A 60,948-nucleotide genomic window follows, 5' to 3' on the forward strand; every position below is an offset into this window, starting at 1 on the left:
CTATGTAATTCAATTCAGGTCAATTCAGCGTTTTTCAAAAAGAACCTTTCAGACACAAGCGAAACTCAAGTGCTGATTGAAAAGTTCATAAGGAATAAGATTTGCAAGAAAATACATAAAAATATGATATAAAAAAAATTTATATATCAAAGGGTAACATCCACAAAACAAAAAATGTACTACGCAAACAGTTCGATAAAATGTGCTATACAAATAATACAAGCTCTGTCAAAGTATTCTGCTTTAGTTGTGTGTGTCTAACACAATTTAGCAGCAAGTCTAACCCCAGTTGAACAAACCTGAGTCAGGACGTACCTTCGTTAGCTCTACTTTATTTTGGTGAACCATGGAGTAAAACTGTAGGATGGAAATAAAGTAGCTACTTTTCATGTAGCATCATTAGAAAAAGTTAAAACACAGAAAATTAGCATGGCATGTTTGAAATAAATTAACATGAACCCATAGGCATCATGCAGAAATCAAATTTTACATTTACTTTAAACATTCTTCAGCAATAAGTCATTAAATAAAATCTACTCCTGAATATTAAAACTTGCAGACGATGAGGTCGATGGCATAAACGGAAAGCAGATCACAATAGATGAACGTCCTCACCTGGGGCTGAACGAAAGCTAAAGAAAATGGCTGGCTTACAGTCACATGCCCAAGGTGACCTTCAAAATAAAAGCCTCGGTAGACTGAGACTAAAAACCTATTTTACAACAAATTAAAGGGTAGAACACAGAGATACGTTTTAAGTAATGTTTTAAAATCTTGTAGTGTGTCCAATTGATCCAAACCAAAGGTGGAAGCTGATTCCAGAGCAAAAGGATCTGAAAAACTAAAGAAAGGAAGTTCCTTTAGTAAATCCACAAAGAACTGGGCTGAAGCAACACCAAGATAATCTTCTCTTTTACCTCCTTTTTAAAGAACTGAATATTCAATGGGGTGTCATTATTTTTTTTAAACGGCTGTATTCATAAAACAATGTTAGCCTCATTATTTTCTGTTGGCGAACACAAAGACTGAAAATATAATTAGTAGTAAACCAAAATCTAGAGTTCGATTTCACTTTATTTGATAGGTACAACAGAATTTTCCCCACCAAATAATTTGTTGTTAAGATTGAATCTTGATATAACAATAATTTAATGGGTAATATTTAATATTTTCAAGCTCTTGATTCAAAAAATATAAAACTAAATTATTTTTAGGATATCGGGGTCAAAGCCTCTTCCATTAGAGCCATTAATCTAAGTATGGGAAGATTTTGTCTTTCATTTTCCACATGATCAGGTTTACATGCTGAAGCATATTTCCACAGGGTAGTGGTTCCACAGGCTCCGCAAATGATAATTGACCGGACTTTGCCCCCGCTGATGTTGTAAAAAAATCCCACCAGTTTGTACATGTAGCACATTACCACCCCTCCACCCCCCGAATCTCACAACCCCTATCCCCCTGAAGCACACAGCGCACAAGAATCCCCAGGAGCCCTCGACTGCAAACAGCTCAGCAGAATCTGTGAGCAGAGGGACAGGCCAGCTTGGCCACCTGTGTCCCCTGGGTGTGCCTCATGAGAAAGAGATAAAAAGAGAAACACAGGATGGTTGACAGAACGGTTCGTCAATGCTCTCCGGGGAAATGATTGTCCTGCTGCAGGAAAAATCACACGAGCAGTCAATGACTTGAGGAGAAGATAATGCAGAGGAAGAGATGACAATAACAAACACCGAATTCACAAAAAAAAAATGTTTGGGGCAGATCACCTGAAGAATACCATAAACTTAAGAAACAGTTGGTGGTATATTTAAAAACATTCAGTCTCAGAATTTCATAGTGGATTATGGAAGCGCTTTTAGATGAACTGTACACCGTTTGTGTTGAAGTTTGTATTGAGAGACAATGAAACCTGGAGGTGGTCCAACACCAGTGATCTTCCTGCTTGAAACACATCCTGACACAAGAACATTTAAAACCTTCCCTGTAAGAGAGAACAGCGAGCTAAAGTAAAAATATATGTACGATAGTTTGCTTAGACTCATAATAATTTTTGTTTTTTCAACTGCTTTCCTTGATATATATTTAGCATGCCTGGAAGAACTTTATATTAGAAATTCTTAGCACATGTTTCAGGCAGGAATATCATTGCTGCTGCACCATCTTCTACTTTATTTAAAATACAAATTGATTGAGGTTTCAGTGAACATTATTTCACAGGTTTTTGTTTTACACAACTTTACTTTCACATCATGGCGCTGATATGACTGGAACGTCTTTACATTTTTTTGTTCTCAGAATTTGTTTCACACAGGAAGACTTATGGTGGCGCACCACCTTCTATCTCGATTTTAGCTGTGTTTGAATTCAGGGGCTACATCCTTCGAAGGACCCGGTCTATGTAGGAGGCCTTTTATTCACAGTTTCTATTAGACTGTAAACTGTCTATTCGTTCCATTGGAACAAACTGGCTAGTGGCTCAAGCTAGTTCGCTCTAGCTTGAGCCACTAGAACGAACTAATGTGGATTTATACTAAATCAAGACACAATGGGAGTTATCTACTGAAGATGAGCTATGAACTGCTTATAACCTTTTAACAGAAACTCCCTTTAGAAATCCTAAACCATCACTTTAATCAACATTGGACAAATTTCTGCAATTGTTATTCATTTTTAATACATAAAAAAAAAAAAAAAAAAAAAAGAATCAGCGATAATATCTAAGTGGGAAATAGCTGGATGAAAATAGGTTTTTAAATTCGTCTCACTCCCTCTCAGAGACCTTGCGTTAATATAGATCTCTCATTTCCTGTCTGCCAGGGATCCGTCATGATTAGAAAGAAGCTAATAATTCCAAAACAAAAGCCCACTGGAGACACAGGAGGAAGGCTGTGGCACTCGCTGTTGATATTGTTCCATCAGACAGCTCGAACAGAGGAAGTCCTCCGTCTGAGCTGCCAGGCCTGGCTGTTCTTAGGAAGAGGGGGGTCGTGAGTGGGCAGGGGGTGTCGGGGATAAGAGACCGCCCTGTTATCTCTGTGTAAAAAGGTCACACAGGTCTGGCGGAAGAAGCAAAAAGGAGCAGCCATCTGTGTTTTCCACCCTTGCCGTCCTTGCTATCTAGGGCACGGAGCGAACGCTCGCATGCATGCAGGTCGATATCACACCAGTCACGCATATCTGCAAACGTTGGTAATATCATGAAGAATGCATTGTAGAAGAAATTGGAAAACCCCTCCTGATATGTTATCTCATTTGTAATACGTGTGCCAAGCGTCATTGTTCTTATAAAACATACTATTCATGTACTTGTCATTGCTTGCTATAAAAATTATCGGAGGTTTGAGTTATGTTCTGTTGTTATTATTGGGTCGAGCGTCGTGTTCCCATTAAACAGTTTGTGCAATAGTCCTCTGGGGACTATGTTTTATTTTACAAACCTGACATTTGGAGAAAAACAACATAACCGTTTCATGTATGTTCAGGGTGCTTCCAGAAAGTTTTATTAAAAAAAAAAAAAAGATTTCTAGATGGGGTCAACTTGCGGTTGCACAATAAAACCAAAATTTTAGGAGTTTTATGTTAGGATGATTTTGTCAAATTTAAAAAGAAAAAGGGTAGGGAGGAGTTTGGAGTGACATAAATAAATAAACCGTGCAGCAAATGAAAGGATGTCCTATTGAATGTCATATAATGTCATATAATGCTCTCTGTTTGGCCACAGGCGGCCATTGGGGATCCAACACATTGATAAGGGTGTCTATTTCTCCCCCTTAGTGCCCTCGCTGTCTATGTTGTGCAAAAGACACACATTCAGACAAATCTAAGTTCTTTTGGTTTAAATTGCCCATATTTTCCCAAATGACTCTTGCTTACATGCGTCAAATCATGTGCACATTTTTAATTAGACTTGCACAAGATCCCTGACGACATGCGTTCCACTTACAAGAGTATCTGCAACCTTCCAGGCTCCTTCAGCTAGGAAATGTGAAAACACTCACAGGAAGAGTAAATTTAAGCTTGAGGGATTTTTTTCTTCTTCCAAGACCCCATTGTTTTCTTTCCAAACATGTTCAAACACACACACACGCACACGCACACACACACCCACGCACACGCACCTTTCTGGGTCCACTCATTTGCAGATATACGTTCAGCTCGCATCTGCATATGCACAAAACAAGAGTTTCCGGGCTGGGAAATCCCAGAACGGGTGTTTAGGTTTATTAAAAATGATTTTAAAAAAGCTAGCTTGTGTATTTTTTAGGAATTTAAAAAAAAATGAAATGAAGTAAAAATGCTGCAAAATCTCATCATTCTCCTGGTAAATTATGGTTCTTCTTGACATAACTACTTGCTTTTTTATTTTTTATAAGCAGGTTACTGTTTGTACCTTATGCATTGGTTAGTTGTCTCTGCTTTATTAGAACAAAAACAATAACATATTCATCTTCAAACAGTGTCTGGCCTACTTTCTGAGTCCGGGGCTAATTAACCATTTTCTTGACAGCTTTTGTGCCATAGCCAGTAAATTTTACCACAGCGCAATAACGCTCTATTGAAAACAAACAAGTGCCGCCATCTATAGCAGGCGAGATGTTCCACATGTATGACTCACACACATTTTCCTCTTTATTCCAAACGTTTAAAGCGCGTTCACACGTATAAAACTCGCACCGTGGTGAGAGCTACACTGCAACAACACTGTACATTTAAAAAAAAAAAAAATTTGATATATTGCACATTTATTATTCATGTGACAACAATGATATATGATGGTTTGATTTGCACAAACCCCTCCGGGGTGGGAGGGGGGAAATGTTTCTAAAGTGCTGATTTCTGCGGTCAACATTTTAAATGGGAAGCTCTGGAACATACAGAAGCGCTAGATGGGGATCAGGTATACGCTGCTGACAGCGGGATTTTATGTTGAAAACAACCGAACTCTATTAGTCCTAAAATGATCTCCACACCCTTCACTTCTCTGACATTTTAATACAGTTTTGCTGTCACGCTACCTCGTCGCCTGCAAAGGTTCTTAATGAGAACCTAAAGCTTGGAGTGAAGACAAACATTTCTTGAGGAGTAACATGGGTGTCCCTACAGGCCTGAGCACAGCTGGGAATCAATGTGACATGTCAATGATGCTTCGATCTATTGCAACGGTCAAATACTTTGCTGTCCAATCACAAAGGTGTTTAAGGTCACCGTAAAAGGTAGAAGACCCTTGCCTGATTGTTTTACAGCTTTGGATGAATCGATTGAGCTGCCACCATTACACAATACCTCAGTGTTTTTGTTTGTGTCACATTGTCAAGCTTCAAAAACTGAACATTATGAAAAATGTATGTAATTTGTATCCAACACTAATGTGCAGGCACAGCTAGATGCGATCAAATGGTGGATTGTGTCTGACAGAAATATTCACTGAATTTGTTCTCATTTTGTTACTTTACAACTCCAATATGGCAATTAAAAAATAAAAATGCTGCCTGCATTTATATTCAACCCCACGGATATTTTATAGAACCGCCTTCCAGCTCATTCAGATCGTAAGGATAGCATCGGAAACAACCTACTTTTGATTGGATTTAGGTCTTATGTTTAATTGGGTCATTATTATGCGTGAATAGGCTCTGATCGCTATCAGGTGTGTTAAACTTTAGTCCTTGGGGATAGTGTAGGACAGGGTTTTATGCTGAGGTGGCAATTTAGTCATTTGATTCAAGTGTGTTGGACAAGGGATACATCTAAGAGTTTCAGGACACATCAAGCTCATCTTACAAGCTGTGCATCACCAGTGGAGGAGCAGGAGGATGCTGCTTTCGAACTACATCTGGTAACGTTGCTCTTTTGTTGCTAGTATTCTTTCATGTTTGAAATGCCTTGTTTCTGTGCCTAAATTGAGATTTTTGGTCAAGGAAGACTTCGACTCTGACAATCATAAATCCTTGTCAACGATGATCCTCTTAAGTTTCTCCTTACCTGGCTTTCCAATGATCCCAGAAACTAGAAAACAAATGCCACATGTTACTACAATCTTGCACCCTGTGTCTAGGTCCAGGTAGACAGGGAACCGCTGCTCAAAGAGAACATCCAACCAACCAAGTAAGACCACCAAAACAAGTTTATTTTATTTATTTGTTTCAAAATGTCCTTCCTTAACCTTTCAGACATACCATATGGAGAAGCTAGATACCTACATGTGTGCCAGGGCATTTTTTGCTCACAAAGGACACCTGATGTTATCCTAAGTGTATGTTTGACTTAATTAAATCATGGTTGCCTCTGCCGTCAAGGTTGACAGATTGCACGATGAAATGTGAATCAGTGCCAGTATGACCTTTGGCCTTCTCGATTATGCAAGTGTGTGTGCTGTAGATGTGTATGCTAATTTGTCATCTGAAATTGAGAGGAAGTTATAATGTTAAGAAGGGCTTAAACAACACACTCAGCATCCAAGAGTAGCAGGAGCCAGGTAGCCTCTAGACCTGGAAGGTTCTGGCCTTGCCATATATTCCTCCCATGCAACCAAGGTGTTATAGCCCTAGCCCCAAAAACATATTATTGTACAGTGTTGCTTATGTGAAGGGGGAAAGGTATGGGTGCTGAGGCAGCAACTTGAAACCCCTCCTAGGAATGAGCTCCCCAATTGTTCCCTGGCACATCCCAACCCCACTCACACAAGTACAGCAGAGATCAATCAAGGGACCCACAGAGTTCCCTGACAAGAAAGGCTTCTGCATACGTCACCGAAAGGTTGAGGCAATCCAGGAGAACACATAAGAGCTGTGCACAGTCAGCATCCAGATAGTCGCCCAGGACACAGGGACCTCACAAACCAGCAAGAACCACAGGAACTAGCAAATGCACCAGTCCCTCAGCCCATCCCCAGTTGTCCACCCTAATGTGCTGACTGACTGTACACCATCCCTCCCCCGTCCATTTACGCCCCACCACCATGGCTGCCAGCTCACCCACTAGTCCAGGAACACCTGGAAGGCAACAATCCCAACACTCCCCCAAACACCACCACCAGAGGCGCAGGCATTGACACATACTCCTCAGAAGAACAGCTAGAAATTTTAGCGCTCCATGACCCACTGCCCATGTCAACATGAGCTTTCTAGTAATCAGATTCATCCTAGGTTCACCACATACAAAAATTAGTCTCAAACCATATTAATTCCACCCAGCAGATCCACTTCGACTTCCACAGCTAAAGCAGGTGTTGTGGTTTTTACCAGCTCTGGGAACAAGTTGCTGACCGCTTTCCCGATCCCTTTCCTGTTGTGTGTGTGCATGTGTGTGTGTGTGTGTGTGTGCGGAGCAGAGCAGAGCGTAGGGGAGATAACGCCGGTTTGTTCCCTGCTACAACCGCATGTTTTTCCTAATATCTCCAGGCCCCCTTTCCCTTCCAGCCAAGCTGCGTTCCAGGTGGGGTGACAGAGCACAGCTCACAGCTCCAGGCTGTCCAGGAAACTCGTGTCCTCTGTCCAAAAAAACATGTTTTGACCGCCTGTACCACATCTGGAGGGATATTTACTCCTGCAGCTATTCTGTTCTCCGGCTACATCGCACAATACTCTTGACAGGTTCTGTTTGCACACCCAGCACAAGCAAAACATATTTTGTTTAAATGAAAGCAAAAAAAAAGGTCATGTGTATCAATTGTGAGTAATATACTCCTGAGAGCGGTAGATTGCCAAATGACCGAAACTGAGCTATCTTTATTCATTCAATACAAAAACAAAGGGTTACTTTATGGTAGCTATAAATATGCTGCTACTGCAAAACAAAAATATTACAGTCTCAACACTTTATATCTGTTACAGCCTTTACATTTAAGAAGTAGAAAGAACAATCACACAAACAGTAATAAAACTGCTTTTGTGCATGACGACGCATGCATTAGTCAGCACCCTATAGACACCGTTTAAATGTAGCTGTCACATCTTTAACAGAAGCAACTTCAAATTTAATGCCCTCTTTAAATAATTGACAAGGACTATAATTACAAGCACCAAAACATTTAGTCTTTAATGAGAGGACATGAGCTCTCTCTAATCACCTCTCGGAGTCTGTCTGCACTTTATAGGTGCCTCAAAGCCAAGTCCTTCCTGCACCAAACCATCTGGAATGGGAATTTTGCTGCGTGTAACAAATGGGTCTATATGCCGCTGCAGCAGTCAGGACCGGAGCCCCGTGGCGATTCGGATTCTCTTTAATGTGTTTCTGTGCTCTATCACTATCTGCCTCATCTCCACTACGTCTCTCCTGCATTGTTTGACCTTCAAGTGTGCAGAGGAGAAGGAGAAAGGAGGTGAGACGGTCTCTGCCCGACAAGTGGGCGTTTAAGCAGTGCTGAAGGCTGTCAAATTAAGCACCCCAATAGGACTATACAGCTGTGGCTTTTATTGAGTGAGGTCGCTTCATCCTTGAGGCCTTTAGATTTTTCCAAACCAAGAGGTTCGTCAAACTCTCAAACACTAAGCAGCATCAGTCAGTCAGTGGTTACAACACCAAACCAAGACAATGTTTAAAATGTTAACCAGTCACTTTATTTGGCATTAACCATTCTCTGACTTTTCTGCACTAAGTTGTTTTTTCTTGCTGTTCTTCTGAACAATTTGTGGTGTGACTCATTTTAATCTGATTTTCAGAGAGGAAAGCACTATATCTAGCATGTACAAAATTCTCAAACAAGCACCTGTTTGGCACTTTCCAAATTTTCAACACATCTCACTTTATTAGACAGAATCAGCATTGATTTATTTGCTTACAGTGGTTACTGAGGCTTGTCCCCCATAAATGTTGTCCTCTATTCACTTGTTGTTGCAGATTTTGTCAGCTGAGTGTGAATGATGCAAATCTTACACGTTCTTAATTGGTGCCTACTGATATCAGATCTGGTCACTCAACAGACCGCTGCAGTGCAATCATCTCTCAATAAGCTAGGCTGTGGTGTTCCAACAACGCTCAGTTGAGACTAAGGGAATTTAAGTGTGTCAAGAAAATATTCCTCCCACCATGGCATCACCGTGATCAGCCTTTACTGTCGACACAATGCAGGATGGATGCAAAATTTTATGTTGTTTCATCCACATTCTGACCCAACCATGAGCTAAAATTGTGACTCATCTGACCAGGCAACGCATTTACCAATTTTCTAATATTGGCAAACCTACTTGACTTTTTAGTCTCAGTTTGCAGTTCTTAGCTGACGAGTGACGCCTGGTCTAGTCTTTAGCTGTTGTAAACCCTGTTGTGTGCTTCAAGGTTTCACAAACATCGGTTATAGAAGTTTGTTTGAGCTATTTCTATCACCTTGACCCAGTGAGTACATTCTTTTCTTTCTTCTGACATCAGCAAAATATTTTCATCCACACAACTGCCACTCATTAATTAATTTGTCATTTTTGGAGTCTTCTCGTCAAACCGAACTGTTTAGCCCTTCAAAGTCCAATAAATCCCAGTTTTTTCTCCAATCTGATGCTTGATTGACTATCTGCATTAACAGGAAATTGAACCAATAGTAAAGTGGCTAGTGAATGTTGGTCAGCTTCAGCAGCTGGTAAATCTTGTTTGTTTTAGTAAAGCATAATCTTATTTAATATGTTTTTTTAAGCTTTATGAATGATCACATAGAAAATTCAGAAGGACAAATTACATCAAGTGACATTAACATAAGAACAGAAAATTTGGCCCTCCCAATAATTATCTTGATAAATAATCTGAAAGATAAAAATGGAGGTCGAGAAATGTAGATTCTTATAATGGTTGATAGCATAATGAATGAACATTTAAACATAGACGATATAAAGGTAGTGTTGGTAGAGCTGTGGTGAATCATGGTAGTTGGAAGGCCCCACCAATCAGATTTTGTTTAGGGCCCCAAACAATCTTCGTCCGCCTCTGATACCGGCATTTCTCATTTGTTGCTAAGGAAGTGCTGCCTGTTGTGCAGGAAACAGGGAGAGCAGTTTCCTGTTATGGAGAGAGGGTTTTTCTTTTTTCTTTCTTTTTCAAGAGTTGCATTCATTCAGCCTTACAACAGATGCTTGGTCAGGAAGCCGGGCCAGCACCAAATGCTTTCTGCTGTCCTGGAGAAACTGTTTTTGGAAACTGCTTTTAGAAGCCTTTCAATGCACCGTTTCTGTTCAGGAAATAGTCCACGAGCAAAACGTTGTGAGGACGTCTGTAAGAAAACCCATCTGCTTGATTTCTAACCCTCTAAGAAAGCAGCATCTAAAACACATCAATGTCCAGTCATTACAGGGATCAAGGTCAGCTGAGCAGCTTATGCAACTGCACGGGTCTCATACAGTTATCCTTTGTGTTTCAGGACATCAGACATGTTCCACAAACTCAGACAGCTGTCACTTAAGAAAATAGGATTCTGTTTCCGTGCAAAAGCAGACCTAAAGCTGGCCATCAAACAATGAGCTGCACGTAAATTGTGGCTTAGAGGTTAATACTTATCGCCCAAATCCTTCATATTTAGTGGATTTGTTGCCCTCGAGCTGACTGTGTTGTTGCTAAATTACGTTGCACTATTTGATGACATGTGTCATGCGACAAAACAAAATCCAACTGGAAACTGAGAATTAATTTTGTTTGGTATTAAAATCATAGCTATAAAACTTCCAGTTAGTTGGTAGATAAAATACTCAGTGCTGGCTGAATTCCTTCTTTCGATTCAAGTATTTGGGAGTTGTATCCAAATTTAGCTAGTTTGGGGATAGCATTGCTAGCATGCTAGCCAGGTGGATAGCTTCCTAAACCTGACGCGGTGATTGCAACTGAGGCGAGGTTTTTAAAGAGTGGTTCATTTCTTTTTAACATGGAGAACAAAAACAGTGAGGATGCACAATTTGGCAGAATTTTATCTGCTGTTTTTACAAAAGAATCCTTCACATCTATAAAACCTGTTTGTGCAAACTAGCGCCTGCAGATGATTGATTAGCAATTCTGTGCATTACAAGATTCGTTCTTCCATTTGGTTTTCGGACGATGACGGACCGATAAACAGAAAGCACCTGTGATGATCCAGCTGTTTGAACTGTTGCATCTAATTGTGCAGATTTTTTCAAGGTGTGTTTGCTTAATGAGATATGAGCTGACAAATATTTACTATCGTATCTAATTACAGTAAATCTAAAAATTAAGCTAAGTTAGAGCAGAAAAAATACATTAATTGTTTTTGTTGAGTTGTGTATTTTAAAAAGTTAATGTAATTTAACACATTTAAGGTTGAGTTCAAAATGACACCAGTAACCACTTTAAGCAAAGAAATCATTGTCACAGTTACAACAGTCATATTGCTGATTCTGTCTAATTGAGGTGTGTTGAAAATTTGGAAAGTGCCAAACAGGTGCCTCTTGTTTGAGAATTTTGTACATGCTAGATATAGTACATTCCTGTCGGAAAATCACATTAAAACGAGTCGCACAATAAATCACTCATAAGAACAGCAAGGAAAAAAAAATATGTTATATGTATATATTATATATTAAATGATATATATGTATCAGTGACCTGAAAACTTTCAGCGCCAGTGTTGGTCTTCCTTTAGTTATCATCTCCTGCTTCAATTGAAAATCCACTTAAGAAAACTGTTTGAGTTTAGAAATGTAGTCTTTCATGTTGACGTCGGAAAAGAGAAGAAAACAAATATATCGCTGTACTTATTTACTGTGTGGCTAGCTCCATGGCTAGCTCACTGTGTCTTACTCTGCAGTTGTGCAGTCACAATATCTGGGATCATGAGCGCCCCCAGCGGTGAGGCAAGAGAACTGCCAGCCTCACCTCTAGTCTGTTCTCTGCCGTTTCTGTTCGCTCCTCCGCACACAAAACACGGTACACACACAGTTAGTGACAAAAAACACTGTACATTAAGCGAAATTATGGAAAATCAGTCCATATATTAAATGTTTTTAGCCATTTTAAATGCCGGCGTACAGACAGGACGAACTTGCTCCCATAGAGTGGCAGCCAGTGCAGTTAGTGAGAGGTTGCGCAATCCCAGGTGAGGCTCAGCTCACTGCTGCCTCACCTCACCAGCTTCACTTCTGAGAATTTGAATGGGAAAATGCGAAAATCCAGCGATTTTAAAGAAAAAATAATCTGAATTGGTTAAGCTAAGTAAAAAATTGGTACTTTATAGTACAAACCACAGGGTGAAAATAGCAATATAAATTATTTTATTATTTTCTATGATGGCGGGGGCATACATTTTTATGCCTCCCCTGACCGCACGTCACTTTTTTGCTTCCAGAGTAGGTGAGCTGTAATGGTGTGGTCTGAAGTGAGTGGTTCGCGCTCCATCTCTCCGAGTCGCGCTGAGGTCCAGCCACAGGAAGCGCCCAGCAGCACCTCCCGTTTCCACACAGGAGCGCACCAGTGCGCTGGAACATCGCGCGTAGAGAGAGAGAGAGAGAGAGAGAGAGAGAGAGAGAGAGAGAGAGAGAGCTCCGCGACCCGCTGAGAGGAGAAAACACCTTATACCAGATCTTTCGCCGCCGAGAAGGATGTCTCTACTCCCAAAACTTGAATACCTCTCAATGCTCGCAATGCATCTGGATTAAGTTGGCGGTTTTTGCCGGAGGGCTCCGTTATCTGTGCGGAGAAAAATGAGGGCAGCCGTCGGTTTCCGTGGATGATGATGTCCCACAATGAACGCAGGTTGGTCGTAAATCTATAACGTTGTTGCACTGGAGAATAAACTTTTAGTGCTTCGTGTCTGAGTTTGACACCGACGACACACGAGAAGGTTTGATGCTAAGTTATGAAAGTTATTGTTTTCTATGTTTTTCCCCAATAAACGTCAATATTAAACGATTTTGAGGTGGGTTAAAGGAGACATTGCGCCTTATAGAAACATAAATTATTTTACTAGGTTTATTTAATTTTTATCTATATATGTGTTTTCTCGTGTAAACATTGTAGTAGGATGATGGTGAACGGCGTGTACGCTGAATGCAGTTTGTTTGTGTGTGTGTGTGCGTGTGTGTTGTAATATACTGGAATAACACTGAAATCCCTGGAAGAGGACTCAATAGTGTCCATATCTCTGGAAGTTATGAGAAGAAACGGAAGGGATGTACAAGGATTTGTGTTTAGATGGGATTTATTAATCCCTGTCTGAGAAATAAAACCGTGGCGGATCTGAATGGGAGTGTGTTTGTGTGTGTTTGTGTGTGTTTGGAAGTGCTGGTTCTGCTTTCAAGTCCGAGAAACTGTAGATTATTTCTTAAACAGAATTGGATTTATATAGCCGACCTGAAGCTGACTTGGGACAGTTTATCTCTTTTATATTGTCCAAATGTGAACATTTGTGAATTTTACAGCATTATAAGTGTAATTGTTCAACTGTAAATGATATATTAAGTAAACTGTTTAGGTTCTGAGAGTAAATGCATTAACCTGTTTTTTTTTTGTTTTGTTTTGTTTTTTCTTAAACGTTTAAAAAGATTTTGGTAGTTTTTAAGGAAATGTTGTGGCTCAAAAATTCAGATTCTAAGCAGGGCAATTAAAAATAATCAAACAAAATGCTCCGCTTGTGCAAATGATTTGCAAAACTTTATGCCGTAACAATTCATTCTTGAGAGCCCCCTGCTGGTGTGAAAGCCTCAATCAGCTGCTCATATCGCCTTGCCTTGGACCGGCTTTTCCTTTTCTTATAACACTGAAGAATCCAAAGCTTTCGTCAAATCCGATTTTAGGCAGGTGGTTACGGTTTGACATTCAGAATCGAAGCACGGTGTGAAATCACATCCTGGACGTCTGACAGAGTCAAGGTTCCAGTGTCTGTCTCTTCCTTTTGTTTTGCAAAACGTTTATTTTAATTGAATTCTTGTTGCATAATTCATATCCTGTTGTTCGCAGTTGGGTGCTTTGTCAGACTGGGACCCGTGTTTTTTCTCTCTCTGTTTTATTGTTCTTTGGCGCACTCAAAGAGTCCTTTCCAGAGGGGAAAAAAAAAAAAAAAAAGCATGTGGTTGTGCGTGAGAATCGTTGAAGAATGGGGAGAAGGAAGTCCATTTGTGTTGTGAAAATGTGAACTCCTCGAGAGGTTTTGTGGTGGAGTGATTGGGGGGCTTCACTGTTAATGTCCTTCCCACCCAGAGATATCCTGTCTGGATTTCTTCACGAAAGTTCAACTGGACCTGATTTAACATTTGAAACCAAAAGCAACGTGTCTTAAGTAAAAAAAACTATGTTCTTGAGGTTTTTTATGGCAGTAGAAAAAGAATGACAAGAAATGCTTGCAGACAGAAGGAGCAAGGAAATACTAAGGAATAAGCAGAGGGCACGCAGGGTTTAATAGGATGTGCGTCAGGACAGGTACTAAATAACAGGAAGCGACCATGGGTGTACACACTTTGTTAAGAATGGGTGTGTTTCATGACGAGTCTAAATTTTTATTGGCAATGTTCAATACCGACAATGTAAGTTTTAAAGAGAAAGTCAGGATGAGGTTGTTTCCAGACAGGCTTGTTGAGGTGAGTCAATGCGAAATGATAAGAAATAGCTCCATTACCTGTAGTTTGCGAACATCATATCACAGTGAAAACTGATTTAATTCTCTTGAGTGGTGTTAGGTTTACAGCTAATCAGACAGACTTTGCCGTTTTAGTTGATTTTGGATTTACTTGGGACTATAGAAAATTACCAGTAACTGAAGCTGAACAAGTTTATGTTAACTGAAATCATCTACGGTTTTACCAGATGATTTAACAAGGTCAGTGTTTCACTCTAAAATCTTGTTGGTTGAGTTTTTTTGATCGACCTTGTCAGCTGTTAGTTTAGAGAAGTAAGACTTGCTGTCATTGTGATCAGTGACAGTGGTCAATATATATATATATATATATATATATATATATATATATATATATATATATCAATATATATATTGACCACTGTCACTGATCACAATGACAGCAAGTCTTACTTCTCTAAACTAACAGCTGACAAGGTCGATCAAAAAAACTCAACCAACAAGATTTTTTTTTTTTTTTTTTTGTCAAATCAGATTATAGGCAGGTGGTTACCTGCCTAACCACCTGCGACATTATATACATATATATATAATGTTGCAGACTATTAGTCTGCGACAGACTGGCGACCTGTCCAGGGTGACCCCGCCTCTCACCGTGAACGTTAGCTGGAGATAGGCACACGCAACCCTCCTGACCCCACTAAGGGACAAGGGTGTAAAGAAAATGGATGGATGGATGGATATATAATAGTCTCAATTTGATTTTGGCCTGTTCATTGTAAACTATGCATGTTCAAGCTTTATATTTTGAACTAGAAATGATCAAATTCAGTCCACATTTCGTTAGAAAGTAACAAAAGAGCAATTTAGTTTAAAAAATATTTGTTGGGTGCCTGTACCGCCCCCTGACAAAATGGCCCCCAGGGCAGTGAGCCATACCACTCTTTTATAGAAAAAATTTGTACTATTAAAAATTTTACTTTTTTTCTTGGTATCTTAGTTTTTGGGAACTTTTTCTAGCAAACCTACAGTCAGCCACTTTATGTAGAGACACTAATGTTGCTCAGTGAAGAAAATTACCACAGCAGTCTCTAGTAATGCTGAAAATGATTAATTAAATGCTAACATTTATGAACATCCTAAGGATATGAACATCCTTTTGTTTGACTATTTTGAATATGATTAAAGCAGCTCAGATTGCCCACTCCCACTAGCTGTTAGCCTCCCACCATTCCCACCAAAATGACATGACGTACTGCAAGCAAGGGAACTGGTACTGATGGTAACAGAGCATCGTAAAATCTAGAATATACCCTTAAGCCTCTTGTAATTGTAGCTTATGAGGCTTTTTCCAAAGACGTAAGTACTTTTGTTGATGTAGTAGTTAGAAAAGTTTGGATCCTAGTTTGTTTTGTGTGCCATCCTACCACAAATCCCCAAACCACTTGCCACTTCCCATACAGCGGTGATATTGTTCCTCCTCTAAGTACCCCGCAGCTCTGTTGTTTTTCCTGCTGATAACGTCCCTTAGAGCTTTCTGTTGGTCGCTGACATCTGCACTGGATGCGGCTTTCTTTAAAGAGTCAGTTCAAGATTTATGAAATGAGGTTCTGTTCATTGGTCCAGAGTGCTGAAACTATAATGACCGGTCTGAGGAGGGGCTGTAGTGGGGTGCGGGGTGGTTATTGTTGGGTGATGGAGACAAGCAAAATCTTAAAACGACTCTAATCTTAAAAAAGCGTGGTAGTGGTTTTTGTGAAGCTGTTCAACCATTACATTGTCTTTATATTTCAGTGGGTATTTACACAGAAGCTGGTGACTGTCCACATGGAAAATTAGTAAAGTGGTTTAAAAATCAAAAATTGTTCAGCAGTTTCAATGGTGTTTTATTTATTTTTTTTATTTTTGCTAGTTGTTTTAATATCAATTACTATGACTGCAAACAATACATGTTTTGTTCTCAGTATGTGTTGAACACAGAAAGATCATTGGTGACACACTGCATACATTTATTTACAGTTTAGAAAAAAATAGTCTTTGTAAAATTAACCACCCAATTCAGATGTGAGAAAGGTTAAGCATTAGTAAAATAATATTGGTATTAACTGGTGTGATATTTGTTGCTGCAGGGAAGACATAAACTACTTATGAATGTCTGTAAAATTTATGCATTAGATATAAAACACAATTATTCTTGTAAAAGACATGTAAAATCGCAAAAAGTTGTAAAAACATGATTTGTGTCATGCTAACTTTGAATTTTCTCTCATTCTCTTCACACAGAGTTTCAAAATCCACTGCAAGTCCCTCGACCAAGGGTCCGCAGTCACCTCACTATCAAGGTGCAGTCAAAGTTGACATCAAAGTCATGGCCCCCTGTCCATGGCTTGAAACCTCCTGTGGCCCCCAAACCCAGGCCTCTCTCTCAGTCTCACCTACAGGGAGACACCCACCATCAGCACAGGCTCAGCAATGGAGAGCTGCCTCACATTGACGGGGAGACCGGAGATCTCCTTGAAGTGACTGAGGAGAACCACAATAAAGAGAAGAGACAAGAAGTAGAGGGTGGGGTTAGTGACAACAGTGCAGGAGGGAGCAACAAAGAGGACACGGCAGAGGAAGAAACGGTGGCAGGAACAGATGGAGGAGCAGAAGTGTTTGATAAAGATGGCGATTTGGACAGCATAGCCTCTGATGACACGATCAAGGCAGACGATTTGATTGACATCGCAGAGGAAGAAACCACAGACAGTGATTCCGTTCAGCCTGAAGATGGTGACCACACCCATGATGAGAGTACAGTAATGTCATTGCATCCTCCAGCGGAGCCAGAGTATGAAGAGGTAGAGAAGTCGGAAATGGGTTGTGACTCTACAGAGCACTTACATGAACAAGAGGTGGAGTCACATCTTGAGCAAACACAGTCATCCAGTGTTGGCTGTGAGAACGACGACTCTAGACTTAATGAAACAAGCATTGAGCTGCCAGGTAGCTTTTTCCCAAATGAGGAGGAGTTGGAAAATGGCAGATTTGCATATGGATTCAGCATGCTTCCAACTGTTACTGAGGAGTATCCGTATGATTTGATCGGCCCCACTGATGATGCCAGCGATACGTGCGAGTCGTGTGACACGGCTGAAACAGGGGACACAGAAGTCTGGCAGCCAGAGCGAGCCACAAAGGACCCCTCTGGTTGTTTTCGATTCACATCCAGCACAGAAGACGTGTTCGGGCCTTATTCCGTCATAGAAGCGGTTCCAGAAGATACGAGTAGCACAGCTGATCCTGAGTGGAACCCCGGAGAGGAAGATACATTTTCATCAGCAAATGAATCTCAAGCCCAGGATGCCTGTAACCAGGAACCTTACTACGTGTCATCAGATGACGTGGATAAGCTTGAAGACGAGCAAGCCAACTCAGAACAGCTTCACAATGAGGACCCCACAGAGCAATCTTTTCAACATAAAGACAAAGACATCGAGTCAGCTGATGAATATGCGGACATTGATGATTCAATCTGCCTAAAAGATGATAACGCTGAGCAATCTGAATGCGTGTCATCGGAAGATTACGTCGAGATAGGTGAAGAGGACGAGGAAGAGGAGGTGGAAAAGAAGCATATCCGAGTTAAGAGTGCAAAAGAGAGGACTGCTCAGCGAGAATTGGCTTTGCGCGGCCAGAGAAAAAGCTGCCAGCCTCGCCTCAGGTTGTGCAACATCACAGTGCCAGCAGACCTAGACCTGGGCTGCACCCCAGAGCTCACAAATAGGGTGGTGTTTGCTCACACCACTGAAGCCTTTGAAGAAGACATTGAAGAACTAGACTGCCACATTGTGCCTTACTATGAAGACACAGACTCAGACAGCGATGAGCACATATATGTAGAGGTTGGGTTTGAATCAGAAGGGGAGAACTTCATGCCTCTTGATCGAAAAACCATTGTCACACGATCAAGGTCTTACTCTGGAAAAGTCTCAAATTACGTGCCAGAAACTGTACCAGAGGAAACAGGTACAGAGACTCATGACTACTGCACCGTACCGGAGGATAAGAGCAGTGAACATCTCAACCCCTCGGAGCAGCCAGCAGTTAATTCCATAACTCCATCTACAAAGTCTCGTCGCTTCTTGCTCTCTTCTCGGTCTGCCGATGGTCCAGGATTATCCTTTTTCACTTCAGCGGAGAATGACCAATCACTTCAGAATGAGATCAGGACAAAGAGAAAGGATGACACTTTATCCCTGCCATGCGTCATAACTTCCTCTGGGAGCTTCTCTCAGCGTAGCCATCAGTCATCAAGTGGTGTTTCCACGCCAACGTCTTTAGCGGACATACCTCCACCCTTTGAGCTGGTTCCAATCACCAAGAGACCTGTCACTAAGAGCTCACCATCCCTTCTGATCCAGCATGAATTGAATGAAATGCCCAAGAAGAAGAAGTCCTCGTTTAAGAGTTTTCTGGCGTTCAAGTTCAAGAGGAAGACCGACCCAAAGGGTTTCAGTGACGGAAGTGTCCGCTCTTCGCGATCCTCCTCCGAGTCCAGCCATCACGGCGTGAGAGTCATAGAGCTTGATCGTCGAAGCAATGGCAACTCACCTCAGCTTCAATCTGCCATGGTGAACCCCCAGCAACATCCATCAAACTTGTCATCCTCTCTTATTCTCTGCAAAGATCCCCACAGGAGGAAAGGAGACCTCAAAACTGATGGCAAGGGCGTGTCCAGAGTAGAATCCTTTGAGGAGCGTTCTCGCCGCTCCATCATGCCCCTTCCAATGACCAAACCTCGGTCCATCTCATTCCCCAGTGCGGACACCTCAGACTATGAAAATATTCCAGCCATGAGCTCTGACTACGAGAACATCCAGATCCCAGGAAGACCCACCAGATCCCACACGGTCACAGAATTTTTTGAAAATCCAAACCGCACCACAGTGGTGTCCAATGAAAATGATGGTTATGTGGATATGAACAGTTTTCCTGGGATTGACAGCAAGCCTCAGACATTGAAAGCAGACTCTGAAAGGTAGGAACAAAGTATTTTCTTTGACTTCACCTCAACAAATACAAAAAATTTTATTTCAACCTTATTTATAGCAATGTCTGGTGTAATATTATGAGAAAGCTCAAATAATTTTGACTACAGATGCTTCTAGTATCAGGTACCCTAATTAATGAACAAAATCACAGTTTGATCTCAGATCTTTCACAGAATGTTTGGCAAGCCTTTTTCTAAATCAGCAAAATTTCCAGGTTCTCAGTTAGCAAAGCAGCCCCAGACTGCTAAACTACCACCACGTTACCAGTCTCATTAGTTGACAGAATATTTTGTCAAAAGTGTTGGGGTATGTACTCTCTTTGGTCAGCGAGGGTTTTGGGCTTTAAACTTTCCTACAGATGCACTTTTTCTATAGTGTCTTTCTTATTAATTCATGAATCCACACCTGACCAGAGGCAGAGACGGTTCTACCCTGCTCTAGTTATTGCTCTAGGTTCTTCTATAATGCTTCAAAGAGCACTATAGTTCTATAGCGCTCTATAGAATGTGCATGATAATTCAGAATAATTTTGGCACCGACTCGTGGGAACATAAACCATTTTTCTATTTGTGGAGAAAACAGAAAAAATGCCCAAAATGGTTCTCTCTAAGTATTGCTGAAGTCTTAGGAGATTAAAAGTGGGATTGCAACCCTTTCCAGATAGATGGTGGAGATTTGTTTTTATCTCATTTGTTCATTCACCTTTTTTTTACACTGGGAAATGACGTATTGCTCGGCCTACTCTATGTTATCTGGCATAGAGTAGATAACAGCTATTTAGATGATTTCTACAATTTTGGCAGTAAACAGTCTAGTGTATTACATTTGAGGCTGTGTTTAATTGTAATTAATTCATGGTTTAACCAGCCTAATGATTACTTTTCACCTAAGTCCATTTTGATTGCATATTTTTCCCCTTTTCAAATGAATTTGTAACTTAAAAGCTGCCTTTTGTATTCACTCACGTTATCTTTACATAATATAAAGTTTTGTCAGATGATCTAAAACATTAACTGTGGCCAAATAAAATCCAGATACAATCCTATTTCAATGCACACTATACAGTCAAAATACTTGAACAGCTAACATCCTCACACTTTATTTTAGGATACTTTCCAGTAAGAGGGATTCCACTGTAGTACTCAACCAGGTGATATTTGTTAACGTATCTGAGAAACAAGCAGCCTGCCCGGTCAGACATCACTGGCTTCAAAAAGACCAACAGCTCTTCTGAGAAAACGTATCCGTTTTTTTATTTATTTATTTGATTTTGAGGTCACATCTGGTGGTGCTTTTTTCATGCAAGACTGATGTAGTAGAACAGGTACTGGCTGGCAATGAGGTAGCTCAGTGAGTGCAGCTTCTGCACATTAGGGAAAGTCATTATGGATGCAATTAAAAGTGACAAAATGGGCGAGGGGGGTTCTTTCACACGTCGAAGTGGTGGAGGATAAGCGAAAACGTGAGAGCACCAGAGGAAGAAAAAGTGTTAATAGAAAAAGGCAGATCAATATAAAAACAAGGTTTGTAAATGATAAAGTGGAATAGTGGATTGTCTTGCGTGAACAAAGGAAAGACAAAAGAAGCAGTTCTGGTGTAATTCCTTTACTGTGTCAGCCACTTGTGTTTAAGAGGATTTCTTTTTTTATTAAAATGGCTCTCCCCTGGTTGCTTCTCTGTCACTGCAGGGTTTACTGCAGTGTGTGATGAAGTGGGGAATCACCATATTGAGACGGTACAAAAACATCCCAACTGTACTACAGTCACTCCAGAATGTAGCCTGAGTTTGAGTTTTTGCATTTGGAGTCATGTCACAGATTATATCTATTAGATTTAGGTTTGAACTTTGAATGGGACATTTTATCAATATGATGAATATGAACAAGTTTGCACATGAGCCAAAAAGTTTGATTTTAGTCTCAACTGACCAGAGCACCTTCTTCCAAAAGAAAAAAAATCCTCTCCCCTGTATGGTTTTTTGGAAATCTTTGAACTTGTATTTTTATGGCTTTCTTTCAATAGGAACTTTATTCTTAGCCTGCTCCACGAAGGTTCCACGAAGGCTAAGAATAAAGATTTGTGAAGTGCATGGCTAATATCTGACATGCCACCAGATTCCTCTACCTGAGCTGTGGATCTCTGCAGCTCCTCCAGAGTTTTAAACCTCTTCACAACTTTATTCCAAACCTATCTGCTCTGTCTCTTATTCCTTTAAGGCATTGTTTGTGCACTGATGTTCTCAAACAAATCTAATTTCACTTAGAGGCATCAAAAAAGGGTGCTAAATACCTTTTATCTTCAATTTGACATCCACCAATAAAATATCCTCAGTTATCCATACATTTAAGTCCTCCACTTATACATTAGATCTCCACCTACAACGCTTGTTAAACTTTCTCTCCCATCACTCCTGCCTCATTACTGAAATCACCCATTCTTCCCTCACCTTCCTGCACTATTTAAAACATCAGTAATTATACAAATGGTTAAGAAACCTGGTTAGAAACCCACTGATCTTAATGATTTCAGACCAATTTCTGATCTCCCATTTCTGTTCAAAGCTTTAGAAAAACTTGTAGCTCTGTAACAATAACTTGTTTAAACAATTTCAGTCTGGTTTTCGGCCCTGTCACAGCACAGAGACCACCCTGGTCAAAATCGCCAAAGATCTCTTGACGGCATTGGACTTCTGCTTAGCTGTTCAGGTTCTCTTGGAATAAACAACACAGCTTTATCCTAGTTCTCATCATCATATCTCTCTGATGGCTCTCACCTTGTTCAGCTAAAGCCTTTCCAATCCCAAGTATCCGCAGTCAGTGAGTGGCACGCCCCAGGGCTGTGTCCTGGTGCCACTCTTCTTCAATATTTATCTTCTCACTCTTGGCAGTAAATTCAGAAAATGTATCAATTTCCACTGCTATGTAGATTACATCCAACTCTACATGTCCTCCAGAGCTACCACACCTTTATCCCTCCTCATGCCTCTCAAAATCGTCTTAAACTTAATCCATATAAAACTGAAATGCTTCTTATTGGCACAAAGTCCACAATCTGCAAATCCAGCAAATTTTCTTTATCCACTGTCCTCCTCTCACCACAGGTCAATAGTCTTTGTGTCATCCCAGCATCCTCCCTTTCACAGCTCATACTGACATCACCCACTCTGCTTTCTTCCACCTTCGTAATGTTAACCGTCTCCGTTCCTAACTTACCTAACCACTGTCATTTTAGACAATGGCGGTACCCACTTTTTTTTTCACTAATGTATATGCGCTTTTGCAAAAAGGGTCAAAAACATTGGGCTGAAGTGACTGCTAACTTTCTTACTTTTATGATAACCGTGAAATCCTGAGACTGATTAATGTGAACAAGTGTTCAATATTTCAAATGTTTGGATACAGAGGCAGCTATGTACTAATAATTTAACAACGTGTTAATTGGTTTCATCTATACTTTCTTGAACAAACGGCCCTAGAGAACATTCATGAACCGCATGTAACCCAAAATGAATTTGGCACCTCTGCCCACAGGGTGTTAATATGTTTTCAAGGCACTCTTATATGTCTGAGCATTTCTAAAGAGCTCTATACCTGACCACTGCAGATGCTTTGTGTCCTAGTGATGGTATCAGTGCGCTTCGCTTTGTGCTTCAGATCCCACACCAGCCACAAGGATGCCAAAAACATATCAGTCTTTCTGCTTTTCCTTTAGCCGCATTCCCACCAACGAGGTTCCGGTTACCAGGGTCACTCTTGAGTTGCCTCAGGGCGGATTTTTTTATTTAGGTCGATAGAATATGTATTTGTGCGAGAGTTTACTCACAGAGAGCCATTTCTATGCCTTTGTGAGCACATATCGCGTGAAAACCTTCGAAATCCTGACACTACTGCAGTCCCAGAACACGGAGATGACGATGACATTGATTTATTAAGAACACATTCAACACAGCACGGTCAAAGCTCCTTGGAGAAACAAGTTGATTTTTGTGAGGGAAAATGAGCGGATAGCCTCGGGGAGTTTCTCAACAAACGCCTCCAGCCACAGACGTGCATTTTAAGGCAAGCTTAAAAAGCTGCTCTCCTGTTTCTTGTGGTGTGATTAATGCACGCCAGCATTAAGACGCCACATTAGCACACACATTCAGACTAAGCAAAGAAACATGTTCATTAGCGGCGCACTGCAGTGTAGGATGAATGCAAAACAGACGCTGCGATTTAACCCAATCCCAATCAAGGTGTGTTTTTTTTTTTTTTTTGTAGGTGTGTGGGTTGCTTATTATATGCGTATAAGTGCGAGCGGCCGGAGTTACATCTCTGTGCTGTTTTATCAGCCAGATAATGGTCCAGCTGAGGATGCTGTCACAGCAAACCAGTCCCATTGAAAAAAGCTAAACGGCTACAAATGGGCGCAGGAAACCAGTTAATTTTAACAAAGAAAGTTCAGGATTTTGTGCAGCTGAGACGCTGTTTTATTTTAGCACGTATAATGGGGTCCTGCTAATGTGTAGCAGAGTTGTACATCACTCTTCCAGTTCAGCAAAAAACCTCTTCAGAATGATGACAAAGCCCTGGCATGGCCTTTAAAACGGCACCTCCACCCACTGTTGTTTTAGCATTAGTAGTGATGAGGGAGCCATCTTAAGTACTTTGTTGTTCTGGGTGGTGCGTGGTGCAGCGAGGCAGTGGGCAAGGCGTGTCCCTGGTTCGCCAGGACCGGTGCCAGTTGCTCTGAGGTCGTTAACAGGTCATCCCAAGGGAGGAAGTATCCAGCCCAGGAGCTTCCCACCAGCCTGTTTACAGGAAATGCGGGATAAGGGTGAGGTAGAGAGGCGCAGAAACGGCATGACAGGTACGACAAAACGGGAGGAATGGGCTTACCTCTGTGGCGGGGTGAGGGCTTTGCTTTCCCTTGGAACAACAGAATGAGGTGTGGTCCAGTCAGGAATGTCAAGTCTGCTGTTGCTGTTACTTGAGATTACCAATAACTGCTGCAGTCTCTCTTCAGGAACAAGCTAACAGATTTATGGGTGCTAGATGTATTGTTGCTAAAGAGTGAGTTCATGTCTGCTATGATTTGCCAAACCACACAGTGCAGGACTGAAGCTACAGCAAACAATCCTCTGGTCTGGATATGCCAGACGAGCATCTGACCCTACGAACTAGTTTACATGTACCCTCATGTTTGTCAGAATGTAATATAGCAATGCAACTATTTGCATCCTTTTAGCCTTGCTATTAATTGTCTATAACAACGGATGGCTCAAACGTGGCTTGTGACCGTTTAGATTAAGCTTTATCTCACAATCTTTTTAAGGTATATTTCTGCTTGAAAACACGTATGGTTAGCTTTTTAAAATTGCTTAAAAAGCTAACCTATATTCTTTAAAAAGACACTTAAACATAAAGGACCCTAGAGACCATTACTGTGTTCTGTAATGTCCCTCCTGAAACTGAAATTCCAAGAGGGGAAGCTGGATTTTTGATTTTTTTGAAATCCCCAAAGACGTCATCCGTTATGTTGTATCATGTTTAAACCGCATCAGAGACTCAATAAAAAGTGTTTAAATGCTCCTCTGACAGCTTTGATGTCATTATATCAATTACGCTGATTGTACTGTACAGCCTCCGTCAGTGAAAGCGGATTTGCAGTAGCTGAATATTTAAAGAGCACTTCGGCTCTCTCTGCCTCGGTAATCACAACTTGGAAATGACATTACACTCAATTTCACTGCGTTCCAGCTGCAAGCTGATTTTATTCAAAACTTTAATCAAAACTCTCTGCCTTGAAATTTCTGAGTTTGTGATGGGATTCGATTCAAGTACCTAAAACAGCCAGTTTTAAAATAATCAGTATTGGTAGTCGCTGACAAAATTCCATTCCTGTGATTAGACCTTTAATTATAGTACTGTCAGGTGTTACTGTAGGCCTGCTTTGCACCATCGAGCTGTGCAGCAACAATTTCTCTAGCCAGTTTCTTTAAATTATTGGCTGTTCATTTTTTCTTTGTTTCTTCTTTCAGTGGTTGAAATTGTGAGGTCAGTATACCATTAATTTGCTACATTTTCTTTATATATATATATATATATAGACCTTTATAGACCCACTGTATATATATATACCGTATATATAAAAATAAAATTCATGCATAACCCAGGTAGATGTAATTTCTGTTCTGGTTCTGGCCAGCATTGCGACTCTAATGCACCAGCACTCCATGCAGTGCTTGTTTAAAATGTTGCACCACAGCAATGACTTTAAGGACACCATCTGTCACATCACTTTAACTCTATAAGACTCTCTACTGTTAGGTTTTCTCACTATATGCCATTTAGTTTAATAAAAAAAAGTGACTTAGAACTAATGGTGAATGGAAAACAATATTGTTATTCAACCTATCACTCATTTGGCTCAGACACCGAGAAAAAGAAAGTAAATGTTGCAGCTAATTACCATGAGTGAGGCATGCAGGAGCAATGTTTGGAAAGAGCAGTTGATTAATTTTTAAAATTTGCAATTTGCTAACATTAACAGACTTGAAGATATCTGAAAGTTAGAACACAAGGCATGAGCTGCCTTGTATTGTGTTGTGTCCATCAGTCTTGGGTTGGTACTTTCATTGAGGCTGAAATTAACTTTACTTTCTTAATGGTCACTCTGTTTTCACTCAAGTTTTAGCTATATGCTCAGTCATCATATGTTTTTTTATGTCAAGAATAGTTTTCTGTTTGATTTGATCAATTTATGTTTAGTCCTGTGATAATTTTTTTGATTTTCTAGCTCTGAAATACGACAAGATCTGACATATAAAAATACTCAAGTCACTTCAGCACTCAAAAGTTGGAATTTGGATCTGTGACCCCAAATCCCAACTCATCATGCAGTTGAAAAATTATCCTTCACCTATCCCAAACAGACCACATGTATCACAGCAGCAATCATAAAGAAAATATATTATTACTTTGTACAGACGCCACCTCAACATCAGTAAACAAATAACCTTCCTCACTAAAGACAGCGAACACTCGAGCACATTTTCCAAATCCCCCATTAGTATCCCATTCCTCTTAGCAAGCTAATGAACCAGCACCTTTAGTCTTTTTTTCTCATAATGGTGCCATTATAAGTGGAAAAAGACTTCTTCTAATATATATTTTGATACGGAGTGTTTACTTTATTGAATCGTGTATTACAAGCGCCATCAAATTTAGCGGAGGCTGGTGAGACACGTCTCTCTTTTTCCACCGTTATTGTGCCCGCCTTTAAATTTGACACACTAGATTTAACTTTGTCGTGTTACCAACACAGCCAGCTGGGATAATAACTTTGCTTTAACAGTCTTTTTCCAAAGTCTTATTCTCCGGGCCCATATCTAATGTTTCTCATAGTTGTCCAAGTTTTCGGTTTAATTTGTTTGGTTTAACTTGCTAAGCTTAACATATATTGCAATCCCAATCATTTTTTTCCTTTTATTTGATTACATTTCTTCTTTTGTGTGAAATGTTCCTCTGAATAATTGAAGACTGGAGTGCTATTGTAGGTTGAAGACGAAAAGGTGAAGGTGAAAGTCCTCAGTGGAGTTGCTCTCGGTCGTTTTATAGATAGTGCAATAAATCAGAGCGGCAGAATGACTTTAAAGAAGAGCAATTCCCCACAGTTCTTTTTTTTCCCTTCTGAGCCAAACCCGGGAGCCCCGGCTACGCCGATCCGACTACTCTGAGGTCAACCGTGAGTAATGGGCCGTAGGTGCTTCCACCGGCCCGCCCAATAAGGCTGTTATAGGTGGCGGCTTGGATGTGTGAGAGAAAGAGAGAGAACTTGAACTACAGAGAGATCCTTGTGAAGTATGAGTATGTCTGAAAGGAAACTGAGTCTAAAAGATAACTCCTATAACCTTTAGTCTCCTGGAGGTATAGCCTACTCCTCATTAGTCAATAACAAATTCTTTTTTCAATGAGGCACTGCATTGGACTTCTCATTTTGCAGCAGCTCTGTATCGACATTAGAGCCATCGGCCGATGCCTGTCGTATTTACAGTTTTGTGATGACGTGATGCTGTCAGATATACTTAAAGGGTCATAATGGGCCAGAGGGCATCGCTAATTAGTGCAGGTTGCATTTAGAAGGGATTACACAAGAAATCGTCTGTAGCATATCCCCTCAGCTCCTGCACCGCACAAAAGGATTTCTAACAACTTTGCCATCTCCTCAGGACCTAATCAGGAAAGGGATTATTACACCCTAAGCACCCAGGGACTCTTTATGAAAACTGAAATGCTTAGGGACACTCAAAGGAAGCAGAAAAACATACATTTATAAGGCACTGGGAATTGAGCACCGAGTCTGAATGTGCCCTTTGGGAATGCAGTGAGTGGCCTTTCATTGTAAATCTGAGTCTGAGATGGAGTGTGCTTTATGCCACTTTGCATTCCCGACAGAAAAAAAAACAAAAAGCATCGTGCCATATTGCTAATACAGTGATCCTGTTCTATAGAAGCTGTTATAATGATAATAGGTTTTGCTATATTAAATGTGTCTTTTTATGTCTTGTGCAGTGCCTACACAGAACCTTTTCCCATGAACCCGGTCTCTGCCGGGCTATCAGCTGATGAAGACCACGGTCGTACCTCAGAGGAGGAAGATGGTGCCTTGGAGCAAAGTTATGACCGACAGGTGAGTGGATATATATGTTGGATATATATGTATTTCTCATTTGTATTCAAGGAGGAAAGACTAAACTGATACATATGTTCACAATCAAACATAAAATAAAACTTTCAATTTATTACCTTTAATCAACTTTATTTACTAAAAGGTAAATAAAGCTGATTTTCCCAGCTCAGATACAGCCAGTGTCTTAATTTGTGTGTGTGCAACTAATTCCTTAACAAAATAAAACAATTCTTGAGATCCTGATTGTTTTTGGCTCCCTAAGTGTAAAAAGACTTCCTTCAAAGCTTAGTGATAAGTGGCAAGAAGGTTTTCTCAATGTGGATGAATTTTAACCAACTATTTAAAAATTGTTTAAATTCTCCCAAGTTAAAGGGTTTTCTAGCATAAACAGCATTTGTGGGCATACGAACACATGTCAATTAGATTTAAGTCCAGGCTTTGACTATGCCAGTCAAAAAGAAAAATGCTGTACGACCAAAGCACGGATAACCCTTGTGCGTATGAGAACTGAGGCAAACGTAGAGAACTGTGGAAAATTATACAAGTTTTACGTGTGTGGGGTCGGTTGGACCCCATTTCTGGACACAAGGGTTAAGCTAGACAACTGCATTCACCTATTGACCCTTTGTAACTACATCACTTAATCATTCGAGGTGCCATGACGAATGTCGCAAGTTCCAATACCCCAAATTTCCAGAGTTATTTATTGGTAATTCAGAATCGTTCCTTAGTATCAAAACCAGTAATAAACATTTTAGAGAAATAATCCAGAGGAATACCATTAGCAAACCTGCTTCTATATTTTTTTGGAACAATCATTATTCAGATATTGATTGGGAACAAACATGGTTGTTGCCAAGAAAGTTTTTTATCTCAAACAAAGTACGCGAGGTATCTCTTAAAATTTTGCACAGGTGTTACCCTGTAAATTCAATACTGAGAAAATATATTCCAAATATTGATCCTCTCTGTTCCTTTTGTCACATCGAACAAGAAACATTAACCCACCTTTTTTGGGAATGCTAGTTTAGCAAAACCTTTTGGTGTGATTTTAATGTTTTCTTTAGTCGGATATGTAATGTACTTATTCCTTTAAATGTTAAACATGTTTTATTTGGTATTTCCAATAACACTATGTCTGTTGGCTAAGTTCCACATACATGCCTGTAAATTTGCTAAAAACAAACCCATCCTCACTGTCTTTAGAGCTTATGTAAGATGTTTTTTAGAATCTTTAAAAATATGCACCAACTCTAAAGCTATGAAACTTATAAACTTGAGTGATGAATTTGATTTGTAATTTTTCTTTTCTTTCCTTTTCTCATGAAATTTCTGGATTTGTTACCCCAGCACCTCGAGCACATTTATGTAAAAAAAAAACGTCGCAAGTGAAGATCTGGTGTAGTGAACTGAGCAACTTAAGTTGTTCACCCAAGTTATTCTTGTTTGTTTTTGAGCGTAACGCACCTGGTTGTGGCTCGTAGACGGCGGTATTTACAGAAGCTTGAAACAGCTAGCTTAGAAACCGACCCGTACTTCCTCCCTCCCTCCTGTTGATAAAATTACCCACTTTGCCCGAATTCACACCACATGATTTATGTCACTATATGTCATAAACAGCGTTTCCCCTTAAACCGGAGCAGCCGGTTTTAAGCAGAAAAAGAGACTCTAACCAGTTTTTTTTCCATATATGCTAGGCTACATGACGGTGCGGCATCGTCTCCATTATTTCTGATGGTTAGGCGCGTACCTTCGCCATAATGCGGTATTTCATATCTTTCTAATGATTCTTACTTATAAAGTATATGAATGTTAATCTTCTTACCTTGTAAAAAGTGTTCGCTGCAAATCCGTGATTACACCGAGGGCTGACAGTCATTGTGATTGAGGGCCGCTATCTCGTTAAAAGTTTTACAATAAAATGACAAGTTTGGTTTTCACCCTTATCTATTTGTGCAGTCTGATGTGCAGCACCCATTGACCATTTTTACTACGAAATCAACTAAATAAAAGCCATATTAGGCCACCAGATGTGTGTTTTTTGACAGGCTTTACGGGAGCGCATAGGTTGCTTTGACGTCCTTCATGGCGGAGCGGGCCGAGTGGCGAAGACACTGACGTCACGTGCAGAGGGTCATATCCACCATAAAATGTTTTTAATTGTACAACAGATATTACATGACGCTCACCTTCTCAGAAAGTTTCACTTTCGTCTCCTGGGTCCACAGAATATTTTCCAACCCCTCCACCTTTGTAACGTTTTCCAGATCGACACATGCCAATTTCATGTTCACTTGTAAACTACTCCTAAATTTAGCTGCTACTCTATATTGTCGCCCAAGTAGCAGAAGTAGACGCTCTCACTGTAATACTTTTGCAGTATTAGTTTTAAATTAAGTCATTTGAGCACGTTCAAACGCCACACATTTTTGTTTTAAAGCTGTGTTTCGATACTGCCAAACAGTGGTGATTTTCATCCAAGGTCATCACTCTTTGAGAATCTCATAGCAGCCCCTGCAGAGTTGGTAATGGAACCCTGTACGTTCACTGCACGCCCGGTGAAGCCACCTGAATCATTACAGCCTGCATTCATAATCGTGTTTAATAGACCTGTAGATGGGATTTTCATTTTGACACCATTAGATGAGCACCTAGTGGCCGAACCCTTCATTTCTCTTCAGCCTCGTGTCGGAGCTTATTCTCCAGTCTGTATTTGATGGGTCTTGAAATCCCCCTTCTGTGTTTGTACAATGAAGAGCAGACCTTTTACAGTAGCTCAAAGACGGACCCCACCCATCCTGTTGCTGTCACAACAATAACAACCCCCGGTTCTGATCATGTGACGTGCATTTCCTTGTTTTCTTACTCTTCAAAGGAAAGTTACAATAAATCGAACAAAAAAAAGAAATATTTCAGAAGGAAGGGCGCCCTTGATTTTACTATAAAAAGATCAGTGTCCCTTTAAACGAGCAAATTTAACTCTGAACACACACACACACATTGGTCACCTTGGTAAAAACCATAAAAGCTTCAATGTTTTGCTTTTGCTCTCATGTTCTGAGGCGCAGCAATTAGCCTCTAAATCAGTGGGGCAGTTTTTCATACAGCCTCTCATAAATAATGCATCTGAATTTAAACATGTTCAATTTGAGAAGGCTTTCGAGTCGGGGCTGCAGAGTAATGAAATAATCAGTCTTATGTTGACAGCGTGAATCTTAAAAAAAGTAAATTCGGTGTTTCGTCAGACTGGTTAGCAGCGCTGTAGCAGGCACTATTAATGTTCGAGAGGGCCCCACAAAAAGGCCTTTAAACATGAACTGTTTTCATTAATCTCCCACAATTTTCCCTTCCTGTCACGCAGATTGATGGGCGTTCAAGAGCGTTCTACGTTGCCAAAGAGCTTGTTGACTCGGAGAGAATGTAAGTGGCTAGGTTTTGTGGGTAAGCCCAATAAAATCAGTTGGTCTTGGTTGTTTTTCTTTTTTGTTTGTTTGACGCTTCTGTGTTATTTCATCAAAATTTCTGGAGTAACTTTCCAAAATAATATTACCTGGTTTTTTTTACACATCACAGCCTACAAATGCCATTATTCCTTACTGATGCAATTAAGTCAAAAACTGTAAAGAGATTAATTAAGTATGGACGCTTCTGCGAGGCTTTGTATGTTTCCTTTTAAATAATTTTGCTAAATTTGTAGTAAAAATTTTAAAAACTCTATTTTTTTAAGGGTTTCTTTTTACAGTTTTTACATGATCTTGTTATGTTCTTGTTTTTGCAGACATGTTAGCTCCCTCAAGCACATTCAGGAGGTAAGGAAATCTTCTCTGCCTGATCAAAAGTGGGTCAAATGGACCTCATATCTGTCCTGCTTAAAGATTTCTTAAAGATCTACTCATTGGATCTTATGCTGTGTGTGTGTGTGTGTGTGTGTGTGTGTGTGTGTGTGTGCGTGTGCGTGTGCGTGTGTGTGCGTGTGTTTGCGTGTGTGTGCGTGTGTTTGCGTGTGTGTGTGTGTGTTTGTGTGTGTGTGTGTGTGTGCGTGTGTGTGTGTGTGTGCGTGCGCTTGCGTGCGTGCGTGCATGTGTGCGTGTGGGTGTGTGTCACATCCAGTCTCTGTCTCCTCCTCCTCCCTCCTTCCTTTGGTAATGTTCGGTTTTGAGTTTATCAGTGTTGTTGCAGCTAGGTTTACTTCCTGGTCTTGACAAAGTTGTCATGTTGTGGTCAGTTGTAGGATGACGCAACGTCCTCACACCACAAATGTGTTTTGTATGTTTCTTTTGTGAATAAGGTAAAAATCCCTCCAAGTAAAAATGTCACCAAAAAAAAGTTGATCTTTCTCGTGACCATGCGGCCGGTCAAATAGAGAACTTTGGAGTTTTTTTGTTGTTTTTGAGACGGGAGGGTGATTTTAGTGTGTAGACCACACACACACACCATATTTCTTTTTTTCCATCCTCTCATTCACTTCCTGTCAAAACAACATCAAATAACTGCAGATTTACAAGGAAAGAATGACATTTATGTTTTATGACACTTCCGGTGACTTCACTGCAGCGATTTATTAGACCTAATACCTTTAAACATTAAGTAATATAAATATTTACAACAACAACAACAGGCCCATCTGATGACCTGAAACCTGTAGCTTCAACCTAATAGCCTTACTCATAAATTAGCTGCTGCCTGCTGAAGCACAGACAGAACCAGAGGCTACATCTTCATGTGAACATTGATGGATAAAGTTTGTATTTGAGTGTTTATTGTACGAATTGTAATAATATTGTTCAAAAGTCTAGAGCCACGGTTGATTTTTTTGTGTTGCCTGGGAAACAAGCAACAGGTGCAAATAAGTTAAAGTGGTTACAAAGATACTTGTACCTGTTGGACTTGTTCACATTTAAAACAGTAGTTTGTTATTAATCAGTTGTTAATCATAACTTTTCAGTGAAAGCACATTTTTTTATTTTTGCTAATTAGTTTCTGAAAAGTGTGGCTTGCCTTTATTTTCAGCCCCCCTGTACTTTGGGTTTTTCAGATGACATTTTTTCCACTCTTCTCTTTTCTAAACAGTTCAGGCTTTGTGAACAGCAATTCTAAATTCAGATTTCCCGCTGGGTTTGAGTCTGGACTTTGACTAGGCCATTCTAATACTGAAATACGCTCTGATCTAGATCTTTTAATTTGTAGTTATGGCTATATTCTCACCAGTTTTCCCGTCCCCACAGCATGATGTCACCATTTTCATTGTTGTTCATCATAAATTAACTGATTTCCCCACCTGAGTTATTGATATCTGCAGCTCATCCACAATACACAAGTGTTTTTAGTTTTACTATTATTATTCGTCTTGCCCAGTCTTTAGTTCAGATGGTCGGCCATGTCTTGGTATGTTTGTATTTGCTGCAGCTGTTGAACTTGTCAATTTTAGAGGATGGATTAAATCGATTTAGTGGGGGTTCAAAAGTTTGGGATATTGTTTATTTTTATGATCTATCAGATATATAAACGTACCTTTTAATGTGAATGATAGTGTCTGAAAAAAACAACCGGTATTCAGTAAAAACTGAATACTCCCAGAAAGTCCCAGAAAGTCTGAAGAACCATGAATCAAAAACCCTTAAAACATATATATATATATATATATATATATATATATATATATATATATATATATATATAAAAATGAAAATAAGAAAAGACAGGAATAAAGAGGTATGGGTTTCTCCAGATATGCTAAAGGTGACGTTCACTCTGTCGGTGATTCACAGATATGATTATGCATCAGGTTGTTATTGCTTGTCAATCTTCAGACTGTGATCTTTTAAGTTATTAGCGGCTGTTCGACGGTCATCGTTAAACTGAAAGTGGGTAATTCAGCCGAGGCGGCGGGGGTCGGGGGTGAGGTGGCGGTACACACAGAGACGGCACGGCATGTACAAACAAACCGTCTGGGAAAAAAACAAGGTGCAGCGTTAAGTGAGAAGCACACATGAGCTATTGTTCCATTGTTTGATAAGGAATAACAAGAATACAAAGAATTTCCAGAGCCTGTCTCCACATAGGAAGGGAGGCCGCGCTCCTCTTCTAAACGACTTCTCCCCCCATAACGGCTTCAGCACACGAAGCTCAGGCCATTTCTGTGCTAATCTGCGACCCCTTTGGCCCGAAAGAGGCAGCAAGCAGCCTGCTGTGAATGACTAACTGACTGCTCAACCGAAAGCTTCAGTTACCTTAACAGAGTCGAAGCCACACAAAGTGGAAGACGGAGTCAGGCAGAAACATGGCTGCTCTTTCAACCGGCCGACGTGATTAAGGGGAACTCGCGTCTGATTGATTGTGAGCTCAGATCTCTTGTTCTGGCCACCTTCTTGGCGGTATCTTGCATGCGGATCGGGTCATCGACGATTGTTCTGTGTCTTGGTTTTACACGAAACTGAAATTGATGAGCCCTATACCTAGAGCAGGGGGGCAAACTCATTTTCAAGATCACGAATGTCCTCACATTGTGGCAGAATATGCTGTGAAACTTTGAAAATCTTGCATCTTTCTCTGCCTTTGATTTGTACTTGTTAAATATTTAACATCTTTTCACAATGACGCACACAATTTGGCACTCTACAAATAAAAACATATATGATTTGACTGACAAAATAATGTCTACGCACACAACTGTTATAGTTAGACTAATGTGGCCCTCTTGTATCGAGCTTTGACTAAAAATGATAACAAAACAACTGTTTTAAAAAATATAATTGCAGGTTTGAACTATTTTTATTTATTTATTTTTTTAATGAAACAATTGCATTTAATTCCTAAAAACATAATTTGTATCTAAATCTATTTTAGTTGTTTGACTGGAAATGATGTGCAGATATCAACTCCCAATAACAAAAACTGTAGATTTAATCTTTTTGAAAACATTTTATGTTTCTCTTTCTATTAAACCCTAAAAGTAGGAGTAAAATATCTACTATATTAAAAATACAGTAAATTTTGTGTAGTGGATCTTCATCAAAAATGATTTTTTTTTTTCAAAAGGTCAGGTAATACATTTTATTTAGCCAGATTGTGGATAAAAATATGTTTTGTTTTTTTACTGTAAAGGCTGCAGACCCCTGGCCTAGAGGTCCACATGAACAGCTACAGCGGGCCAGTTGTGGCCCGCAGGCCCCAAGTTTGACACGCGTGCCTTATTAGAGACACAACATGTAGCTCTTTGGACGAAGTAGCATCAGCTCGCTGCACAGCAGTGTCGGTCAAAGAGGAGGCTAATATTTCTCACATCACGCCAACGCCTCTTAATAAATTACCTGCTTTCTGTTTCTTTTTGAGCTAATTTGCTGAGAAGATAAATATCCTCTCTCCTGTTTTTTTTTCTTTCCTCTCCCTCCTGCCATAACTCATCAAATGAGTCCCTTTAGTTACTCACTCCGCTGCTATTAATGCCAGTTGTGCATTCTTTATGTGCACTGAATACACTTCAGGAGAGCCAAATTAGCTGCATATCAGCAAATTCTTGGGCTCTTGTCTGCAGAGATATGAAAAGCGGCGGGTTTAGTACAAACCGGCATTGTATCATGGAGTTAGGTCATTATGCAGCAACACCTGGTGTGCCGTGCAAGCGGGGGCCACCTTTCCTGAATGCCTGGACGGAGCCCAAAGTTAGGGGATGATATAAAGGGAGGGTGTCAGGAAGGATGTTTAGGAGGATCTGACCTTCCTTCCATTTTTTTTCTCTCTTCATTCCCCCGTTCCTCTGCACCTTTCATTTCTCCTGCCCTCCCTTCCTCCTTCCATCCTCCTCACAAGCACTTCCTTTATTCCTTGTTTTTGCGTTACGGGTCCCAACCGCATTGTCTTCTTGAAAAATCTCTCCTCACAAATCCTGTTTTCCTCTCTCTCTCTCTCTCTCTCTCTCTCTCTCTCTCTCTCTCTCTCTCTCTCTCTGTCCGTCTCTCTCTCTCTCTGTCCGTCTCTCGCTCACGCAGGACTTTAGGTCAGCGGTGAGCGAGGCAGTGGACGAGGAAGGGCAACCAGTGCTGGATGAGCAGCGGCTGAGGGAGATACTGGGGGTGCTCCCACAGGTTTACACCCTCCACAGCAGCATCATGGAGGAGCTGGAGGAGCGCATTAGCAGTTGGTAAGAAGCGGGATGTTCTGTGATCCCCACGGTTTGAGATTTAGGCCGTTTTCACAGCTGATAGTCCAGTAGACTCGGTTCCATTAGGGAGCAAAATGGCCACATCTGTTGCATTTTCAGCTGCTGCAGATCGTTTTTACACTGCACAGTGTCAAACAAAACAAACCATTAAAAAAAAACCTGTTTACTCCCTTATTTGTTGGTGGCGCTGCAGCAAGAACCACAGAAGGAAAAAACAGGAAAACCTCTGAAGAAGACGAGAGCTCAACTTCCTTCTTCGGGAAATGTAAACACGAATTTTGGCGGTTGTAGGCTTTCTCATTTGTCTTTAGAAAAATTACCATGAGACATTTCTCCCCCCTAAGCAAGACACTTTCATTGTATTTACCCAGAATGCCCTGCACTATCGTCCGCTTCCTACTTTCAGAGTGAACCCAGGATTTTAGTCGGACCAGAGTTCGATTTTTGGTCCACATCAGAAATCAATTGCACATTCACACTTCCCCAAACAAACTGGACTTTCTAAACGAACCGGAGTTCGATTAAAGCGGAGGAAACAGGGCTTTTTATTTCTTTAACGAAAGGTTAACCCAGTAGTTTATTCGTTCACTCACTCAATCACTAACGGACTAATAAGTGGGCATTAGCAGCAGGTGTTGTTACATTTTAAATGCTACTTTGACTGAAGCAGTACTTCTATGAGTACCATGTTGTTTAGATAAAAACCTTTTAAGATGCCCCAGAACACTCTCCTTGTAACATAATTGATCAGTTTTTGAATATAAAACATCAACTTCTGATCTAAGTGACAACATATTGGCTCTCATTAGGCTCCCATTGAGTTAAAACAACGTCATTAGACACCTTTACAGACACTTGTTTACAAGTTTAAACATTACTTAATTTTGCAGAAAGCTTGCCTGGCATTAAAAAGAAATGTCACTTTTTTTTTTATCTACCAGCTCTGTGAAACACATCGATGCTCTGCATTGAATCCTAAATGCACTTGATTTACTTTTTAATCTTCACCTCAAAAGGGAGGAGAACCAGAAGATGGTGGACGTGGTCCTGTCTCGCCGGGACGAATTCAGAGTGTTTGACACGTACATCTCTGAGTACGACCGCAGCATGTCCTTACTGGAGCAGAGCTGCAGAAGCTGCCCAGCTTTTTCCAGCATCGTCAGGAAATTTGAGGTGAGACTCTCAGCAGAGAGACTTTTCAACTCCCAGGCTGTTGTGGTGCCTTTATTATTTCGCTTGAGGATTTGAATCGTCTCCTTAAAGGATTTTTAGACGGAAGGCTTACATTCCCATTCTCGGGAAGGAACATGAAGCATTGTGGGTGTGTTTCCAGTACAGTGATGCTGTACTGGAAACCTTTCAGCACCTATTGAATCACTTTTTTTTTTTTTAGTCCCCAGGCGGCCCCTGGGATCGTAACGGCATTTCTGCAACCTCTGTGACCTTTCTGCCGTCATGCTCACATATTTTATATTCACTCGGCAGTGGATCCTCATTCTTTGTCTGACTTTAATTTCCTCTTTCGTAATTGGCACCAGGACTGTGGGATATGAGTGAGGGGTTAGCTAGAGCTAAACCTAATATCATTACAGCCTGAAGCAAGTACGTGTTTTGTCATTTAATCAATACTGAATGTTCACTGTGGAAACAACAATCAAAAGCCTAACGCTGGAGGGGCTGCAGAGATATATTGCTCAGGTGGGAAGATTTAGGTTCTAATGATGATTTTGATTGGATTATTTTTGATGATTGATCAATTAATCGGATTTTTTTTTAACTGATATTTTCCGCAGATTTTTCATTCAAGTCCTTTTTTCGTACATTATTAGAAATACATTAAAAGATCAACAAATGATTTTTCAAATAAGAAAATAAACATTGTATCGTCATTAGTGAAATCTTAACCATTTGTAGCAACTAAAAAAATTAATTCTAACCTCAAAATGTGAAAAGCTCAGCTCTTTATATACTTAACTTAACATCAATACATAAATTAGTTCATGACAATTTCACTGGTTGATTTATCAGGATTAATCTGATTAATCGTTTCAGCCCTACAGCTAATAGTCAACACAAATCTGGCCTTGATTGAAGAGTCACAAAAAACATAAATTAATGAAAAAAAGCCTTAAGAAATTCTGTTTGCGTTTGTCACAAGCAAATACTTTGACCAGTTTAGGAAAACGTTTAAAATTTTGGACTAAATCCCACTATGTCTGGCATAAAGATGATACTGCATATAATCTTAGAAGACCCCAAAAGGTATTTTTAAAAACATTGTAGATATTCCTCTAACAAGCTCAACATTTTGTGTTGCAGGTGTTTAATTAAAACATTATTAAAAAAATATAGAAAGTAAAGCAAAGCAAGTCAGATGTGCAAAAAAACCAAAACAAAGACATTATTTCAGGTCATCTCATTTATAAAACACACAACCAACAAAAGCACAGCCTTTGTACTATCTGTGCGTTTACGTCTACGTCTGTGTTGAGCGCCGAGGCGACCGAGCCTCTCTGCCAAAATGCATGCAAATTCGCCGGCTCCTTGCTGTGTGTTGATTCGCCGTGAGTGTCTGACATAATGCTTTCAGGCGTTTCTAGTTCATTGAGAAAAGCAAACAGACAAGACGCCAACTGTCTCGGCTCATAAATATTCATCGACAGCTGTGTCTCCTCGGAAAAACTTAGCTCAATCGCACGTTAGCTCCGAGCGCCGGCCCCTCGGAGCCCTGCGGCTCGTTTTCTCGTTTGAAAACCTTCAGCTCGACGTCACTCCACTTCTCGCCCCGAGAAACTTCATATCAAGCATTAATGAGACTCCGTTGCAGCTCTTTAGGGTCCTCCAATTGCCTTAAAGGAATCACAGTCTTGACGGTGATCGTCCCAGTTTCCACTGCTACGGTTAATGTGTTAATGCGACGGACGTCCTCGGATGTCAAAGCATTGCTTTGGAAGTTAGTTTGGTTTTCTGACCCGGCTATAATTGGAGGAGTAAAGGCAGTGAAATAGCTCCGAAAATATGTGTTCATGAAGTCACTAGTAGCAGTTTTGTTTGCATGTTTGCTATTAAATTGCAACAAGAAAAAAACAACAAAACAGTCTACAGTGAAACTTTCAAGCCAGACATGAGAGCTCTGCATAGATTTCAGTATGCACAAGATAAAAAGAGGACCGAACTAGACTGTATTACAGATTTCGTTATCGAATAACTTCACACAAGGGAAATTGTGATAAATACCATTTGGTCTTGTCGACATGTTCCAACGATGTTTTCTGCAGAACCGCTGTGTCACCAGCTGCTTCTGGATAAAATCATTGCCTGAATGATGCATTGGTGCATCTCCATTACCCAGTCTTTGTCGTCAGTCTGCATTTACTAAACGTTTTGCTTTGATTCCTTTCATGCATTGCAGCTGTTCCGCCTCACAGAGCAACACTCCCCTGCGACTTCACCACTCAACTCCTTCAGACTAGCAGCAGCAATTAGCAAGCACTTGGTGGAACTGTTCATCTGCTGAGGTTGTCATACAAGCTAGTTTTCTGTGAAAAGCTGGTTAAAACATCGTTAAAAGCTTAATATAGAAGTGATGTTGTCAGAAAGAGCAGGAGCTTCTTAAAGAGACAGAAGCCCAATTTCAAGGCGTCAAGGCATTACAGACTTCTTTTAAGTCGCACCTTAGAACAACTGAAGGTGTCATAGTTACTTGATTGTGCTATAAAACGGCACTATGTGATTGGAAAATAAATAATACCGTAAGTAAGTACACCCACATGTACGTGCTTATTTCTGATAAACGTTGTTTTCTCTTCTGGCTGCGTTTTAGTCCTCCAATCCTCTCTCTTTCAACACCTCATTTGTGCACTCACCTTTTTCCCGCTGCAAGCTAAAGTCCTGCGGTGTAAGTGGTAGTAATTTCATTGTGGATGTGGTGATGACAGTGATGAAGTAGCTGCAGTCCCCCGATCGGATCAGAGCTCAACCCTTACCGGATTACAGCCCACCACTCCCACTCCTCGCCCCCCTTCCCCCATTTAACAGCCAGTTGCTTGTTTACCCGCGCCATCCACAAACATCGACCAGAGCCGCGTTCGATCCATGTGTGTCTCCTACGTGCGAAGCGTGTTTCTGCTCGTATGTTGTTTCTGCCTGTCCGTAGCCACACACACTGTGTTGATCCCCTCAAACTGGGTTCATGAAATCACTTTTCCTAGACTCCTCCGCCTGATTTTTGTTCACGCCGAAGCGTCCCTTTGCTTTCTTTGTGTGTGCGTGTGTGTGTGTGTGTGTGTGTGTGTGTGTGTGTGTGTGTGTGTGTGTGTGTGTGTGTGTGTGTGTGTGTGTGTGTGTGTGTCCGATGAGGCTGTGCAGCAGGTGGACACAGAGAGGAGAGAGGGATGGAGCGAATTCCTTGTAAAGGCAGCTGGGCAATGAGGCAGACAGAAGCTAATTAGAGAAGCAGCCTCCTTTACAACTCCCCAATTAGATCACCTGCGTGCGTGAGTGCGTGCTTGCGTGTGTATACGCGCGCGTGTGTGTTTATCTACCGTCGCGAGGCGTCCTTCTCCTTCTTCTCCCCTCCGTTTGGTTTGCTCACTCAAACAAACCACAAGCTAATTACCATCTCTGGAACAACACTTCCTCTGAACAAGTGTCAATTGGATGACAATTTGCAAGCAACGCTGGCGTCGAGCGGATGTTCTGAAAACAAGCAGGCTTGATAACGGGGAGCTGATCTGCTGGGTGGATCAGGGCTACAACTCTGGGCTTTCTTTAGAGAGAAAAAAAAACAGTTTTTTTTAGGGTTAGCACCTTCGTTCCTTTCACATCATCTCATCACCAGCTCAAGCTTTGTGCCAAAGTGTGAACATATCATTGACACGTTTTATATTTGTGTGTGTGTGTGTGTGTGTGTGTGTGTGTGTGTGTGTGTGTGTGTGTGTGTGTGTGCGTATGCGTGTGAGTGTGAGTGTGTGTGTGTGTGTGCAGTGTAAATAAAGACGAACATGCTGCTTTCCCGCGGGGTGCTATCTGTGCCTGTCTAATGAAGGATAGGACTTCATTGGATTAGAAAAGATGGTGTGTGCGTGTTTGTGTGAGAGGTTGTGTGTGTGTGTGTGTGTGGTTGTGTGTTTGCACCCAAGAACCCCTGCCGCTCCTCAACCTCTCAGGGCATAAATACCTGTCACAGACAATTAGATCCTGATTGATTTTCCAATGCTCTCTTTGATAGTTCCCCCCTTTCTCTGTCCTTTCTCACCTGCAAACGACTCCATCGAGCAGAAGAATAGGGCCGCTCTCCGGGTTTTTGTGCCTCAAGGTCACCCTGACAAACATTTCCCTCTTGGTCGACGACTACCTTGCCTCAAGACACTTGAGTTAAAGCGGCGACCCTCGTTTGGAAGACACAGGGACGTGGCTTTTCCCGGTGGTAGCACAGATGTAGCTTTGGTTGGACAAGAAGATATTGAAATTATTTCAGGGTTTCTTTTGCGGATTGGATACGGCACGATTGGTGCTTCTTTTTCTTCCAATTTTAGAAGTGGAATATGCTGGAATGTGCTTTTTAATGTGTTGAAAATGTAATAGGTGTGTGTGTGTGCGTGTGTGTGCGTGTGTTTGCGTGTGTGTGTGTAGACTAAAAGTCCAGAAGAACCGGAGGTCCCAATGAAACACCAGCTGCTCCAAGTCATCGTGAGAGTTCTTCAGTATCGAATGCTACTCACAGGTAACAACACAGAGACGCTCAGATTTTAAAAACTAAGAGGAAGACGTCACAGAAAATAAAGTCGTTGTCAGCACTTGAGGAAGTTAGCTTCATAATGCAAAAACGTAGGAAGAAAGGTTACACACATTTGCATCGCTTTTTACAGTCCGGTTTGGAAAAAGTCCAAATTTAGAAATGGTCACTATCTGCGCTTTTATTACAAACGTAAGCAAAATGTTTTCGATATTACGCTGATGTCGGAAAAACTTCATTTTGCAATTGTGGCGTTTCCGTTAAATAATAAATTCCATTAAAATCGCTTCGTTTTGGGGAAAGTGTAATGGAAGATTTTGCAGAAGAATCATAGATCCAGCACTTTCGAATGACAAACTTGACTATTGATGAACTGTGCGATTTCTGGTGGAGCCAACTGTGCATTGTCCAAGGATACCATTGCCTGCAAGTCATAAATCTTTTGCTCAGGTTATTACTTGATGTTGAAATCTGTTCTGATATAAAATTAAGAAACAAAACAAATTAGTAATTTTTCCACTGCACCGTGGTGAAAAAGTCAGCTACAAAAAACAAAGTCAGAAAAGTTTTTACTAGTAACTGAGTAATTTGTAATGCTGCAAATAAACATCTACAATTATAATAACGGGAGTCAATACTTTAGACTTGAAAAAGTGCTTCAGAAGTTTACGTAATTTATCAGTAGATGCGTTCTGTTTGATTTGACGCTCACGTCTTTCATTCTTAATCTGCTTTCTCCAGATTATCTCAACAACCTTTCTCCGGACTCCAAAGAATACGAGGACACTCAGGGTAATTCAATCGTCTCCTGACGTGTTTCCATTCGTGATCTGAAGCTCACAAGCAGCTGATCAGCATGCGTTGGCACCGACGCACCGTGTCGCCCCGTCGAACGCTTTTAACTCGTTTTCTGTTTTCTGTTTTCTGTTTCTGTTGCAGCTGCGCTGGTGATCGTGTCTGAGGTGGCGGACCAGGCCAACGACGACCTGAAACAAGGGGTGAGTTTCTAAACCTGGGTTCATAGTGTGTCCCATTTACTGCTGCGGCTTTAGCTTTAGTCTCCAAAGGTCTTTAAGTCCTGCCTCAAAGAGCGGTTCCTCCGTGTGAATCTGTCTTCTGAATGATGGCATGCCAGAGAGGAAAAGAGGTCGATCCCTACTAGGCGATTAACTGAGGAAAGTTTATGTGACACAACAAAGGAGGCAGTGTAATGCTGGACATGACTTACGGTTCTTCTTAAACTTCAAGACTTGGTGGAGATAATTGACCAACACTTCCTCAATGTCCTTCAGGTCTTTCACTGTCAGACTCCCCCGTGACTCTTTAGGTTCCCTCCTCTGTTTATCGCACTGCTCTTCCTCCTCCTCCTCCTCCTCGCACACCCACTGATACGGACACACACAGTCTGAGAGACGGGGGTCGGGGGGCGACACAAAGTTATCGCCTCCCTTTCCACCTTCCACACGTTCGTTCAGAAATAAACTGTCCATGTGTCGTCGGGCGATCGTCCTCTGTGTTTCATCCTTCGATCTCCCGCAGGAGAACCTGCTGCGTCTGGTCCACATAGAGTACAGCGTGAAGGGGAAGAGGGACCTTCTGAAGCCCGGAAGGGTGAGAGTCATGAAGCTACACGGCAGCAAATCAGCTGTTTTGATTTGAATAAAAGGTTTTAACGGTTCTTGTCCTTGGCAGATATTCGTCAAAGAGGGGACGCTCATGAAGGTCTCGAGGAAGAGCAGGCAACCACGGCATCTGTTTCTGGTATTGCAGCTCCGTCCGCTGAACTTTTACCCCCACATCATGAAAATAGGCTTATTGAGACACTTTTAGAGTATTTGTACCCCTTCGACTGTTTCACTTTCTGTCTCATTACAGCCTCAGGTGTCAGGGAGTCTAGTTGAGATTTTACAGATCAACACACATTAGCTCATAGTTTTTCACTAGCCAGAGCTCCAATGAAATGGTTTGGATTGAAGAGTATACGTGTGTGAGAATGGACCAGTCAAAGCCCAGAATAGAGGATTCTGGTAAAAGGCTTGCAAATTGATGTTAACTCACACTCTTCACATTTGAAACAGGCATCATGATGTCATCTACAAACTTAAAATATCTTATTTTGTGACAATATCCTCAGTATTTTCATGAAAAAAAGACCAGATGATATATATGGAGAGTGAAGAGTGCCAAAATACAATGAATGGAAAAATTGGTTTAAAAAAGTATTTAAATGTGTCCTTGATTTATTAAAACTGTACATAAATACAGAAATTATTTATTAAATATAGAATTCATTATATGTGGATTATGTAAATGTATTGATTTCCTTTTAAAAACTACACACACACATTCCTCAAAACAATAAAGGGAACACTTAAACATTTAAGTGAACACTTAAGTGTTCCCTTTATTTTTTTGAGCAGTATATATATATATATATATATATATATATATATATATTTAGTGACTTACTTATTTCAGGTTCCCTTTCCAATCATAAATTTATTTAAACGGTCAACCTCACCATCGAACTCAGTGGGCGGGATCAAAGCTTCTTCTATAGAGACCCTGACGTCTGATTGGTTGCTACACAGAGAAAGTCAAGGTAATTTCTTCCAAGTTTGTTATGACTGTGAGGTCAATATATATATATATATATATATATATATATATATAATTTTTTTTTTATGAAATCAATATTTGATTGAGACACATACGACACATACAATTAATTCTATATTTAATAAAGGATTTCTGAATTTATTTACAGTTTTAATAACTTCATTAAATATTTGAATAATTATTTCATAAGTTATTGGTTCATTGTAATGTGGCACTCTTCACTCTCCATAGATTCAAGTTATTACCACATACTGCTGACACATTAACCACAATTAGTCCTCATATAAGCGGTTTGTACAACCTTCCAACCCACCAAGAAGATAACGCAAACCCTGTATATTATTGAATTTGTACATAAAAAGACCTTACAATAATAATTTTCATGATCAGGACGCATTTCTGTAGAGAATCTCAGGACCTAATGAGTCTGATTAGGGACTTCTGGTTTAAGGCACCTGCTGCTGGCTTTATCTGTGTCAAGGAATGTTGGGTGGAGGTAGGTGAGCTTGTGAGGGCGGAGGGGCGCGAGGCCAAGGCTGCTGGACCTCCACTAAACACCACACCCGTCCAGCAAGGTCCTCCCTCTCCACTTGTCTCCTCTCCACCCCTCTCAGGACTTGTTTTCAAGGGCCCCGCTTCCTTACAGGATGTTTGGTGTGGGTCACTGGATGCCGGCTTCCTGTGTATTGGGAGGGGGACTGACAGCGAAGTGAAGGCCAGACACCCTGTAGAATGTGGGGAGGAGGCGGCAGAGGAGGGGCGGGGGTGTTACACAAACACATAATGTGAAATGGAGAAGCCCACTCTATTGTTCCATGTGCAATCAGCGCTGTCTCATGTTATGAAATATGCTTCGGCGAGACATCCGCAGGAGCAGCGTTTAGGGTTTGGGCTCCTCTTGGTTAATCCAACTAAAACATAAAGATGCTCCGTGGATTAATTAGTCTTTTCTCGTTCTGCGCCGACACGTCCTCCATTGTCTTCTTCCACCTGCAGCTAAACACGTTTACTGTAAAGTCATATCCACCCCCCTAAAGTCTGCTGTCACCAGAGGGTTGGTTGGTATTTTGGGGGCTTTTAGCAATGGAGAGTCCAAACTGTGAAGATGGAAAGCTATCAGTCTGCTCAGAGACACACGAAAGGTGCAACCAATCCTTGGCCAAGAGAAGAAATAAAACCAACTTGGGTGTGTTCACACCAGCCCCGTTTAGTCCGCTTTAATCGAATTCTAGTGTGTTTGCCTAGAAAGTCTGGTTCTGTTTGCAGAGGCATGAACCTATGTCTTAGTTCGGTACAAGTAAAGTATGGCGCAGTTCGATTGCAAACGTGGATGGAAGCGGACCGGAGACTCCTTCAAAAACAGGATGCCGACCGTAGCACAGTGCATTCTGGGTAAATACTACCCAAACAAACGTGTGAGAAATGGCTCGTGACGACAAAACAGAAACTACAACTGCTAAAAATCTGACGCTAGTCCACTTTTGTTTACATTTTGCGAAGAAGGAAATTGCGCTCATGTCTTCTACAGAGGTTTTTATGTTGTTTTCCTCAGTAAGTTCTTAGAGCAGCGCCACCACAGGTGAGGGAGGAAACAGGAAGCAATTAGTTCATATCGTTCGACACAGTGTGAAAGCTAACCAGTCCAACTGGAAATGTAACAAACATTGCATTTTTGGTCCCCAATCGAGCCGAGTCTACCGGACTATCAGGTGTGAAAACGCCCTTAGATTGAGCAAGGAATTAACAGAAGGAAGGAGGAAGGCAAATGGACAGCTGAAAAATGAAATATGACGCGCAAAGGGGGTCGCGTACTCATGGGTCAGCCCTGCGAAGTCTGTTTGCTCAGCCCACGTCGGCGTCTCTGTGGAAGGAATCTTTCAGTAAACGAGCAGCACAGGGTGGAGCTCCCAAAAAATCCCGGTGGCCGCAGCCCAAAGGTCGCTCCGGCTTGGCTGCCACGCACTGTTTTGTCTCCAGCCACCTAGCTAAAAAAGAAACAAAACAAACAACAAAAAGATTAGTGGGACTGTTTGTGTGTTGTTGTTGTGGTGAAGGTGGCACAGGCTCCACCCAGTCCTGCTCCTCTGTAGCCTGAGAAGCCTCTGGGTGGTGGGGGGTCCGGAGCAGGGCGGAGAATTCCTGGATGCTGCCCCTCGGGCCCCAGCGGATGTTTAGAGCACACATTAGGTGTGACCAATGATGTCATTTCTTTTGTCTGTGTTATGAAATACCTTTCATAAAACAATGGCGTGTTGGGCTTATTAGAACTCTTTATTGCTGTATCCAAACAAACATTTGCTTTAAAGTTCTGCTGTGTGCAGGCATGGGAATGGGACATTTAAAGTACCACTGAAAAGAAAACACCCAAAATTGAGGAAATTTTTTTTTTTTTTATTTACTTGTATTGTCATTTCATTTAAAACATGAAAAGTCAGTAAAAAGCCATGAATCATGAAGGGATTCCTGCTTTTAGAAATTCTTCTTATAGTTCCAACCTCGGATTGCTGACCACCGCAGGTAAGACACTGACTGCTCATAAATACTGCAACACAACAAAAAAACTCGGAACAAGCACTTTAAATAGAGACTCTCTTGAAGCAGAGCTGAACCGCCACCTTGTGTCGGAGGGAGGTATTACATGCATTATATACGTTATCGTTGATAAATCTTAGGCTTCCCATTTATCCAATTAGAATGATCTCAATCTCATTCCTCCGATTTTCTTTTTTTCTCTCTCCCGAACAGATGAATGATATTATGCTGTACACCTACCCACAACAAGATGGAAAATACAGACTCAAAAACACACTGTCCCTGTCAGGGATGAAGGTAAGCACAATTTTTTCTGATGACTTATTTTCATTTATGCTTTCCTCACACACACACTTGCCCACTGTTTTCCCCGTTTCGTATCTCTGCTGTGCGCACACAGGTGAGCAAACCCGTAGTGGACAACGTGCTCAACTGCCTTCGGATCGAGGTGTCCGACGTCACGATCACTCTCTCTGCCAGGTGAGCAACGCCAGCAGCTGCAGGTTTCAGCTTATTTTTATTTCTCTTTTAGAGCTATAAGGACATGGCATTCCAAATATGTATATATATATATATATATATATATATATATATATATATATGTGTATTTTTAAATATTCCTACTGCGAGCGATCATCGATTATTTATGTTAAGAGCAGAGAGCTGTGTGTGTGAGGAAGCAGTCACCCTGTATTTGTGCTTCAAGGCAAAAACGAAATAGTTTTCAGATCTTATTTTAGCAACTAGCGAAGTTAGCTTGGCCAGTGTCTGTAAACAGAAGTCTCTGAGGGTAGGACCTTTCTGCACAATGGAGACTTTCAAAAGGTTGCCAGCATTTCCAAGTTCAGCATTCTCCATAAAATACAAAAGGATAAAAACTGTGCTGCAAAATGTTTAGCCTTCCGCTGAAAGTCGGAAACCTAAATGAGTCTAAAACATGATTTTTATGTTTAAAATATTTTTTGTGTTTTTTTTTTCTCAGTTCTGTAGGAGAGCGAGAGGATTGGTTTCACACTCTGAGTCGAGCCATCGCGGATCACGCTGCAGGACTCTGCACCTTTGGTGGTCCATGCAGTGAGGTAAAGTAGGAAATTATGAAATAAAATCGTTATCTGTATTACAAACATCCATTAACCTCAAAATGTTCAGTGAACTATTGCAGATGAAAGACCCTAAAGATAGTGGCAAAAAAATAAATAAAAAAACTGTAATTCATCTCTGGGTTATCTGTCTACTGGAATTAGCTAAATGAGTTCTGTTGACTGGAGCGTTTTTAGCTGTAGCACGTGAGGATCATTCCAACGCTGTTCCAACAGGCCCGTGAGAAACTGTGGATGGCTCTCGGTGAGGCCGCGCCTGTGCTTGTGCCAGTTTCCCAGGTGATGATGTGCATGAACTGCACCACAGATTTCAGCCTCACACTCAGACGACACCACTGCAATGCTTGTGGAAAGGTACGGTCCACTAAACTCTAAAGATCTTCATAAAAAAGGAAGAAAGGACGAGTTTTTATGCTTGTTATCTGAAAGATAAACGTCAAATACTGCTTTTTCTCTGCTGAGGCTGATGATATCACCCACGTTACTTCTCAGCTGAGCTTCTACGACCCACAATCTCTTGAAAACAAACAGCCATGTCCATGTTAGCATATGCTAACATTAAAGTGACATGGAGCCACATTAGCATTTCATTCTTTATTGGCTAAAAGCTCTGTTGTCACTTACAATTGCTGCGCTCAGTTCTTTTATAATTTTATAATAGATGATGAGCCACCACTGCTCCAGCGGAGTAGCTGCTGTATGCTAATATTAGCATGCGTCAATAAAACATGATGTAAAGATACCATAGAAAATCAATTCTCCGTCTAAACACAATAGTGATATAATAGCTAAAATTACAACATGTGACAACATATCAATCCGACATTTTGGCCCTAATTTCTCCTCAAAACTGGCAGGAATAAACGTTTTAGTGAGTTTCAATATCGTATTCTAGTTCAAAAAACATTGAAAGAGGTTCACAGTAGAGATACAGGCTTTAATAGACTGCTCAGAAAGTAAGAGCATTGAAGTGTGTGTTCTAGTGAGACATACTTTCTGTTGTAGCGCTTTGTTGGCGTGCAAATCTGCTTACAGCTTATTTCAAGAGATGCATCAGTGCTGTGGAAATGAACCACAACATTGATGGTTCATTTCTATCGATGACTGTTTGAGCTCAGCCTATGTAGGAGATTATTAATGTTTTGATAATGAGCTGTGTAGGTTTGCAGTTATTTCCATGTGTCCTGAACATCTCACATAAAGCACACTGATCCGTTCCATGTGTTTGAGCAGGTGGTGTGTCGAGCCTGTTCCAGGAACAGATACCCTCTGAAGTACCTGAAGGACAGAATGGCCAAAGTGTGTGACCACTGCTACGCTGAGCTCAGGAAAAGAGGTGACCCCTTGGTTTTTTTAAGGATCATAGCTGAGAACGGAGTCAGCGGGACGTTGAATGTTGTGCACGTCTGCAGGCGGCAGCATATCGGGAGCGTGCGGTAACTCAAGCCCTCGGACTCATCGGGCCAGTCGGCCGCTCTCCGCTGTCTTCCAAAGCCTGCAGCCTCCCAGTCTGTGGAAGTCCAGGAAGAGCAGCTCCAACCTCAGCCAGGTGGGATAGAGATCACTGTTGTTTGTCCACCGTATGCAACTTGTTAGATAATCAGAAAATAGAAACTGTTCCCTGACCGGGAATCGAACCCGGGCCGCGGCGGTGAGAGCGCCGAATCCTAACCACTAGACCACCAGGGAGCTCTGGAGTTGTGCTCCTCCTCTGACGCCTGGAATGTCCGGCTCCCATGACAGCTGAGCTGAGCAGCTGCCAGCTGGGTTCATGTTAGCTCCCTGCCTTATTTCAAATGTGATATTTTAATGAAATGTTTGACAAAAGGTTTAAAAGTTGTTTTGTTTCCTAACTTGTTGGTAATAATATCATTTTTAGTTTAGTCCTGGCAACAAAAATGAGATCTGTGAAAACCCTTAACTGGTGCGTTTTAATTATTAGGTGTGATTAAATCTGAGTATAAAGTGGCTGGAGATTTGTGGCTCTACTTACATTAACACAGTTAATTAAAAAAAACACTTGTTTAGCAGCTAAAATTGTCTATTTAAGATATAATTTTGGCATTGAAGGTTCCATACAGAAAAGTCTCGATGTTCATCAGTTCCTTTATGTAGGCTCAAAACAAAGACTACCCCGGGCCGCACTTTGGACACCGTTAACGTAAAGCCATCCAGCATAAAACACCCATTTCTAGTCTTTCACTTTAACGTTTGTGTCATTTCTCTGTCGCGGCCCCATCGTCGTCGCCAGGCGTCACTCGGTGTGGATGGCTCCACCATGAGCGGCAGCCTGCAGCGCCGGAAGAAGAGCAAAAGGAAGTGGAAGAGGCTGTGGTTCCTCCTCAAAGATAAGGTGCTCTACACCTTCACAACCCGTGAGGTGAGGGGGCACAGAGTCTCCCGCACCAGCCCCAGAACACTCCCACCATCCCATTATCATTATGCAAATCCATTCTGGCTCAATCAAGAAGGCATGCTCTTTCTTTGCAACATCTATTCCTCCCTTTTCTTGATGTCGGGGGCCATTTTTCAACCTTTCTTCAAGCTCTCTCGGTCTCACCGGTAAATCGCTGAATTACTAATGGAGGGGATTCTCTGTGCTCTCTCTGTCTCTTCTCTCTCTCTCTCTTTCTCTTTCTCCTCACAAATGCACAGGCTGTTTTTGTTGCACCGCTTTGCTGTTCTTGGAAAAAATAAAACGCCTGCTGTTTTCTTCCAGCTCTTACCAGCAGCGCTGCTCACCGCTCCTTGTGATTTTTGCACCACGTCTGATGGTTTTTAACTATGTGTTTTTCTTCTTCTTTTTTGCTTCAGGATAAAGTGGCTTCGGAAAGTCTACCTCTGCAGGGTTTCACCGTCAAGCTGACGGAGAAGCCAGACGGAGAAGAAAGCAGCAACGTGTTCCAGCTGTATCACAAGAAAACTCTGTACTACACCTTCAGAGCCGACGACCAGCACACCGCTCGCAGGTCGGCGCTGCCGTCTGAGGCGTGGAGGGGCTTGTTTCTGTACATACATTCATTTGCAGTCATTTCGAGTACATGACCCTGAAGCCACGTCGCTTTTTTTGTCGATTAAAATAAATATTTTGATGAAAAAAAGCTGATTTTAAGTTATACAGGTTTACATATGGATATTTGTTTTTAAAATGCTAAATGTTTAGTTTGTGTGTTTCAGATGGGTCAACGCCATCGAGGAGGCCACAGTTTTATAGCACCTGCTTGCCTTGGGCTAACACACCCTGCTGTGTGCAGCTGCTAGCACAACAAAACTACCTACTGACCAAGAAAGATTCAGCTCGTCTGATGTCAAATGGAAGAAAAACAAAATCACTGGATTCCTGAGAAGGCTGCCCCCCGGTGGCAAGGAACTGAACTTGTCAGTCTGTGAAGAAGATGAGTTTTTGCATGATGAATTATAAACTCTTCAGGCAATACAAAGTAGAAAAAAAAACCCCATGGGAGCCTTTTTCTTTTCAGAAGAAAGAAGAAGAAGAAGCCTGAGACAGAAGCTATTTTCTTCTATGTTTCAACTTTTTACAACAAACCTGACTGTACAGATCTACCAGATTTTTTTTTTCTTTTTAGATTACTTCTTTGTATTTTAATCTCTAAAAACATCCAAAGGTTTTCACCTCTGCAGGAGAAAACTTTGCTTATTTCAAAGTTTAAAAAAATAATAATAATAATAAAAACAAGCATCAGACTGGACCAGCAAAAAGTAAAAAGCAGCTGCACAGCAACATCCACACTTTGTAAACGAGGAGCCATTTACCGACATTTTACTTCTGGTTATGAATATAAATATGCCGAATATTACGGTGAAATATCGGATTTATTTGTATAAAGTTGGTGTCATATGATACTCTGAGTAAGAGTTGTTCCTAACTGTTTGAAAACATTGTGTTTCATGTGAAGTTTTACTGAATTCATTGTAAAAAAACAAAAATATGACCCTCAGAATGCCTCCATATCAAAAGTATGTCAACAATTATTATGAACTATGCTTTGAACTTTGTTTTGTAAGTTTCTACATGGTAACAAAATCTGATTGTTCTGAAGTGCCAACTCAGTTGAATGCAGTTACATTTGCTCTAATTATTATTATTATTATAATTATTGAATGTGCCTGAAATTAAATGTATTCCTTATCCTTTATATTATCACAGTACTGTATGGAAACATGTTTTTTTTCCTTTCTTTTTTTTTATCAGTTACTGAAACTCAAACACAAGAATATAGTATTGTGGCTTTTTTTTTTTATTGAAGCATTTTTCTTTGTAAAGTATTATCGGCTGGAGTAAAGTGATCTGCCTTCATCAGAAGAAAGAACCCTGGATTTATTTCATCTGCTTTAACTAACACAGGCATTCGCATCTTTCATCATTAATGCATTTAGAAGCAGTTATCTGTAACACTTCAACCCGTCTCACAGCTTTATCTTTAAAACTTTTTTTTTTTTTTTCAGTTTTTCTACCCGTTTCCTTACATCAGTAGTCTTATAATGGATTGTATTTCCGTCATATAGGGCATTGTAAATGTTTGTGTACATAGAAGCATTATGAAATAAACAACTTTTAACGGTGTACGGCGTTGGGTTTTCTGCAGCGTGAAGAGATTTGTTGCTTTGGTGAAATATGATCCAGTTGTGTATAATAGCATCACGTCTCTCTAACAGAATGCACACTTAAAGAAGCGGCATTTACCCCGCTGGTGATAAATAAACGCCGGTGTGAGGCTGACAATCGCACGCTGTGTCTTGAATAGTCAAACATAGGTGAGGTAAGTATATCTTTCACCAGCAGGGGGCAGGTTTGCATCATCTGTTCATGGATATCTGAATTGGTTTCATAGGCAGTCGTCACCTGCAGTATAACACTCTGTAGCGTCTGCATTAGGGATAAATTCAGATTGGTTGGTCCTGAAGTTAACAGCTAATCTGAGAGGCTAAATATCAAACAGGCCTTAAAACAATCTGAAGAATATCAGCACTTAACGCAAACAGTGCTTTATAAAACTATAAACCATCGTTCTCTTTGAACAGGAAGTGGTTATTGTTTTACACAGGAAATGGAAATACACAGAAGGGTACCTTTGAGTAGCCAATAAACCGAATACATTTTGAATGGCATGGGGAGAAATTAGAACCTGACAAACTTGCCCAGCCGACATTCAAACCCGTTTCTTTGTGGGGTAACGGTTAAAACTACGGCAACCCAGAGGGCTTAACACACGTGAAACAGGTCTGCGTGTCTTAGTTTGGCGGAGCAACAGTTGGCACAACAAATGTTAAATATTAGGATGTATTTGTTTCATTAAAGTTTTCTTTACACAACAGATTCAAAGCCGTTACTTTTGTTTTGCATAAAACGCAGTTCCTTGGCAATGTGATCATACCTCATGGCTTTTTTACATATTGCCTAAACAATACAACAGCTACAAATGGATGGTGTTGTATTTTAGTGGCATTTTATGTAAGAGACCAATGCAAAGTATTTCATTACTATGAAGCTGAACAAAAATTATACATTGTTTCAAAAATGTATAATTTTTGAAATTATACATTTTTGTATTCAATTTCAAAAGTTGGAATTCCAATTTACATTACATTTGTGTTACTGAAGGCACACAAATGTAATGTAAACTAGCTTCAAGTAAGTCTATACTTTGTAGAGCCGTCGTTTGTTGTGATGTATCCTTTCCGTTCACACTGGTGAACATCTAACATCTGACCTTTGACTCAGGCTGAATGTTACATGTTTATACGCTTTGATCTGAACCAAACCGTTGTAGTTTTGCTCTGAATGTTGAGTGCTGCTGTCCTGCTGAAAGGTGACTCTCCATCCCAGTCTCAAGGCTTTTGCAGCATCTTCCTGGTTTTCTTCCGGGACGTTTCTGTATTTAGTTTCATTCAGTGCACACACACTGGATGAAACACACACCCTCCCCATGCAGTCAGGGTGAAGCGCAGCTTCGATTTCCCTCCACTCTTGGTGTTTTGCATGTGGGCCATTGATTAGACTGTATGTATCAGTTTAAACGAGCCTGAATACCTGAGCTACGCTATTTATTTTCTTAAGTATTTCCCCTCTACTTCCTGGTTACTCATTAACATGCGCTGTGTTTGTCACTTAACCTTTCAGTGAAACAGATTGAGGTTCCTGGGTGTAATGTGATGCAATGTGGAAAGGTTTGTGGGGTGTGAATACTTTTGCAAGTTACTGTGTTTGTAAAGCAAAATGTTTCACCAGGAGCCACTTGTTTTTGGGCCCCTAAAAAGCTACTTAAGACACATCAAACATTTAGTTCATATTCACACTGATTTTGTTTGTCCTTAAGTGACCTGAAAGTTGAATGCAAATGTAATGTAAACAAGCTTAAGGTAATTCTATCCTACAGAAGAAAAACAAGATGTTTCCCAGATATGAATTCAGTTAGAAAATCTGCAGGTCCTTGGCTGCCAGGGCTGAAAATACTTTCACTTTCGCCGGCCTTATTTCAGTCTTGAAGACATGTAAATTTTATGGAAATAAAACTGATATGTCTTACAAGCGAACAGATGACTACTGTTCACTTTGATGCAGATGTAATGTTGCCAAAAAACACAATTGTGAAAAAGAAAGCTATTTCAGTTATGCTAATTGGTCGTTTGTACAGCAGCGTGAAGTTGTTGCATGAATATTTAAAGACGACGAAACATCACAAAAACATTTGGTCCAAAGGCCTCAAAGGCCTCTGATCGGCAAGTTTACTGAAGGCACACTGAATAAAACCAGCATTCGGAGCATCTAATCGATACATCTGAGACATTCCTCAGACTGAAAATAAGAGAGAAGCAGCTGAGGTTACTGCCATCGCATACAGATTTGAATTTAGCCAAGACGAGAGGATAAATACGCATAATAGTGAGACAGTGGGCTGAACAGAAAAGATTCAGCTCCATGATCCCAGGAGGGTCAGTGACCCCATACTTAAGGAAACAAAAGAAAGAAAGCAGGGGGGGGATGGCAAGAGCAGCAGGCAAAACTTTTCATCTGCTTTAAGCTCCATGGTTTCTCTCTCTCTCTCTCTCTCTCTCTATCTCTGTCTCTCTATCTCTCGCACACACACACGCACGCACGCGCACACACACACACACACGTTTGCTTTTCTGACTGACCAGGCTTCGGTCCCCACAAGGAGCAGCGGGTCCCCACAACGTGGTATGTATCAGGAGAATGGTCCCCACAAGGTATTACAAACAAACAAACAAATACACACACACACATACACACACAAAACTTTTCCATTAGTAGCCAGGAGACCCGCAGCTTTCAGTTTCATAGCCTCAGCATATTGTGAGCAAAGGACCTCTAAAGATAGCAGAAGGACAGCGTCTCCTTGTGTGCCAATGGAAGCAAACTAATCCATATCCAAGAGGCTAATAGTGAGTCGGAAATTTAACCCGGGTGTCTCTCTCTGCACTGCCTCTGCATTTCTCTCACAGAGGCAAAAGCGCACGCAACAAACCTGAGAGTAGCATCAGGTTAAACTATAAGAGCTCACCGCTTATCATAATGGTGAAAGCATGATAACTATTTAAGTGTGCTTCACGAGGAAAATCCCTGTTCTACTCTGCTTTCTGAGTGATATCACTGGAGAATTCGCAACGCACCCTCAGGATGCTTTACCACAATCTGAAATGTTTTGGAAACTCTCTGAAGGGGAAATGATTCCTGCTCATTTCTGAGACATTATTTGCACGCACACGAGGATGACTTTCAGAGCTTGTTACACGTGGCAGGCAACTGTAAATATGAGTGACAGCATCTCACGAGCGGCCAAAAAGTCCCGCAAAAGTTCCAGAGGATGACACAAACACCCTGGATGTGCTAGATGTGGGACTTTGTGACAGTGTAGCAATTTTCACAATTGGAAAAAAAAATCAGCTGGCTGAGTGTATCACCGACTTAGTGCCATCATAAAAAACAAATTTAATAGGTGGCATGTCTAGATGAAGACGACCATTTTCCTCCTTTTTTATGGTTTGTTTTTCATCCTTCCTTCCTCTCTGTTTGTCCATCGTTCATTGTTGTTTGTTACAAAACTACATGATTGTCACCGGATGGAGCTTTTTATACCCTGAGTTTTGAGTTTTTCTATTTTTTTTTCATGTTACAAGCACAGACAAACACAAAACAGTGCTCACTAGTGAAGTACTAGGAAATTATACATGATTTTTCTAGATTTATTATGGAAAAATTAAAACTATTTTACCCCATGTCAATTCTTCATAAAACCACCTTTAGTTGCAATTACAGCTCTTTTTAGATGAGTCTGTGGCAACTCTGCACAGATAAGAGATTCAAAATATTCATGTCTCCTTTGCAAATTGGCTCAACCTCAGTTAGAATGAATGGATTTAGCATTTGTAAACACTTCCGTCGTATTTAATTACACCCAAGTGGATAAAACTGACTGATTAAGTGACTTCTGAAGCCAGCTGATTGCACTGCATTTTGCTCAGAGCAGACTGAATGCAAATGCATGCCAGCATGCTTTCTGATTATTTGTGATGGGGTTGATTTTTATCTTTCACTCACCAATCCAGTATTTTCTGACGGTGTACTGTATAAAATCCTACACTGAAGTTTGTGGGGTTAACTTGAGTAAAAGCGAAGAGAGGTTGAAGGGATACGGATAACTTTGCAAGCAATGTAAAAAAGATTCAAGAGTTTCCACTTGTGTACCAACAGGTACGACCTCAGAGTGGAATTCCCACCGCCAACAATGGGTTTCTATTTTAAGCCCTCAAGATGCAAAGGATAGTTTCTTTTTTTCCATTTGCAGCAATGCCCAGGTGTTATATAAGCTATGCATAACCTGTATTTCTTCATTCAGCAGGTAATCATGAAATGTTTATTGGGGGGGTTTTCAGCTAAGGCAAGCATAGTTGACGTTGAGCAAGAGCAAGAAAAGTCTGACTGAACACAGGGAGGCGTGTGACGTATCCACTAGATGTGCATTGGGGAGGCAAGAAGCAGGTTTTCCAGGGGGAGTGGTGGCAGAAGTGACTAATTAACACTGATGGTTAATCTTTACACAATGGAATATTCATTTTATGGATCCTGGTGCGAAAACATGAAGTCACTGGTAAAGATAGAAACATTTCAAAGAAGTGAAAGCAGAACCCAAGTAAAAAAAAACGTATGCTTTAGTTTACTAAATTTTAACATACTTTAGCATACTTTGATTGATGTACTTAAACTGTACTATTTTGGAACAACTTTTTTGTGCTTAGTGTACTTTAGTAGTATTTAAATAGTATTAAATTACAACTTTTAGTATACTTTAGTATACTCAACTTACTTTTTTGGAACAACTTAAAGTTGTACTTAGTATACTTTAAGTATACTTTTTTTATGTAGTATTCAAGAGAAATATTCCATATTGAGTGTACTAATTCTATCATAGAATTATATTAAATATATACTTTTAATATATTTTTAATATACTACTATTAGTAATGTATTTAAATTACACTTAATTTTTATTTTTAATTTACTGCTATTGCTAATAAAGTACAATTTTAATTACTCATAAATCTTTGTAAATGACATGCATAACTACACTACAGTACTTACATTGTTTTAGGCTACAATTATGTGGAAAGATTAATTACACAAGATGTTCAAGGCAATTCAAATATTTTCTTTTATTACCAACATTTTAAAATTGTCCAATTTTACTCACAACTTTATGAACTTTACATAAATGATCAATTTACACATCTAAAGTGAACACAATGAACATGAAAATTTAAATGTGACCATAAAACATGACAGTGAGAATCAATGACAGAACATTCCCGTTCACTGCACCTTACAGAAACCTACAAAAAAGAACAATAGAGCAATTAAACAGAGAAAGTATTTGTATTTTAATGAAGACAGAAAAATGGCAAATAAAAAATAATACTTAAAATTTTAAGACGTTATGGACTCGCCATGTATGTGACATCATCAGAACTGATGATGATTGGGACCGGATGCTTGGGGTGGAAAAACATTTCTGGGTGTCTTCTTTGCCTGTTTATGTTAGAAGTAGAAAAAAATAGTCAGCAATGTCATAGAATCAGTTGATGTTGGCATTAACTATGAAACTGCTTTAAGTGTGTACTTAAGGAGACAAACTACCTTAAAATCTTTCCATCCATGATCTGAACACACTGATCCTTGCAGGGTGGTGAGGGGGGGCTGGTGGTGCCCATCTCCAGCAGCCATCAGATGAGAGGCAGGGTTCACCCTGGACAGGTCACCAGTCCATCACAGGGTCCTGAAAGCCAACAATAAATAAAATGTATGAAAGAGAAATGTTAGATTAACAAGGAGAAAAATTATTTCCAGTTACCTTTAAATCAAATCATGTTTATTAAGCACTTGGTGTTGGTAACACAGCAGTCTTTGTTGTTGAAAATATAGCTAGCTCCTCATTGAAACAACAAAAACAAACTTACATCATGAAGACGATGTGGAGGTTCATCTTCAGAGCTGGTTGGTGATCTGGTGGAGTCAGAGCCTCTTCTGAGACAAAAAAGCCTTTAGGTTTTCTAACACCTGATTTCTCTGGCTTCCACTTTCATAAAAACATTGATGAACGAGTTCTAACAACAACCTCACAATATCAAAGTCTCTTTGTCTTATGGAGCTTAATTAAAACCAGGTTAGTTTATGAATTAAAGTATAAGTCGCAACAAACAGCTTCCATGCAGTTATAACATGAAGCTGAATGATTGCTATAGTAATAATCATACAAGTCACAATAAAATTGATAAAATAATTATTTATGAAACCAACGTAAGTTATATATCTTTACTGCACTGTTTATAATTAAATGGAGATAATTAATAAGCAAACTTACCACCAGCTAGCAACACTTAGCAGCCTTCGTCCCTTCGGTTCCTTTTGTGACACACATTTCATTTCCATCGGTTGTTGTCCCGTTGTGTTGTCGTCTAACTCGTCACCAGCTTGAATTTACCAAAATTAATAACTATTGTCAAGGCCCTCTCTACTTTGAAGACAATATTATGCGAGTAAAAATGGCGAATTTGAACAGTGTCTGTTATCTTCCCTGCGTTCAAGTTTTTTCTTCCCTTTGTGGCGTTTTTTGAATAAATGAAAGTGTAAAATACCGCCACCATCTGGTCTGGAGTGTGAACTGGAGCTAATGCCGTTGATTATAAGGGTTTACATCTCTCATCTGAAAATGGATTGGGTACTTTCTTAAAAATTAAATCATGATTATCATTTTTTTTATTGTATGCAATTTTAATAAATAGTAAGAAATTATTAAGGCACTTAAAAATTCATACTGTGTAGATACTTAAAAAGTATGCCTACATATTACATTAAACACACTTTAAAGGTCCCTAAAATACATACTTCTGCATATGTATTAATTAGTTTTATTTTGTAATCAGGTTGCTGCGTGTTGCAAACTTCTGCCCAGGTCCCTTCTTTTAAATAAAGAAGTTAAAAAAAGGGCATACTTTATTAGCCTAAAATTTACACTGAGATGTAATTTAAAACATACTGAAATTAATAATTTAAAGTAGTGCTAAGTGAATTTTAAAAAATTCTATTTTGAGCATATATTTTTAAAATATACACAAAATCCATTTTAAATATACGTGAGAAAGTGTATATTTACACTTAGGCAAATATAGATTTTGTTCACTTGAAATATACTTTTATTTAATATATTAAAAGTGTATTTTGGTACAATTATGTTTAAGTGTGCTTAAAGTTCTAATTTCGAAATTGGTACAAGTATACTTGTACTTCAAGTATACGTCAAATATACTTATAGGTAGTACACTTAGTATACTTAAAGAGTACTTTCACAAATTTAAGTATGTTTGAAATATACTAAAGTATACTTTTTTTCACCTGGGAAGAAAAAGAAAAAAAAAAGACAGTCACATGAGGTCATATTTGACTGAAAAAGATTTGATGTGTTGCTATTTTAAGCTCCCTTTTTTTTCCAACTGTTTGTGACGGCAGTGACCTGATGAGTAATGCCAGTGTTTTGTTGCGTTAATCTTTCGGCCCTCATTTCTACACCGGGTACGTCATTTGTTTTTTTCCTTCTTTTGAAACCTTAAATAGGTCTTTTGGAGCTTATGATGACCGTTCTATTTTCTGCCCCTGATCATTTAGCAACACGTGATCGAGCCGCTTTGTGTCAAGGTGCAACGGACTAATTAGGAAAAACAGTCATTCATTAAGCTGAGGACAAAGAGACGTCAGTGGATTTTTTTTTGTCTGCTTGTCACACTCCAGTTACTTATTTTTTTTGTTTGTTTGTTTAAATGGAAAGACAAAAAATTAAAATCATAAATTCTCAATCTGGTTGTGGGTTTCAAAGTTCTTGTGTTGTATCAAACTCAAGCTTTGACACAATAAAGTATCTTAAAACCACGATGTTATAAATAGATCAAATTCTGAGAATAAATCCATTTTGTTTCCTTTGTAGCCAATACAGTCCTAGAAGGTTTATTTTTTTGCTTTTACTTCACATTGAGCTTTGATTCATTTAAACACTGATTGTTTC

The 60,948-nt window shown here is 40.3% G+C and overlaps 1 protein-coding gene, 1 long non-coding RNA gene and 1 other non-coding gene across 5 annotated transcripts; 1 reads left to right on the plus strand and 2 right to left on the minus strand.

The window, feature by feature from the left end:
* Nucleotides 1–12,352: 12,352 nt before the first annotated feature.
* fgd5a (FYVE, RhoGEF and PH domain containing 5a) lies at nt 12,353–52,940 on the plus strand. 2 transcript variants are annotated; one of them, XM_008409583.3, is made up of 21 exons: nt 12,353–12,684; nt 16,784–19,523; nt 28,089–28,206; nt 31,568–31,626; nt 31,985–32,015; nt 36,195–36,346; nt 37,384–37,540; nt 42,002–42,092; nt 42,846–42,896; nt 43,044–43,102; nt 43,644–43,715; nt 43,797–43,865; nt 47,469–47,552; nt 47,656–47,735; nt 48,238–48,334; nt 48,572–48,709; nt 49,589–49,691; nt 49,768–49,904; nt 50,607–50,708; nt 51,170–51,324; nt 51,533–52,940. In XM_008409583.3, exons 1-21 carry the CDS (start codon nt 12,675–12,677, stop codon nt 51,567–51,569), a joined length of 4,542 nt encoding a protein of 1,513 aa, XP_008407805.1. In that variant the 5' UTR covers nt 12,353–12,674; the 3' UTR covers nt 51,570–52,940. The 2 variants fall into 2 exon arrangements, with proteins under 2 accessions (XP_008407805.1, XP_008407804.1); XM_008409582.3 differs by having other exon boundaries at nt 12,354–12,684; nt 50,607–50,735.
* trnae-cuc (transfer RNA glutamic acid (anticodon CUC)) lies at nt 49,973–50,044 on the minus strand. Its single transcript has one exon. It is a non-coding gene; the product is annotated as a tRNA-Glu (tRNA).
* A 5,091-nt stretch (nt 52,941–58,031) lies between the features above and the next one.
* On the minus strand, nt 58,032–59,733 carry LOC145551576 (uncharacterized). 2 transcript variants are annotated; one of them, XR_014087445.1, is made up of 4 exons: nt 59,254–59,733; nt 58,850–58,916; nt 58,530–58,668; nt 58,032–58,421 (listed from the first exon to the last, which is right to left on the minus strand). It is a non-coding gene; the product is annotated as an uncharacterized LOC145551576 (long non-coding RNA). The 2 variants fall into 2 exon arrangements; XR_014087444.1 differs by having other exon boundaries at nt 58,850–59,732.
* Nucleotides 59,734–60,948: the final 1,215 nt, after the last annotated feature.

The sequence above is a fragment of the Poecilia reticulata genome, chromosome 5 (genome assembly GCF_904066995.2).
Source record: "Poecilia reticulata chromosome 5, P_reticulata-male-v2, whole genome shotgun sequence".
Lineage (NCBI taxonomy): Eukaryota > Metazoa > Chordata > Actinopteri > Cyprinodontiformes > Poeciliidae > Poecilia > Poecilia reticulata.

Excerpts from the sequence above, each read along its gene's own strand:
- fgd5a (XM_008409582.3), top strand. Across the intron at positions 43,716-43,796 it reads ACCTTCTGAAGCCCGGAAGG|ATATTCGTCAAAGAGGGGAC; the intron begins GTGAGAGTCATG and ends TGTCCTTGGCAG. Across the intron at positions 49,692-49,767 it reads CGCTGAGCTCAGGAAAAGAG|GCGGCAGCATATCGGGAGCG; the intron begins GTGACCCCTTGG and ends GCACGTCTGCAG.